The sequence below is a fragment of the Lycorma delicatula genome, chromosome 1, assembly GCF_047948215.1.
Source record: "Lycorma delicatula isolate Av1 chromosome 1, ASM4794821v1, whole genome shotgun sequence".
Lineage (NCBI taxonomy): Eukaryota > Metazoa > Arthropoda > Insecta > Hemiptera > Fulgoridae > Lycorma > Lycorma delicatula.
In genome coordinates, this window is record NC_134455.1 from 47,123,319 (window position 1) to 47,195,407 (window position 72,089).

The 72,089-nt window shown below is 31.1% G+C and overlaps 1 protein-coding gene across 1 annotated transcript; it reads right to left on the reverse strand.

Moving 5' to 3' along the window:
- Positions 1-8,448: 8,448 nt before the first annotated feature.
- On the reverse strand, positions 8,449-53,898 carry LOC142318094 (sodium-dependent noradrenaline transporter-like). The gene is made up of 13 exons (XM_075354623.1): positions 53,775-53,898; positions 53,554-53,685; positions 49,008-49,245; positions 46,566-46,699; positions 45,970-46,109; positions 44,351-44,454; positions 43,293-43,417; positions 36,440-36,552; positions 25,686-25,826; positions 15,765-15,864; positions 12,791-12,891; positions 11,659-11,826; positions 8,449-8,547 (listed from the first exon to the last, which is right to left on the reverse strand). Exons 1-13 carry the CDS (start codon positions 53,896-53,898, stop codon positions 8,449-8,451), a joined length of 1,719 nt encoding a protein of 572 aa, XP_075210738.1.
- Between the last annotated feature and the right edge of the window lie 18,191 nt (positions 53,899-72,089).

Sequence of the window (72,089 nt, forward strand, 5' to 3'; positions counted from 1 at the left end):
AATTATTAAAGAAAATAGAGAGTGAATTGGTTCTCCATTGGTTTCTTCACTGAAGTAAATAAAATGTAGCCATCATGGCAAGCCCACTGAAATGCAAGTTACGTGCAACCCAAAAAATGACACACTTTGTTTACTACAGAGACAGTGAACATTATCACATCACATTTTGTAAGAGAACTTTGTTATTATTCTCAGAGATAACAATGATTTTGGTGTCTCTTTCACTTCAAATTCTTTATATGCATCACAGTGGTAAGAAAGTCTCTGGCATATACACTGTAAGGCAACAAATTAATTATTTTCTGTCAATAAACACTGTCTTTACTGATTAGGAGTGACTATTTACATAATTGTCTATATGGACATTAAACAAACAGGTGATTTTATTAATTAGTATTTTTATGTGTAATGTAACAGTGAGTGTGTTTAAAAAAAATTACATCCATGATGTTAATATTTTTTCCATTATTAAAAAATTATATTTTTTTGATATGATATTTATAAATAAATATATATATATAATATCTGTAACACTAACATTTCTAATAAATCTGCTGTATATTATGTTATTATATCATTGAATTTAAAATCTGGGATTCAAAATCCCAAACATTAACAAAATAATCTTTAAGTAATTACAACTATATAGAAATAGATATAGTTTTTCGTATTATGTAGATACAAGTCAAAAATATCTACAAGTATTTTGCTTTTTTGGTATTACTTATAAAATTATCTGTGAACTTAAAATAATAATGCAGGAACACAAAGTAAAATAAAGGTTAAGGATTTTTATGAATTACATTAATGCAAATGTAAATGCAAATGAATTACATGCATAATGTAAATGTAATGCATAAAATGCAATAAATGTAATGCATTTAAATGCATTACATTTATTCGTAATTATACCTTTGTCAAATCGTGTATAATGGCGAGGGGGTGTATACAACGTACTGAAAAATAATGAAGTATTATTTTTATATATTATCATTAATATTATTTTATGTATTCTCAAGAATAACAAGTCCAATGTCAGGCTAACCAGGGAAAATGATCAATAAATGAAATAGTCCTCCATTATCACTGAACTAAATCTTACCCTGTTGCATGACAAAAGGGTAATGGATGAACCATTAATCATCATATTGTGGTGGAATAGAACTGCTAACTAGGATAAGTTTTTTTAATGACATTATGAGCTCAACTGCTATGGTCATTAACTCAAATGGAAATTTGTAACATATGAAAAATTCCATGCCTAACCGGAATTTGAACCCGGAATTTCTGAAGGAAAGGCTAAGATGCCATGAAGATCAGCAACTAGGATAACAAGGAATGACTTAATAAACAGCAAGTTAAATTGAATATGTGTTGAAAAACACAGATACAAATTGCTAACAGACCATGGTGATAGATAAGGAAGATGAAGAAGATTAATTCAGTTAGTTCATGCAGGAGAACCCTACACAGTGTGTGAATGAAAACACTTTAAGGATTATTCTAACTTAAACAAAAAAAAACATATCTTGAATATTATGATTGATGTATTAAATGATCAGACAAAATCCAACTGCAAAACACTTTTTTTTGGTAAATCCTAACTAATGTGTATTTCTACATCAAATAAATCATTATTAATAAATTCAGTTAGAAGGATAGGAAAAACAGTAGCACAAGTGTTACTGAGGAAGAATGTAAAAGTGAATTTATTTCAGTTTGTAATTAAAAATTAATGGGTTTACATTTTTTTAAATTATCAATTTTAATGAGCTAACTAAAGCAGTACAATACAATTTAAGTATCATATTCTTACTTCAATGGACATTTTTCTTTTATATCTAGGAATGCACTGTTAGAATGCAACTTCATCATCAGTTTTTCAACAATGAAAAAAAAATACTAAAATTTAAAAATTAAATGAGTTAATAAAATAAAATTAAAAAAGCAACTTTAAAAAGCTGTGTTAGTTAAGTGCAACCTATTTGAATAATTAGAATAAATAAATTAAAAATGAGAATGTTTTAATGCATAAATTGTTATCATTCAATGTGAAATTTAGCTTTAATACTTCATTGGTTTATAAATTTATCCTTTTTATATGATACTGAAAAACACAATTTGTGCCGATCTAGCAAAGTTAAAAATGTTTAATTTTTTTATTATTCTTTTGCTATTCTGATTATCACAAGAATCAAAATTATTTGTGCGGTGACTATTTTTATATTTTGCATAGTTTATTTTGTAACTTTATTATTTATTTCATTTATTAGTTTTTTTAATAAGATTTTAATATATCTTTTTATTCAGTTTGAATTAATTCTTGTATTTACTCTGGAAATTCATCCAAAAATATTGACTTTACATTCATGCATCTTTCTATAATAGCGTTCTTGCAATGTATGTTCGAAAAGATATGTTATAAATTTAAAAAAAGTAAAATTTATATAGTCGTACAATTATAATTCTTGTAAATCATGGAATTGATTACTAAGTTTTCTCCATTAATTTATTCATTTTTGTATTCCTCATAAGATTTGCAAAATGTAAACTAATTCTAGACTAAATTATAAAAATTTAATTCCATTTCAAAATCCCAAACATTAACAAAATAATCTTTAAGTAATTACAACTATATAGAAATAGATATAGTTTTTCGTTATTATGTAGATACAAGTAAAAAATCTCTACAAGTATTATGCTTTTTTGGTATTACTTATAAAATTATCTGTGAACTTAAAATAATAATGCAGGAACACAAAGTAAAATAAAGGTTAAGCATTTTTATGAAATTTTAAAATATTGGACCATAAAATAAGGATACAGATTTACAAGTATATACATTTTACAGCAGTGCCTTGGTACGAATTAATGTTTCAAATAAATTTCAAAATAAATCTGAAATTTGAGAATAATGATTTTGAAAAAGAGAAGATTAGAGAAGTTTTCTTGATTCTTACTTTTCATTTTGATTACTTCCAAGTTATTTTCAAAAATATTATGAAAACCAATACCAGCAAATATTACTGAAATATTTAATTGATTTTTCTACAATTATTCAAAATTATAGGTGTTAGGTACTTAGAAGTTTTAGAAATATCAATACGGATTTTATTGGCATGTGCAATCTCTGAAAAAATAATTGTTTCTTATTCTTAAAAAAGAACATTATCCATTCTAACAACCAGGCAACAGAACTTATTTTTACATAAGTCAGGAAAATATTTTGGTTCACAGGAAGGAACCTTATTAGGCTTGTGTTGCCATTTTTAATAAATTACTATCCCATTTATAAGATTTTTCGTCAAAGTATTAAATAGAATAAAAAAATTGCCTTTTCAGAAATAAAATCACTCTGCCAATGAATTTTTAAAATAATAATATTATTATATTTTTATAATAATATTATTATTAGAAAACAATCTGAATTTTCTGCATCTCCATTTAATGTACTCAAATAATCTTTTTTAATACCTTATTACTTGTTTTTTATTTTATTACCTAAGTATCTTCATATATTTATTTTATTCTTATTTACAAAGTGGATTACATTTTAAACTACTTACATGAACTTCAGCTACTGTATTTTTTATTTGATAACTAACTGTGAATTTCCTGATGCTTCTTTGGCCAGATATTGATGATCAGAATGGTTTCCCTTGATCCGTCAGGGTAGTGCTAGATTAGCTCCTTATTTTTATCTGTGAAGTAGCATACTATCCATCCAGATGAATATATATAACATATTATATATATATATATATATATACATATATATAACATGCTATTAATTTGTAGTTATAAATTTTAGCTTTTATTTTATATATATAAACTAAAATTTTATATAAAACTTTTCATTACATATCAGCCAGAATACAACATTTAATAACTAATCCTTATAGAATCAAGATAAGTCAAATATCCTTAATATTTTCATAATATTATATGAAGTGATAACAATTAAACAAGTGAAATGGGAAGTGTATTAAAAATTATTTTATAAAACATGTAAATGAATATTTTCTTCCATTAAATATTTATACAACAAAAATTCAAAATAGTTTACCCTAAATAACTGAGAGTACAAAAGAAATCATAAAACCCTCAAACAAATGATATTGTTTCATCAGTTATATTTTAATGAAATTGAAGTAATTTTTACCCTAAATAATTAAAAACACAAAAAATTTAATTGTTGTAAGATAGTGACTTTGAAAAACTTCTGTGATAATAATGTTGTCTGTAGCTTTTTGTAAATTGTGTAGATTCTGTAGCTTTTACTAAAGCTTTTTCATATATATTCACACACACAAACATATCTGCATGCCAGTGTGCTTTTAAGCTTAAATATCTAATATAATGTAATGCTTTTAAATCTTGTTTTTGTTTTATTAACTATACTGTGAAATTTCATAAAAATTCTCTCGTCTGGAGTCAATGTCTATACATGGAACAACTAGCATATATAGGAAATCTAAGATAAAAATATTAAATTTCAAACAGCCATTGGTAACTGTTGATAATTATTTATTAATGAAAATCATCAAATAATAATGTTTCTCCCACTAAAATCATTAAAACTGTGATGAAAGTGATGAATGTATTAATCATTGTTGAAGAAAGAACTATGACATAATCCAACCCCGAAGTACCTCAGCATGATGCTTGACAAAATCCTGGACCTACAAGCAACATATTATGAATACTGTTGTAAAACTGAGAACTCAATGTAACACAATTCATAAACTGGCAGGAAGTACCTGGTGAGTGGATGCAAGCATACCTCAAGCATCAGCATTAGTCTTGGCCTATTCTGTGGCTAAGTATTGCACAACTGTATGGTTTAACAGCTATCGTACTGGTAAGGTGGATATTGAATTAATAAAATTAAGAGAACCACTACTGGCTCTCCTCTGCCCCAATTAGATGGTTTCCAGAACTACCTAATATATCTTCACCACATCTCACGTGCCAGAATACCCTCATACTACTCTGGAAAAAATTACTAATGGAGCGACACCAATCAACAAGGCCATCAATGGATTAACTAATTAGCACTTGAAATCTCAAAAATCTGTATGGGAACTGTCCGTCCATAAGCTTATAGAACATCTTTTAGAGGAGCTAAACAACAATGGCAGTTCTTATGAGATGAAGACTACAGCTGAAAATGGATAGAGGTGGTTCATGCACAAGTGCTGGGCTTTAGTCTACCAAGTCAGTTGTGGTGCACACTTAATCGCATAAGAACTGGACATGGTAAATGTAATTACTTTTTGAACAAATAGATATATCACTTATGGCTGATTGTGAGTGTGGTAAGCCATTCCAAAATGTTGTAATTAAGTACTTTCCACAACAATTATACAAGGGATATCCAGAAGACATATGTCATGCTACCCCACCAGGAGTTGAATGGCTAAAAAACTGGAGCCAATCTGTATCTATACTGAAATTTGTAATTATAGCTATACAAATATTATATATACTCTGCTATTATATTTCTTTCAATATTTAGTTTTAATATTTTGGACACAGACATTTATAAATAAATAATAGTTGGGCTAATCCCTAAAGTTTACAAACAGTGGTATTTTTAGTAGGTGATTTTTTATGAAATCGGAGTAAACTATTGATGGATTATTTAGAAAATACATATCAGTGATCATTCTATGGAATATTTATCACAAATAATATTCCTGAAGGTTTTTAGATGACAATCCTGGTTGAATGGTAATTATTTGGAATATATAGTGGAAGTAAATAATTTTGTTATTTCTGTCTAACTGTTGAATCATTTAGCATTTAAGTGATATTCCTCTAAGTGGATTAATACATTAATTACGGGATAATACACTATATTTTAATTCATGGCTAAATTCTAGGCATTTCAGACAACTGGCAATAGTATTAATGAGAACCAAACAAACCATGATGGGATCATAACATACTTACTCTTAGAAGTCCTTAAAAATAAATATCTTTGTAAAATTGTTTTATGAAGTGAAGGTCAAGGATAAAACAATTTTTTTAATTTTTAAAAGATTCATCATTTATAAAAAAAAAGTGTGTACATTTTTATTATGATAAAATTTTATATTCAAAGATATTTTTAATTAAAAATAATTAAGGATTCACTCTTTTAACCTAATTACTCTCATGTATATTAAATATTTACTTACTGATGGATACTGAAATCAGAGCTTTTTCTATCTGATAACAAGAAAGAAATTAATTTTTTTTAAATCCTAAATTTTATCTAAAAAACTGAATCCAGTTCCAGTTGAGTTGAGTGAAAAAATAAAGATTATTTAAATGGCTGGAATAACCCAGATAATCAGATTTTTTTTATGTTTGTATGTTAGTACAATAATTGTAATGATTATAAGAAAACCTGATGCAAGGCAAAGTCAAAACTAGCATATGATTTTCAAGAATAACAAGTTCCATGCCAGGCTAACTGAGAAACATATACAATGAAGTGGTTTCCTATTGCCATCTTCACCAGAATGAATATATGAGCCACTGAAATATAGGTGATATTCAGCCTTACAAATGAGGTGAGACCTTCACTAAGTCCACTACAGAAGCAAGCCCTTACTCTAGATAAAGCAACTCTAAGTAATATCAGTTATACCTCAGATGCTTTAAAAGTATAATTATAAGAAAGTATTACAGATAGTATAAACCAATAAATTAATGGAGTCCTTTTTTAAGAATCAATACATTATAAACTATTTGTACTCAATAAGGGAAATTTACTTACTACATTTAGATGGTAATCCAATAAAATATTTTGAAAATGTAGTTAACAAATAACTATAGCTTTTATAAACTTTTTTTTTCAATTTACACATGCTTCTTTTACTCAATAATCAACCAGTAACTTTTAGCTGGTAGATACACCTTTTTCCTTTAAATATGTTTCTATCTTTAATAAATAAGTTATCAATGTGTAAAGATATTTGTTTTAAATTCTCAACGATCACAAATTTTTTTCCATCTTGACGGACATTGACAATCACTTTTAAATGAAGAAAGAGAATGTGTTTTTTTTTTCTAAATTTTTACGGCAGTTTTAAGTTATGTTTACTGACCTTTGTCCAGTTAATTTTTTGATGCTGACCTACTTACAATTATTGGAGCTAATTTTCAAATTTTTTTTTCATAGTATTTATAAATTCTTAAAAATTATAGAATGCACTATAATACATAAAAATAGAATACATTATAAACTTATCTTATATTTCCAACTATATACATGAAGAATACTTACATACTAATACCCATACAAAAATATGATTATTACATTATTAATATATACCTATACAAATATATTCATATAAAATTTCAAACATTTTACAAAATATTTTCAACACGAACTCTTGTGCAACTACACATAATATAATACACGTTTTATAACAAACATATTTCATAATTAAAGGTTTAACTTTGGATTTCAAACTTGAATTTCATTGCAAATATTTTATAAATAAACAATTTTTTATATTACAAAAATTTAATTGATATAAAAAAATATTAAGCTTAATGTATTATATACATTATATTGTATATATTATTAAGCTTAGTAAAAAATGTTTAATATTCAGCTTATTGTAATTTATTTTGAACATATTTAAATAGAAATTTGGTATATATAGCATGAAATATATGTTGAAATGTTTTATATGTATCCACACAATGGATAATTAGGATACTACATCAACTAGTGCATGTTTACAATATTTATATACATTTGTTTAACACTACAATACTAATACACTCTTAAATCTAAATAAAAAGAACCTTTATAGGTTATATGAAGATGTAGAGTTTAATGAAAAAATAAGTATTGCTATTTCCTTTATTTTTTATCACGGTGATTGCTAATGAGTCTTTTCTAAATCTAAAACACCGTATGTATATTGAGTAGATAGATTTTTACAATACATATAATCTACATTAAGCTTTTCACATCTAACCAAACTCAAATTAAGATAGTATTATTATATTATATGTCACTGTCAATATTTAACTATTATTTTTGATATGAATACATTTTATTATTTTTCTAAAAAATCAAGAGTTAAAGTTATAAACAAATATAAATGAAAATATGAAATATGTATATTCATTCATTTCACTTACTAAAAATATTCACCTGACATCAATTCAAATGTACTTCCTTTAACACACACACACACACACACACACACACAAAAGTATGTACCTTTATTATAGCAGTTACACTGAATGCTTGACAACGCAATTCTTACAGAATATACTATACTGATTAGTATAAATGAGATATTAAATCTGCATAAAATATTGGTGTTGAGAGATGCAGTTCTTTATGATTCTGCACTATACTGTGTTACTTCTTAAATGTTTGATTATTTAAGAATTTTCACTTCCCAACCTCTTAATCTTAATTATTTATTACTATCTTCAAACATATAACCAGTGTTTTGCTTTAAATCGACTAACATCTTTTGTTCTTGCAATTAATTCTCTTTCTTCCTCTGGTGAAATGTTATATGCTATTTTCTGTAAAAGTAAATTAAACATTACTAAACTATATTATATTCTAATACATCTTTAGTTTGGAGTATTTCAATAAATATCAGTTCTGGTTCTTAATTTAAATATTTTAAAGTTCAAATGATAAGAGATCTGTTACAACCAACAAATATTCTTGTTCTTTCCAGGAAGTCTAAAGTTGCATTCCAGCTTTAGAGTAAAGCTATATATATATATATAGCTTTACACCCCATATCATCCCATATAAAACACAACCCAACCTTATATTGGTAGGTATTGAAATAATAAAAAAGCATATGTAAATGTAATTTTTATTATTACCATCCATTACCTTACATTTAGAGTAAATGTTGGAAGTGGCCGCCGTCTTATTGAATACAAGCTTCAATTCTTTTTACAGCGTTTCTTGCAACTTTTTTCAAAGTTTGTGGCTGGATATTTAATACAGCTTGTTCAATATTGACTTTCAAGTGTTCGTGGTTTGTTGCTGTAGGCTTTTTCTTTGAGGTAACCCCATAGAAAAAAAATCCGCCGCAGTCAAATCTGGAGATCTTGGTGGCCACAAGCCTCGACACGATTACCAAAGAATTCCTCAACGAAATCAGAAGTTGAACTTGCGTAGTGCCATGTCGCACCGTCATGTTGTAGCCAGCAGTGTCTGTCTTCCTCTTCCAACAGTGCAATGAACTGAAATAAAATATCCTGATATCGTTCTGCATTAATGGTGTATTCGAAAAAAATAGGACCGATTATTTTCTTCCGCGATATCCCGCGATATTTGCGGGTGTAATTGTTTTTCGTGATAAACGTGGGGATTTTCAGCACTCCAAATTCTACTGTTTTGGGTGTTTACGTAGCCATCCAAATGAAACTGTGCTTCATCTGTGAAAAATAACGAATCCATAACATTAATTCCCTCACGCGGAAATCGACGGAACCGTTGACAATATTGTAGCCGTTTTTCTTTGTCGGGCTCAAGAAGTTGATGAACCGTTTGAATGCGATAAGGTCGTAATTGTAATTGTTTGGTCGCCCGATGAACAGTTGATTTAGACAAATTAATTTAAGCAGACAAACGTCTGATCGATTTATTTGGCGAGGCGAGTAATCGGTCTTTGATTTCAGTGACTGTATCTGTATTCAACACTGACGCAGATCTTTTGTGTTCCTTGTTATTAACAGAACCAGTCTCTCTAAATTTTGCAACTAACCTTAATAGTGATGTTTTGTAATACTGATGTTGTGATGTTAAACTGAGCTGGTTTATCTGGGTACTTATGGCGAAACAAATCTTGCACTGCAACCAATGATTTCGTACTGAAGTACGACGACTCAACAATGAAAACACGTTCATCTAGCGAAAACACCATCTTGTCTCTAGCAATACACTGAACGTATACACTGAATTGCATTGTTGTTACTATCGGTAGTGTTCTACTGCGTCGCCGCGATGTTCAGATGTTGGACGAGTCCATTTCAGTAACGAGTAGGAGAGTAAGCTTGACTTTGAAATTTCATGGATGAGTGATTGATGGGTTGCGTTTTATATGGGACACTCTGTATATATATGTAAAACATTTAATATATACCCGTATATTTAATGGATTTATACCGTGGATTTCAGTTTCCCTGGTGAAATAAGGCCATACTAAAATTTTTAACAAGTAAACTTGATAATTTCTTATGTTTATTGACATGAAAATCAATAAAACAGGTCCCAGAACTGTATCTTCCATAGTTTTCATGATATCTAGTGTAAAACAGAAAAATTTGGAGACAAAAACATGTATTTTTTTTAGGTTTGAAGTACAATAACTTTGTTAAATGACTAATAAATGTATTATCAAAACTTGTAGAAAATTTAGTTTTGAGAAAATTTATGTAAGTAATCAATTTTATGAAAAACAAAAAAAGTCATTTTTTATTATTAAAAACAAAAAAGAACAAAACTTAATAGAAAAATATTATGAATTTATACAAATTGAAAACATTTGTTTTTAGTAACAATTACTGAAGTAATAAACTACTAAAGTAAAAGTAGTAATAGCAACTACTAAGTTAATAAAAACTTTTACAATAAATTTCGAACTTTGAAAAATTATATTGGCAACACTAATTGTATGCTTGATAATTAATCTGAATTATCATAAAATTATTGTTACTTGTTAATGATAAATGTTAGGCAGTTTAGTTGTTTTTGTCATAATCTTGATTACAGTATTTAAAATTATTTTTGAGAATCAAGTTACTTAATAAATGAGCCTAATGTAGTAGTTTACTGCACACCAGACTAAGCAGTATGTCAAAAAACAATGTTGATTGTTTTTCATCTGCGAAGACAATTATATTTGTCTAATCTATCATAGAAAAATTGTTTGGATCATTATTACTCTTGATGTGTCTTGACATCAGTAAACTGATGAACAACTGAATGATTCATCCTCTCAAGATTTGTGTCTGTTTACATCAACTGCATACTCCCCTGGTATATAATGTAAACTTACAATAAAAACTGAGATATGTAATTTTGTTTGTTTCAAATTTAGCAATGATCTAATGCCATTTTTTGAATTTTAAAATTCTCTAAAAACTAGAATTTAACCAACAAAATAATTTATATACAATATAAACAATAGTTTATGAACTGAAAATTTATATTTATATGGAAATTATTAATGTACTAAATTACATTATAAAATTTCTTTACCATTTTCATACTCAGTAGTCTAGTAATATTTGACCCTTTTGGTTACCAGACCAAACTTAATTATCAGTTATGAGTATTATAAGTTTGTTCACTTTTAAAATTAAAATTAGAAATAAAACTTTATCCCCTGGCTTTGTCTTTTCTCCTAGTTAGCCTCTTTATTAAAAATATTTCTTTAGCAGCTTAATTATTAAATTCAATCAACAGTTGTAGTCATTCACATAAAATTTTTCAGATTTATTAAAATTTTGCATCAAAAAAGATTCATTTATTATAACTGCATAAGAGACTTTCAGTTAAATAGTTAATCTATCTGAAATCGTAATATTCATCTACATCAATAATTGCAACTCTTTTTGTAAAGCTGTTTTTTGTTCTTTTATAATGCAGTTATTATTCAAAATTCTTACCTCAGAAAATGATCCTGGAGTACTTAAAATCTGTTTAATTGCCACAGCTGGAATCATAAGGATTGATGACAGGGCTAAACCCCACCCCAGCCACTCTGCCCAACTGGGATATTCATAATCATTGTACTTTAATGGCTCATGATACAGAAGTCCAAACATTACCACACTCTGTTAAAAAAGTTTATAAGATTATTTTCAACATACTAATGTAATAGAAAGAATTATAAACAGGTTAAAAGTTAATAACTGCCATTGCTTGAATTGTGTGTTAGATGAAGTTCTAATAGTACAAGTAATAAACAGAGTGGATTCAAGTAAATAGCTGGGTTCAGATTAATTGAAAAATTGTTTTTCAGTGAAGAACTATAGAGTAATCCTTGTCTTGATATTATTTATCACTTGTAATTATTTAGAAATAATAATAAAGAAGGTGCCAAATTACATATAACAGTATCATATCACAGAATAACTCATTTAACTTTCATCCAAAGCGATATTATTTATAAAACAAAGGTAACAGACATTTATTTACTGGAAGGGATGAACGTATACATAAAAAAAAATGTGAATTTTTTTTGAGATTATAAAAGATAAAAAATTATAAATGGTTCAAAAATTTAAACCTTATTGACTTATAGTGAAAAATAATAGAGTAGAAAATAAATTATATTTATCAGATATTCAACAAAATGCAAAATTTATCAACATTCAATGTAAAATAAAATAAAATTTCATGTGCACTTATTAGCTTAATTATGCACAATGCTTAATGCATAATCACTTACTCTCATTATAAAGTCTGGTTATTGGTTCTGAAGAGCAAAATCCTGAGTTGGATATTTTAAATAACTTCAAAATAAGTAGTAGATATAAAAATGTGGATGTTAATCATGATCTTTAGAAATAAGTAATGATAATTTTAACTGCACAAGAACAATGATATTGAATTTTAAAGAATGTTTCAACCAAACTCAGAAATTAACTGACATTCTAATGATACATTTATAAAAATACAAGAGTAATTAGTTAAACAAAACTTTCAATTCATGCATGTTCAGTTTAAAAGCCAAAACACTAATATCAATTTTAAAAATAAAAAAGAATCTTTTTATGTAGGAATTATTGAACTTACAATTATAAATAAAGGACTAATAAATTTCCAACATATTCTCCAATAAGGTCCAGGTCGATGTCCAATCATAGCTTCAACATCATTTGAAAATCTTTCCAAACCTGTAAAATACAACATGATTATAATTGTGATTAATACACACACACATACACACATATATATATTTTACTGAAATTTTAAATTTTATTAATATAAACCAACTAGTACAGAATATTGAGATAAGAAATATCTTATCTTAATTTTATCATGAAAGTACTTTGCGGATTCTTCATCTTCAGTCATGATTGAATTATTTAATTAAACCGCATATTAGAAATTAAAAATGCTATAGTATAATTAAAATCTAAAGGCGGATCTTACCTAGAAGCTTCCTCTATTTGTCTCCTCTGTTCCACTCTTGTAACCCAGCATGCAGAATATGGTTGCCACAAAAATAAAATCTCCAAATGTTACAAACTTGTATTTATTATTGTTTATTCTACCATATTTATTTATTTTTGCTATTATTTATTTATTACATTTGTCATTTAATTAATAATTGTTTATTTCATCTGTTATTTATTTATTCTACTGTGTTTATTTGTGTTACTATATAAATTATTTTGAATGAAATCATTTTATGTTTTATGTTTATAAAATATAGTACGAATTAACATCTTAATTAAATTAATCTTATATTTATTACAGTACAACTTAATATCTCTGTAGCATTCACAATTTTTTTAATAATAAATTTAATAATGATTATAATTATATTACTTTTACTCACATTTCTTTAATACCTTATTTATTTATGCATTTTTTGTACAATTTAATATTTTTATTTTGTAGTTTTGTAGGCCTACAAAGCTCAAAAGAATATTAGTTATTGGTGCATATGTGCTATTAAGAAATAATTTTCTTAAATTACCATGCCACATCAATGAAAATCATAACATTATAGCCTATAATAAATAAACAATACTATTTATTTGATATACTTCTGTATTATGTCATTGTTACTGTTTATTTGTAGCAGAACCGTAGTTTAATATACTTGAAAAAAACATATAATTTCAATAAATAAATAGATTACTTCATATACATCTTGAACAAAGTTATAGACATAAGTAATTTTTTATTTGTATTAACAAATTACTAGAACATATTTCGTTACTATAATAACGTTGTCATAAGTAGATATGGTGAAAGTCACCACTGCAAATTAATCAATGTGACTTTTGGAATACACTACTTTGGCTGCTGGTGTGAGAAGTTGTTGAGTGATGTTAAGAGCAATGAGATGCCATAGCATAGTATGGACCTGATTTCAGATATTACATCACTAAAAAATAAACCATGCACATGATGTAATTTTGTTATATTACCCTAATATTATAATGAAAAAAGTATATTAATATATTATTTGAGTGGTACTATCTGCTGTAATTTTTATAAGACTATTTCTCTCAAACACTGTCTGAAAGTTTATCAAACTGAAATATTGTTTGTATTTATATATGTAACATTTTTCTAATATATTTAATTTTATGCCATCTTTATTAATTTCTATTATTTCCAAGTTAGTGTTAATATCAGTAATAGAATGTCTGTTTATTAGATGATATTGATATTAGACAAACCTAATTTATTATTTTTGTAATTTCTATAATATTCAAGGAATCTAGTTTTAAAAGACCTACTTGCTTTTTGTATATATAAATACCATCACAATCATTACATTTAATTTTACAATCCCTACACAAATTGTTTATTTTCTTATTATTTCTGTTTTTTTAACTATTTTATTATGGGGTTATTAGGTTTGTATGTTGGTATAAATATTTTTTTATTGTAAAAAAAAATGTATACCAAAAAATGTATATATACATATATATAAGAAAAAGAATTTAAAAAAAATGTAATTTAAGTTTTATTGAGCAACATAGACTTTGGAACACTAAAAAATACGAACTTATAACACTGACCAAACTTTATTCAAAATCTGTCAAATATACAGAAAAAAATTATAGTTGTTTGTGCCTTATGGTAGCTAATTTGTTAGGAAACCTAAAACTTCAAATATTTTGCACCGGACTTTGAAACATTCCATTTGTTATTACTTCAGAAGTTTTTTCAATGTTCTCCAAGAACATTGAAAAAATTCTAAATTATTTCAGAAATTCTAATTCAAACAAAAAAGATCAAATGAAAATACAGATAAAGGTTATGAAAAAATGTTAAATAGAATTATTAAAATACTTTGTAAGGATGTATTTATAATTTTTGTGAATTTTAAAAAGTATGCTTACATGAAATTAAAATACATTATTTTTTATTGAACACTTTCTAATGCTACCCTTTCAGTGCAAAAAATGAATTATTGTTTTCTGTATAAAGTTATTTATTGTTAAATCATACTTGTATGTTTAATTATGATATCATAATTTCAGCTTGCTTTGTTTTTACTCCCTTTTCGTTACTTCAACCATATTTCGAAATTAGTAAAAATTTTAAGAATTGTAAGTGCGATAATCAATGAAAAAATGTAAATCTGATTAGAAATTAAATAAAGGACATAATGTTCACCAACTAGTACCTTTCAACCACAGAGATTAATAAACAGAATTCTTTGTTCTTTTATTTATTTTGTGTGATGGTATTTAATTCGGGGTTTACATGTAAACTGATGCAAGTACATGGATAACGCTGTTAACTATATGAATTATTAATATAAATCAGGTTATGTTGTTTACAATATTACCTCCACTGTTTAACTCTGGGAGAGACTATTTTAAATAGAATATTTTTCATATTTTTATCATACTAACTGACCAAATACTAATGAAAGAATAAGTCAAGGAACATACTCATATGAATCTTATTTCAGTGTAAAAAAAAGAAATAGAAAAACGTCTCAAAAATACGATTATATGAAAAATTCTGTATTATATAATATTTCTTACTTTTTATATTTAAAAAAATATTTTCTTACCATAGAACCAAGAAACAGCGATGGCTTCAAAAAGTGCTGAACATAGTAACGAAATTCCCGCAGAATAGGTATCAAATAAATGAAACAAGTAGATACCACCCTTGAAAAATAAAACAAAAAACAAAATTACTTTGTTTAAAACTTATCAGTATATAATACCTGTATAAGTGACTATTTATTTATTATTGTTATGTTTTATTTATTTTTTTCTATCAAGTTCTTGTCCAAAAAGGTTGGCGGATGAATATTTAATATGATTTGGTGTGTTATACAAAAAGTTTAAAATTCAAACTATTTATGTCTGTTGACAACAGTTTGGTATGTTATCTATTTCTACCATATGGATAAAAATAGTTATAAATCTTAATTTTTCTTTCTATTTTTTGTCCAATTCGTGTAGGTATGAGAAAATGTTATAATAATATTCGTCTTAGCTTTAAAAATATACCACGAAATAAACATTAATAACTTTTCAATTATGCAATTTCATTATGTCTTTCTCCTAACAGTTCATCTTACTTTCGGTCTATCTCTGATGGAATTTTCTTCAAATTGCTTACAAGGTCTCGTTTGTCCTATTCTTTCAGACTTTTCTGTAATACCTCTTAAAATTCACCCATCTTTTCTTATCACAGCCTTAATCTAGCAACCTATATTTTAAATCAATTTTAACTTTTACTCATTAACACTATATTTTTATTACATCACTTTTTAATAATTTATCCTGTATACTTAATAGAAATTTAAAAATAATGTCTTCCTCCAGTATTGATATTTAACAATTTACTTTTACTTTTTACTTCAATAAAAACAGCTAGAATGGTTTTTGTACTATAATATGTAAATAATGTGTAAATTCTAATACAATGTAAGTTAATAATAATCAGTGCAAATGGGAAAGCTCTGACTAACTTACCTATTACAATCTTCCTATTAACTGGACTGCTAGAAAATTGAAATTTGACACAGTTATTTCAAGTGAATATGTAGAGAATGCAGGAGAAAATTATTTTAATAAGTCTTAAAGGGCTATGAAACTGGAATATCGGGAAACCTGAAACCAGGCAGGTATACATATACAAACCCACCGGATTGGTCTAGTGGTTAACGCGTCTTCCCTAATCAGCTGATTTGGAAGTCGATAGTTATAGCGTTCAAGTCCTAGTAAAGCCAGATATTTTTACATGGATTTGAATACTAGATCGTGGATACCGGTGTTCTTTGGTGGTTGGGTTTCAATTAACCACACATCTCAGGAATGGTCGAACTGAGAATGTACAAGACTACAACCTTCATTTACACTCATACATATATCATCCTCATTCATCCTCTGAAGAATTATCTAAAAACGGTAGTTACCGGAGGCTAAACAGGAAAAGAAACAAGGTATACATATACAAAACCCACCGGGTTGGTCTAGTGGTGAACGCGTCTTCGCAAATCAACTTATTTCGAAGTCGAAAGTTCCAACGTTCAAATCCTAGTAAAGGCAACTGCCTTTACTAGGATCCGTATAAAAATAACTACTTTTATACGGCTTTGAATACTAGATCGTGGATACCGGCGTTTTTTAGTGGTTGGGTTTCACAGTTAACCACACATCTCAGAAATGGTCGACCTGAAACTGTACGAGACTACACTTCATTTACACTCATACATATCATCCTCTGAAGTAATACCTAACTGTTATTCACGAAAGCTAAACAGGAAAACTATACATGTACAAGGCGCATCACGAAATTCTCCCGGGACTTTCATAACCTATTCTAGTCGTGAAAATAATGAGAAAAGTACATGTAAACATGTCTCCTAAAATGCTTGGTTTGCGAGTTACGGCTAGTGAAAGATGTTGCTCGGATTTCAGCTATCCCGGTGAAATGAGTTCTACTGACATTTTTATGACGTTAATTAAGGGGCAGAATTGGTGATTTCTTTTTGAGCTGAAAGATCTATCAAAATAGGTCTCAGAAACAAATTTGCAGTAGTTTTTGAGAAACCTGGGATGAAAACCAATAAATTGGGGTAAAAATCCTGTTGTTTATGTTTGACCGTACAATAATTTTATTAAATGGGTAATAAATAGATAACACTTTAAAAGAAAACTAGTAGAGAGTTTACTTCTGAATAAAATGGTAAAAGATAAGATAAATAAAAGAAAGAAACGTTAGAAAAATTAGAATTTTATTTAGAAACAGTACATTTATTAGAAAAATACTTATTTAATCTAAACAAAAACCAAATTCTTTTCTTGTGTTGTGAAAAATAAAAAAATAATTTACTGTTAAAAGCTGCTGTAAAAAATGTAAAAAAACTGGAAATTACGCAACAATTGTACAATAAATTAAAAAAAAATGACTTAGATAATCTTTTATCTAATGACTTATTAATAATCTTTTTTTAATGACAAGAAATACAACGATATATTTGAAAAATTATTATTTCAAAGTAGTCAACAATGTGTACAGCAACAGCTGATCAACAATGCGCAATACTGCATTAGCGTTTAAATCATTCTGTAAGGAATAATAAGTTTATCGGGTAGTGTAAACTGTGCTGTCATTAGCGAAGGTTTTCTGTAAATTTTACTTTAAACGTGATCGTTTTGCCACTGAAGTAATGCTGTACTTATTATAACAGAGAATAAGCTGATGTGGTATTCGTTTTGGGTGTGCGTAATGGTAATGCTACAGCTACCAGTAGAATACGAAATACTTTTCCCAATCGCAATATTCCAGATCCCAAAACAATTAGCGCGATTTTTCGTAATTTTCGAGAAACAGGTTCACTAACTAGTATTAGTACCAGTTACGAACGATCTGTCCAACACAACGCTGTGATTAACAACCAATTAATTATTGTTGCAGTTCAGCGTAGTGAGGTATAAGTACACGGACCCACCGGGTTGGTCTAGTAGTGTACTCGTCATCGCAAATCAGCTGATTTCGAAGTCAAGAGTTTCAAGGTTATCACCTTTATTACGGATTTGACCTTTATACGGATTTGAATACTAGATCGTGGTTGCCGGTGGTATTTGATGGTTGGGTTTCAATTAACCACACATATCAGGAATGGCCGTCCTGAGACTGTACAAACTACACTTCATTTACATTCATACACATCATCCTCATTCATCCTCTGAAGTAATGCCTTACGGTGATAATGGAGATTAAACAGAAAAAGAGAGGTATCAGTACACGACATTTTTCTAAGCGGATCGAAGTTTCGCATTCGGTGGTTTGGAGCACACTTAAACAAAACAAGATCTATCCTTATCATAAACAGACAGTCTAACGTCTACACTCAGGAGACGCTCTGCTTCGCTTGGAGCTCTGAAACTGATGAAATACAAATAGACTACTCTACAAGTATGTTTTGTTTACCGACGAGGCAAATTTCACTCGAGATGGCGTCAACAACTTACGCAATGAGCATACATGGACAGAATTAAATCCTCATTAACCGGTGGAAGGCAATTTTCAACACATATTTAACGTTAATGTATGGTGCGGTCTTCTTTACAATCAGCTGTTTGAATCATTCATGACTGCTATTCAGCTGTTTGTTCTTGGCAGCTTAAATGCTGAGGTCTACTTGCATTTTCTTCAAGAAGGGTTGGCGCAGTTGCTTGAAGATATTCCTCTAGCGCTGAAATGCAAAGTATACGTCCAGTACGATGGTGCGCCTCCCCACTTCTCTTTCCCGTTTCCACTCACTTAAATCATTTCCCCGAGGAACAGATCGGTCATGGAGGTCCACATTCCTACTCACCAAGGGTCAGATTGCTTGATCTAACACCTTAAGATTTTTGCGTCTGGGGATGGATGAAAAATATTGTATACAAAACAAATACATGTTCTCGTGAGGAATTAATTGTCCGTATTATGGATGCGGCTGAGCAACTTAAGAACAACCCTGAAGAACTAAAAAAGCAACAAAAGCAATACAGAAACGTGCCAAGAAATGTGTTGAAAATGGCGGGGTCATTTTTGAGCATTCATTATAAATTGATATGTATTTTGCTCTAGTCTGCTTCTAAATAAAATTCAAACGTCTCTAAATTTTCGTGGTTTTATTCAATTTCTCTTACAACATTTTGTTCAGAATTAAATCTCTACAAGTTTTGTTTAAAAATTGTATGTTTTATTACCCATTTAACAAGTTATTGTACATCAAACATAAAACCTAAGAAATTCTCAGCTCAAAAATCTAAGAAATCACTAATTCTGCCCTTTAATTAACGTCATAAAAATTTCAGTATGAACTCATTTCGCCGGAGTAGCTGGGTGGCCCAGGAGATGTAACTCAAATATTTTAAATGGTAACATCCTTTGTGCATTTTAAAAGTTCTCTTTAAGACAAGAAAAATAGTATAAATAAAAAGTTGGTTCGATATCTGTACCCAAAACGATGGTGAGGTATATTTGGATTTTGAAAATGTAAATTTAGTAAATTTATAATTTAGATTTAAATTATAATTTAATCTAATTTAAATGAAATTTATTAAAGTTAAATTTTAATAAATTAATTTTTTTTAATTTTTTAACGCAAAAAATTGTTTTTTCCAGTTTCATGAGTAAATAAATAAAAATATTGTCACCTAATTATGCTGATCAACCGATCAGTGATGGTCTCTTACCATTGTTGCAAAAACGAAACTTACTTCATTGTTGTGTAAAATTCCACTTTAGAATGTTTCATTATTTCACTGTTTCTTCTGAAAATTTATTGTGATTGGTTGGTTAAGTGATTTTGTCTACCTTTACCACATTCGTAAGCCACTTTTGTTATTTATATCTTTTTTAACTTTTTAGTGATTGTCTTATACTGAATTAGTTTTTTCTGGAGTATCTGCTAACATTGCTATCATGTTACGTAGTGAACAGGAGAGGGTCGCACTTTTAATGATGAGGGGCTTTGGTGATGAGTTAGGTTGTTTAATAAAGTTTGAGAAATGTTCAATGCAGCATTTAATAATTGTAACCCTATTTCAGAAGGTATAGTGTCAAAAACCATCAAACGATTTGAAGAACAGGAAGTATTAAAAACCACGGAGCCCTAAATCTGCAACAAATAATGACAAATCATTAGATATTTTGCAAATATTTATTGAGTATCCTCATTTATTGAGTAGAATACAGCAGCGCAAGAACAAAACATTAGCCAAACTTCAGTGAAAGTTCAAACATTAAAAAGTGAAATTTAAAATTTTTCAAAATTCGTCTGATACAAGAACTTAATGAAAATGACTACAATCAAAGACGTGAGTTGTGTGAAATTATGGTGAGCAATATTTGTGCAGATCCTAATTTGTTAAACAACATAGTTTTTAGTGATGAGGCCACATTTTTTTAAATGGCATTGTAAATTGCCATAATTGTCGGTACTGGACTGATATTAATCCACATTAGTACCGTGAGGCACATACGCACTATCCAAATGAAAGTAAAAAATGTAAGGACAGGTATTGTTGGTGACCCACCGGGTTGGTCTAGTGGTGAACGCGTCTTCCCAAATCAGCTGATTTGGGAGCCGAGAGTTCCAGCGTTCAAGTCCTAGTAAAGCCAGTTATTTTTACATGGTATTGAATGCTAGATCGTGGATACCGGTGTTCTTTGGTGATTGGGTTTCAATTAACCACACATCTCAGGTATGGTCGAACTGAGAATGTACAAGACTACACTTCATTTACACTCATACATATCATCCTCATTCATCATCTAAACGGTAGTTACCGGAGGCTAAACAGGAAAAAGAAAAGGTATTGTTGGTGGACGATTAATAGGCCCTATATTTATTGATGGAAATTTAAATTCAGTGAAATATAATGCTTTGCTTCTTGAATATATCATTCCAAACATTCAAAACATTGTTGGCCCCAACTTCCGGCACAGTTGGATCACGGATGATGGCGGTGAAATGGACGAATCACGCAGCATAATTTAGATATCTTTAATGTTCAGGAGAGTTGGCTACCTACACCGGCACGGTTGAAGGGCGGAGGACATTCCATGGTACCAACATCGATGATATCACGGGTAAGGATATCCCTAGTAGGATGCAGAACTGGTATGTAGTCGATGATTGCGTCAGCGATCATCGGCTAATAGTTTTTGATTTGGTAGGTGAACTGCGTGATGTCTACGGTGGATACGTTCCTGTTCAACAGGGGCGGATTGGCCCAAGTTTTCAAATCTTCTAGCGGCTAGGTTTCGAATCTTCGCTCGAAGCTTAGACGAGCTCCCATTAGAGGACCTGGTAGAGGTTTTTCTTCGGCGGTTGTAGAAGTCGCTGGTCATTCTATTCCCCGAGGTACAGGTCGAGAGAGACTGGCTGGCTGGTAGACTCGGGACTTGATTGCGATGAAGCGGACTGTGTGCCGGCTGAGGAGAGCCGCACAACGTGAGGATGATCCTGATCGTCGTGTAGCTCTGCTTGAGGACTATCGTCGGTAAAGGACAGAGTATTTTCATAAGGTTAGATCTTCTAAGCGTGATTCCTGGCGCTCTTTTGTTCAAGATCAGGAAAATAAGGACCAATGAGGGTCAACAGAGTTGTCTACAGAGTTCTTGGGCATAAGAAGAAAAAAGACGTTCTTCTGTCGGCTGTCTCGACACAGGACAGAGTTGTAATTGATAAAGATCGTGTTCTCAGTCTTCTGATGAACAATCTATTTCCTGATGATACCGAGGTTAGTGAAACTTCATATCATCGACGTGTCCGAAGGAGGTCACAGGTTTTCGCTATGAGATTCAGTTTTCTGAGATTGCTGAGGCGGAAGTTCGTCAAGTAATCTGTAATTTGGCTATGAATAAACCCATGTTGGAGCTCCTTCTTCGCACATTGCCAATGGTTCTTGGTTCCCTTGCTAGGATTTATGATAGAATGCTCCTTGCTGGATATTTCTCAGTCTGTTGGAAACGTGGTGAATTGAAATTTCTCTTCAAAGGTGGTGACAAGGACCCCACTGTAAGTTCTTACCAGCCTCTGACACTCTTGCCAGTCGTAGGTAAGGTCTTCGAGAAGGTAGGACCTCCGAATTAATGGTAGACTAACTTCTGATTGTTTATTAGTGGACGACCAATATGGTTTTCGCCCTGGCAAGGCCACAGAGGACGCTATTCTTAAAGTGACAGAAATAGCTTCAGTCAGTGAGTGCAAATATGAACTCGGCGTCTTTCCGGTCATATCCGGGGCCTTCAATAACTTGTGGTGGCCCTCTGCGTCGTTTCAATTGGAGAAGTGTGGTTGCACACAAAATGAAATATCTTGTCTTGAAATGAAATATCTTCAATTCAAGGACCACCTGCAGTTCGCCGCAAGAAAGGCAATTAATGCTTTCTTTCGTGTTTGTAGAGTCATCCATCCCGATTGAGGGCTGAATTTCCGTACCATGCCAATTCTTTGTGTCTGTGAGGCCATATTGTTGTACGCTGCGCCCGTCTGGACTCATCGCATACAATTTAAAAGTTATAGGGACATTTTATTACAAGCCCAGCGTCTTCTTTTGCTAGCTGTTATCGGGGGCTACAGAACTATCTTGCGAGAGGCAGTTTCTGTATTCGCCGAAAGAAAACCTATTGATATTTTAGCTACGGAACGTAGCAAGCGGTATGTTTCGAGGAAGGAAGGCATTCTTCTTCCAGGGCGTATGCGAGAGATTGAAAACCATGGTTTTGACTCTTGGCAAGTTAGGTGAAACGAATATTTTACCGGTTGGTATACGACTGCTATATTTCCAGAAGTTAGAGGTTTGCAAGCGACACGGTGGGTTTCTCCCAATAGGAATATAACATAATTTCTGTCGGAACATGGTGCCCTCAGGGATAGATTGGCTAGGTTCGGTTTGATTGTTTCGGGCCTATGACCGAATTGTAGGGTTGATGACACTGTTGACCATGTCCTGTATGTTTGTCCCTGGTACGAGGCTAAACTTACGGTATGAGGCAGAGTTGTTAGAGAATTTGAGAGAGTTAACTCCTTTCTGGATCTCAGGATCAATTGGAAGAATTGGAAGACCTGCAGTGAGTGGTCCATTGTGGCCGGTTTCCTCCGTTTCCTTGCACAGCGTATGTTTCGAGGACATGAGGGGATCTAAGTAGAGTAGTAGCCCGTGTGGCTAGGATAATGCTTGTACAGTTGATTGGCCGGAGGTAGGCGCATTGTCAGCGAGCCTTGGTTGGTCTAGTTGAGATGATAATTGCTAAAGTCAAGTAGCAGAGTTGCTGTCAGCGAGGGGGTGGCTGCACTGCCAAGAGTATGATAGTCCATGCAGCTGTGAGGTGTAGCACTGTCTTGCCGAGAGCGGTCTTTAAATGTGATAAAGTAAATGTCACGCAGGACTCTGTGATGGAGCCAAGTGCTAGATGGAGGTCTGTTCTCACAACTCCCTGGTGGAGCAGATCAGAGTCTGTAGTACTTGAAATAAATTATGAGGTTCAATTATGATCACTTGCAATCAACTAAGGGAACTAGGTTAAAATTACCGTTGTTGCAAACAACACATTTTGTAGTATGAATTAGTTGTTAATTAAACTCAAACAAAGTCTGAAGTATAAGACATTTACTGTCACTTATAGCCAGAAAGTGTCAACGAGGTGCAAGGTTCATGCTTCTGCGAACTTGGTTATCCAGTTTAGAGGGCAAGAATGTAGGACAGAAGAGAGAAGATGTCTGAAAGAAGCCTACAACAAAGGCAAAGGCTGAGTCAAAAAAAAAATTCACTGTTGTAAATGTCTACCGAGGAATTTGAGTTGGTTGGAATTCCAAATGAAGCCTAGCTGATGACTGTAAGAAGTAATCAGTCAGAGGATCAAAAAGATGACCTCTGTTAAATCCCATCCAGGCTTTGAACGAGGGGGAGTGTGGTGACCAGAATCATCACAGAGAGGGTGTCTTCCCCTACATGGGTTGGGATGGCCCCAATTTCCAAAACATTAGGTTTCAACAAGATGGTGCCCCACCTCATTTTGGTCTTCAGGTACATGAAATTTTAAATGCATTTTTCCTGGAAGAGGGACTAGCCGAAGGGGTCAAATAGAATTGCCAGTGAGATCACTTGACTTGTCAGCAGTGGATTACTTTCTATGGGGCTGCTTAAAAAGTGTGGTATATCATAATAATCTCAAAGACATCAATGATTTATAAAATAGTATTCAAGAATCAGCACAAAATATCTCTAGGAAATTATTGAATAAAGCAGTATCATCCTTTTATAACCAACTGGCACACTGTCAAACAATAGAAGGAAGACTTTTTGTATATTTATTAAAATGAAATGTAAGTAAATAAGTAGACATTAAGCCTATGAAATAATTATTTTTAAAAATATTTTATTCAGTAATATCCATTTAATAAAATTTGTATAAATTTATTTATTTGTGATAACAGTTCCTAAACTATCAATGTGATTTTTTCAAAATCCATATTTTATCTTGTCACCATTTTGGGTATAGACTTCATACCAAATTCTTATTTATACCAATTTTCATGTCGTAAAGAGACCTTTAAAATAATGTACAGTGCACCATTTATAATATTTGAGTTACAACCCCTGGGCCACCCCCCAAGAAGAGGTTGAAGTTTTACTTCTCATCAAAAGATAAAGTTGTTGACCGATACCTTATCTTGAAAGTTACAGTATTGTATCTGGAACAGTTTTAAATTTTTTGAGGGGTTTCCATACTTTTGTCTCGCATATATATATATAAAATATAAATAATGAAAATACAACTTATCAACTATATATATATATATGTGTGTGTGTGTGCAATGGTATATTATGATTCATTGCTGAAAGTAATTTTTGAAGAAATATTTCAACTGGTTTTCTAATACTTTGAAAACATAACAGTAAAAGATTAACTTCTGATTAAATATTTTATAAGTAAACATTAATTTAATGTTAGACCATTATATACTTACTGGAGTTACATTGACGATAGCCACTGAAAATGATGTTACTACTGCACAGAAAGTAAATATTTCTCTAGCATAACGTCGACCTTTAAAAAATGAATGAAATTCATCCATTAGTCCTGTAATAACACATTCCATACCACCCATCTGGAAAACAAAAAATAAATTCTAGTAATTATAAAATACAATTTTTTTGGTTGGGGGAGGGGTAAATGTATCACACATTTCTTTTCTGCTAAATGTACATCAATAAATTATTTTAGCAATAATTAAATACTTACAGTTTCAATTGAGGTTCCATTTCATAGAAAAACTCATCAAGTTTATTACACAATATTCATTTTGGTTCGATGTGGCTTCCACTTGTAATGTGACATACATCTTACCTGAAGTCGATTTCATTCCAGATTGTAGCCAGCAAATTGGGCATTACCTCTGCAGCTGCGACGTTAATTTGAAGTCTTAGCTCAACAAGATCAGCAGGCAAAGGTGCCTGCTTTTTTCTTCTCAAGAAAAAATCGACCAGAATCAAATCTGGGGAACAAGGTGGCCATGCAATTTGGACCTTCATGACCATTCCACCGACCAAGAAAACACACAGATCAAGAAAATCTGAGACTTCTAGGTGGTAGTGATTTGATGCCTCGTCTGTCAGCTTGATCTTATTGGGTCGGCGTTGGATCTCCATGTAAACTGAAGGAGCCAGGCCGAATGGGCAATAGTGGAGAGTTTTGTAGTGTACTTAGCGAAGGAAAGGATTGCTGAGGGGATCTAGAGCTCTGCTTGAAAAAAAATAGAACAAAAATTTCATTTTGCTCTATTTTTTTTTTATAAATTATGTTTTTGTTGGTCTTGTCCTTTGTTTTGTTTTGTTTCAGTGTCACTGTGTTGTTATTGTTCCGTGTAATATTTTTATGTTTCGTGCTGTGTTGAACTCACTTTTGCCTTCTGCGGGTAGGTAGTTCAATTCCTTTGTTTGTTAGGTATTTTCAGTCTTGCTCAAGACTCAGTGAGATGTGTTTTGCTTTGGGTTCATTAACTAGTAGTACACCAATGAGAATGTCACTTGTGGCATTCACATCGGTGGCATCCTGGTCGAGGTTTCGAAGATGACCTCTGGTAAAGCCCATTTGGGGTTGGAACAGAGGGGATGACAGAGGGTGTCGTCCCTGCTGTGGGATTCTGCTACAGGGTCAGGATCTTGCTGATAAATGAGGAATTAGAAAATTTTGAAACATTCAAGATAAGCAATACCATTTACGATTGCTTCCTGGAGGAAGAATGAGCTGCACAATCTCTGTTTGCTTACGCCACAAAAAACATTGATCTTGGGCTATGATGAATGTGTTGCAAAGTTTCTTAAGGGTTTTTGCTACCCCATATTTGGCAGTTATGGGTCTTCATCTTACCGCTGATATGAAACGTTAACTCAACACTAAAAATTACATTGCTCAAAAATGTATTGTTGTCTGCAATTTTATCCATCATTTCCCCATAAAATCGCACCTTTGTTTTCATCTGTAATGTGTTGAATTACACTTAGTTTGTATGGCTTTAAGTGCAATCACTTACGTAATACACACCACGTAGTTGTTTGTGGAATGCAAGTTTCACGTGATGCACATCAAGTTGATTCTTTAGACTAGTGCAAAGCTTTCGTTGAATTATTCCACAGCAGCTTCAGGGACATGTGGGTGTCCCGATGATTTTGTAGAACAATCTGTCTTAACAAAGGTTTGCTGCAAAGAGTACAAATTGTATATCTACTAGGAGGCTCCCTACCGCACTCTATAAAAATTACGTTGAACTGCAGTTGCTGACTGCAAATCATGAAACCAAAACATACAGCAAGCATGTTCTGCACTTGTAAATGTATCCATTTATAACAACACTGGTGGCTCAAGAGCAGTGTTATTAAGTATAATTTTCAATCTTTCTGGTTCTGCTCCTTTCAGCATCATAATTTTAATCTTCTCAATAGAGATTTTATTATTATAATCACCAGCCAACTTTGATAATTTAAAAATACTATACTGCAATTCATTTTCGCTGTCACTTAAGATGTACTTGTTGTCAGAAAATAATTAATGATTAATATAATAGTTGTCAACACAATGTTTACCAAGTGATACTTGTTGTTTCCATACAACAATCAAGTCTTCCAAATATAAATTAAATAAAGCCCATGATAGCAAACACCCTTGTCTTAAACCCAAATTAGTGTGTAAAACTTATTCCCATTAGCCAACCTTATGATAGTGCCATTTTATAAGCTTTTAATCACAGTAATCAAGTGCACTGGATATCCATAACTTTACAAAATTATAATAAAAAATTATAATTTTCTATCAACCTTATCAAATACTTTTTGCAAATCTACAAAGCCCAGATGAATTTCTCATAAAAATTCTCTTTTTTTCTCTATAGTTTTTTGCATTACTAAAACACTGTCCACATATGATCTGCATCTGCAAAATCCACTTTGTTCCTCAGATAATTTTGACTCCAATATTCATTAATCTACATGTAGTTCTTATTGAGTACATTTTGTAACCAACATTAAGCAAAGAAATTCCTTGATAATTTCAAAATTCATTCCTATTGGCTTTTTTAAATATGAGTTGCAGTAAATCTAACCACCACTCCTGTAGGATTGTACTTCGCATTCAATGAATTTAGGACATGCAACAACCAATGTTTAATTTGCCTTAGTTGAACAACTCTCCATTGATCTTGTCTGAACTACTAGCATTCCTATTCTCAGTAATATTAATAGTGAGTGTAATGTGCTCCGTTAACATAAAATTTGTAATGTTTCTATTTGGTTTATCTTTACGAGAAATCTAACTTCTGGGAACAGAACATAGAATTACTGTAGTTCTAATCATTTTATTAATTTTTTTTTTTTTGGGGGGAGGAAGCATTATTGCTTCCTTGTATGGTAAAGTATGTAAAAATTACACTAAAATTTTAGTGCCAAACTGTGGCGTTGTTTTTTTATTTGAGTTTAGTGAAGATTGATATTTCATAGCTACAAAGATGAGCAATTTTGATTAAAATTAAAATTGGAAGTTTTTTAAAAATTTTACTTGTGCCCAAAGAAACCTAATATCTATTGTACTTCTTTTTATGGTTTTTTATCATTGCCACTAACAATAGTTGGTTTGTAAATGGTGAAAGTATTAAATTTTATTGTATACATTGTTTTTCATGGTCAGTAATGAAATATCAAATAAAAGCTGAAGAAAACTACTAAATTTTGAAGATAAATGTCATATAATGCTTTCAGTTGCTTTTGTGACTATCATTAGGGGTAATTTGTTTTCATCACTCTGATGTTAACTAATGTCCAGTCTCTATAGTACAATTTTGGTCAGAATCTCCCAAAAATTGTTTAATATTGATAGTAAATTTTTTGATATTATATTAATACAATTTTTTTATGTTTTTTTTTTGTGGAGCATTTTTTCAAAATGGTTACTTTTCAGGGCTAATGCTGTAATAAAAATGTTATTAAAATTTTTCAACAACCGCTTTTTAACCCACTCTTATTCTTATAAAAAATTACATAACTTACTAATTTTGTAATATTGTTTCATCATTAACAATTATAAAAAAACTATAACATTTTTTTTCTAAAATGCTAGAAATTATTGTCAACTAAAGATTCATTTACAGTGTATTAAATGATAACATTGGTTACTTTTGAAGAAAAAGAATTACTAAGTTATGAATATCATTTTTTATTATTCGTAAATCAAATTATTTTTTTTTTTTGAAGTTCAATGAAATAAAATTGTAAATATAAAAGTCAGTGAATCATCATATACTTAGTCTAGCAATTAAAATTATTTAAACTAGAGTATAAAATAATTATGTTGCATTAATAAATACATTTAAGAAAAGAATTCTATAAAAATGGAATCATTACAATTTTCAATTAGCGATTCTGCTACACAGCCAGTTTTGGGTTCTAATAGTTGGTACCTGAACTAGATGGAAAAGAAACTATCTATATTTGTGTATATATTAACTGAGGTTTACAGAGCACATTTAAAAAAAATGTTATCCAAAATTGAGCCAAGTAATCTTAATGACTAAAGTAAACAATGTTTATGGTAATGTATTTTAAATTGTAATTAAGGAAGTGTAAGGGAACTAGAGAGATAAAAACAGGGCTTCATGGTTTAGACAAGATTAAGTTTTTTGCTTGTCTCTAGTGATATAATGCATTTGGAAGAAGAATTAAAATGTTGAAATTAAAAAGAAAAACAACATCCATTGAGTTAATCTGGAAGTAAAGGAAGGTCTAAACCTTTGTAACATTATTCAGTTTTCTTCGCCTTCTGAACTAGAACAAAGTTTTATTTTAATAACTTTTCCTCTGTCACATTATTTATGAAAATATTTCACTTGAATATTATTTAAAGCACTATTGTACAAAATACACTAAATAAACTATTTTACAAAAACAACAAAAAAACCTTTTGCGTGTAACATTTTTTCTTACTTTTCTTTATGAACTTAGATTTATCTATTTAATTAATTTTTGAAAATATTTATGAAAAATTAAAAACAAACCACTTTTTTAAACCTCTAGGAATCATGCAAACCTTTTTTATTTTTATTTAGATAAGATGCTATTTTTATTTAGATAAGGTGTTTTTGGATCAGAAAAACACAGAAAGCCTACTACATCTTGACAAAGAGTGTATACAAAAAAAAATGAGGCTGTAAGATTAGGCATTACATCTCAGTAATCCTGTGTGGTGCAGAATGCTTAAACTACATCAGACAGAAGTAGGCAAAATAGTAATTAGTGAGAGAAGGATACTAAGAAAGAGACTTGGACATAGGAAAAGGGTGAGGGTTAGAAAATGTGGAAGAACAGTGAACTTTATCTCAAAACAGACCAAGACTTACAGAAGCCATAAAAAAACAAAAATTAGGCCTTTATAGACAATTGAAAAGAATGAGCCTTAACATAATAACTAAGAGGATTTTTGAAAATGTAATGTAGATAAATTTAAGATCAAATGATTCAAACAAATAAAAGATCTCAGAACTGCAGGTGTAAAACATGTCATAGAGAATAAAAAAATATTCAGAAAGAAGGTACAAAGACTATGAAATGATCCAGAAAGGAAACAGTGATTAAAAAATTGCCAGAAGAGGAGGAAAAACAACTCTGATTGAAAATGAAGGAGAAATGGAAAAATAAGAGACTGACCAGAAGTTAACTATTAAAGATAGTCCTAGAGCAATCAAGGATAACTCCCCCCCAAAAAAAATCCTACCTGCTTGCAAAAATTCAGCCAGTTTGAAATTCTTGTGAGATTAAAACTTTTGAACTATTGTTCTGGTATAAATTTCTGGCTATAAATTTATATAAGTTCTGGCTATAAATTTATGCAACGAAGACCAAGAACGTCTCTTGGAACTGAGTTCAGATATAACATTAAAAAACAATGAAAATGTTACTTCCCTTTGCAACCACGTATTTGTGTGAAGCTGGATTCTCAGTTATGACACTTATTAAAACCAAAAAAAGATATTCAATAAATTCATCTCTTTGATTAGGTTTAAGTAATTTACAACCTGACACTGAAACAACTGTGGAAAATGAGTGAAAACAAATTTCTCAGTAACTTTCATGATTTGCAATTAGTTTGTAATATGATTTGTTTGTAGTTCATATTTTTAAATAAAACAACTAAATTTATTTTTTATTATTTATTTTCTGATTTTCATTTATATATTGTTTTAATGTTTATAAATAAATGTATTAATTAATATTATGTATATATAAATTTAATTACTAATAAAATAAAAATATGATTATAAGTATTTATTTTTTGCTCATGAAAAAATCTAAGCTGGGGTTTTGCTGGTCCCTTTATATTTTTCTATAATTTTACTGGACTGCCATAAAAAAAAAGATTGAGAAACATGACCTAAAGGAATTCAAGTACTTGATGTCCTTGTTTTTCTAAAATTTCATCAAAGTCATACTGTCTTCTTGAGATTTTATGTAACTTAATTAATTTATATAAAGTGGTTTTTAGCATTGATGAAGTATAAAGAACATGGTTAATTTCCAGTCAGTCAGTCGTATCACTTATCTTAAAGTTATAATTTGAAGCCTTATCAACTAGTGAGTTGTGATAAATGGGGCTTTATATTAATATTAATATTAATATTTTTTTAAAATTAAAATTGATGAAGATTAAAATGATATGTAAAATTCTGTAACATGTACAGCTTTATTTTTTACAGGGGTGGGAGTTTGACTAAAAACAGAAGACAACATATTTTTTCAGTTTAATGTATACTGAATTAAAAACATATTTATATCTAAAAAATGTTAAATTTAATTAAAGACGTTTTATAAAGGATCATATGTAATAAAAAAATATGAAATGTTATGTAAAGACACCATACAGTGATAAAATATTTCATTTTTTCTCTTGTGTTCAGTAAAATCTCTTTTTAAAGCCAACAGTAAACCCATCATCTTTTTAAACCCATCATAGATGGGTTCCAGCAACCCCAGCACTCCTTGTATCGTGTTTCCATTGTCCTGATATCCTGGTATAATCTCTCTCCTTGTTCATCAATTACTGCACTACATTTTCCAGAAAAAATTCAAATTAGAGACCAAAAATCATTTTTAAGATCATGGGACATCCTAGTAATTCATAGGCTTTTAAAAGTCATCTACAAGAGTTCTATAGTTTTAACCTTTCTTATTACCCAGAAATCTCTTCATGAAAGTTAAATTCCATGCTGTCAATTCTTTTCCATATAACGTTTCTTTAAAAACGGGTCACTTAAAAGTTTTCTTATTTCAGATCCAATAAAGATGCCTTCTTTTAGTTTTGCATGGGAAAACAGTTGAAGTACTGAATCCATCCTCTTTGTCCATAATTTTAACAGAGTTTTTCATAGTCCAAGCTTAATAAAGAGAGGCAGGAGAATCACCTTTTTTGGATCAATGAGGAGAGCATACTTTATACTTGAAATACCTGGTTCAAAAGAAGTTCTACGAGGCCAATCTTTCTTAATGAAATATTGTTGTGTTCCTGACTGTTCTTCAGGCATAAAAAACAACAATACTTTTTAAAACCTCCTTAAAGCCCTTGAAATATACCTTTCACTTTTAAATCTCTACAGATGTCCCACTGATTCTGTTCATATTTAACTTCATTTAGTATGGTAATCAAGTTATCATGGTATTCTTTCATTGTCATTGAATGAGCTAAAGGAATGGGATGGTTGTTCATTTGTATTATGAAAAAAGCCTGTTTTTAGGCTATATTTAGAGGAATCTATGGAAATACATCACTCAGAATGTATATGTTCCATATTAAGTTCATTCATTAAATCATCAGTATCATATCAGGTGCATAAAGTTCTGTTCATTTTAAAAAAAAAACTTGAAAAAGTTATATTCCATTTTCAGTAAAGCGAAACACTTGTGGTTTTATCTAACAGGTTCCACTGATGAAGTCTTCAATCAAAGAAGTTAAGTTCAGCTTTTGGTTTTGAAAAACCCAGATCATGTACCAAATCATTTAATTCATTTTGAGTTTATAACTCAAAATGGGACAGTGAGCCTGTCCCAACAGTGACAGGCTCACTGTCACTGTTGGTTAGTAAAAATATACAGTCACTACTAGTGGTCTCAGGAAGTTGTGAATCAGATCCTGATGAAGAATAAGAATCATTGGGAAATGTAACGTTGTCTAAGTTTAAAGGCGTAACTGGCATCATTAATTCCTGGCTATGAGAAATAGGCCTTAGTGCTGAATGCAAGTTGGTACTCAGTTTTGTGCTATTTCTTTTTTGAATAACTGTCTGTTTTAGAAATGCGGAAGTAGCAATCATTTAGTTAGTCAGAAGGTTCTTTCAGTACTATAGGAATGACAAACAGCATAGAATTTTTCTTCCCACGCATCCACTGCACTAGATTTATGTAACAACTTGCACTGCAAACATGAGGAGCTCAACATTTTTTTTGATCTCCAATTTGGCACTTAAATTATAAAAAGAAAGCTCTTTTGGCTTTTGACCTGAGATATCGATCTAGTCTGTGGCTTTAAGGTAATTCTTCCTCATATATAACAAGTCTTATCCGCTGAAATTCTGCAACATTGACATCTAGAACTTACCATTTTATACAAAATATAACAAAATCACTAAAAGACACTTAACTGTACACAAAACAGAATCAAACCAACTTTAAAGAAACATAACAGAGTTTATAAAGCTCTTACAATGTAGAGGAAAATCCAGGTGTAAACATGTCCAGGTAATTTAAAACAGATTACCAGGTACTTGGAAATGGGATGTGATAGGACATATTTGTGAAGAGATATTCTAATAACTAGTAAAGTGAAACACAAAGAGAACATTTTCAGTAATGACAAAAATCATGTCAACCAGTGTTATTAAACTATCAATTTTATTTAGTGCTGCTTTAAGTCCTTCACCACCATCATTCAAACATAGCTTTGTCATCAAATGTGATCTTAAAATATATGATTCATCCAAAAATACAATTAGAGCACTAATATTTCTGTATAACAATCATCTTTAAATGCTCAATTTTCTTCTACTGAACATTTCTCAATTAAAGTTTCCTGTTATTTTTATTTTTAAGCCATTTGAAATCTTTATATTTCAGAGTAAAAAATAAAGTAGTTTCATTTCCTTTAAAGTCATTAATAATCTGATATTCTTGACAAAACGTTTTTGAAGGTAAGTAATTCCTTTTTCTTTGGGTGAAATTTTTTAACTGTTTTTTTTTTGTAACGTTTTTGTCACAACCGTTAAATCCACTGAGAGGTTTTGAATGTTGTTTATATTTCCTTGGTAAACATGACTGCAATGTTGATAAAGGAAACTCTTTTCTTTCTTTTGGAAGTTTTTAAACATGTGAATTGATATCCCACAAGTAGCAGCAATAGGTGAATAAGACAGCAGATCTTACTTCACATTTTTGGAAATGTAATATGTAGTATGCTTGTGGTCTGTTAATTTTTCCTATCTTGAGAGCTTCTTTCTTCAAGAAATAAAAACCTTATTAATAATCTCAACAGCTTGACTATGAAGTTCTTAATTCTTAATTATGGATTTAAATTCTGCAAAAAAAAGCCAAAAATAAAACTTTTGCTAATAATAGTAAAACACAAAACAAGAAAGGCATTATTGTTCTTTGTTTCAAGGTGTAAGCAAAAAAAAAAAAAAACATCATCAAAAACTATGAAATGTAACAAGCAGTATGTAAATATTTATTATGTGACTACGCATCACATACTGAATACCATTACAGGATATGTTAAGAATGAATTTAAATTCATTTATTCACATTAATTTGTAAAAGAGCTGTGTTTTTAATTTTTCATTTTGTTGTTTAGAATGATTTGGGATGTATTTTCATAATATTTTAGCTTACTAAAAGTAGGAAAAATTTTATCAGTAATAATAAAACATGAAATTATGTTGAAGGAAATAATCTAAGTGAACTTTTTTCTAATCCTAGTCATAGAACTATCTTTTCTCATATTCTTAAATTGTGTGGATGTGTGTATGATTGTGTGCTTACCTTCTCATAAACGTGCGCAATCTCCTTTAAAAAATTGCCATGAATTCTTATAATGTAAGAGGGATTCCCCAAAAATGAAATGTTTTCTGTGGAACATTCCAACAGCAAGTTTTTGGGCTGTTCTTTTTTACTGAAGCAAGCATAACAGAAATTGCTTATTTTATATGCTGATCTTTCTTCATATTTGATATGAGGATCTTTCCTCAACCACAAGTGGTCAGAGAATATTATTTAACAAGATGGTGCGCCCTCTTATGGACATAATTCTCTAAAGTATGTTTTCCCAAACCACTGGATTGGTTAACATTGATCTGATGAAGAAAATATTTATGAAGGCCTCTAAGGTCATCCAATCTGATCCAACATGACTTTATCCTTAGGGGTTTTTTGTAAAGGATCTTGTGTATGTGCCTCTCCTACCTACTGATTTATCAGATTTGAACACAGAAATGAAGCAGCTGTCGCTTTGATTTCTCCAGACATGATGGTTAAAATATGAGACAAACTCTCCTATCGATTGAATGTGTCATGTGATGAAAGGTTCTCACATGAACACTTGCAGGGAAAAAATGAAAATTACTTTTTTCATTTTAAATTACATTTTTTACACACCATGTATAAATCATCTCTGCAGAGTACTGTTGACATCATGTCTCTGTGCTGTTACTTTATAACATAGTATACATAAATAAATAAATTAAGTAAATTGTTTCACAATCATGAACAAAATTGTGATTTTTTTAATGTTTTACTAGAAGGTACAAGTACAATACACAACCAATAAAAGAGCTAAACAACTTCTTGTACTAGATGGCTATTACAATGATTATGACTTTCTTTTTACTGTTTAGCCTCTGGAACCACTTCAGAGGATGAATGAGGATGATATGTATGAATGTAAATGAAGTGCAGTCATGTACAGTCTCAGGTCGACCAGTCCTGAGATGTGTGGTTAATTGAACCCAACCACCAATGAACACCAGTATCCATGAACTAGTGTTCAAATCTATATAATAGTAACTACTGCCTTTACTAGGATTTGAATCTTAGAACTCTAGACTTCAAAATCAGCTGATTTACAATGATGAGTTCATCACTAGATCAACCAGGTGGGTAACATTTATGACTATTATAACAATAATAATGTACTTACAGCACTATCTAGACCAAGTGTGATTAACATAAAGAAGAAAAGAATGGCCCAAATATTGGAGCCTGGTAAAGTTGCTACTGCCTCTGGATAGACTTGAAAAACTAAACCTGGTCCTAAAAAAAAATTGAAATATACCATAAGTTTTATGAAATATTTTGAACATTATATTCTTAGTTATTTATTTAAAACAAAGATTTTACTCTCGTTAAATCTTGCTATTAATATTAATTGATCATTCAGAATTAATTTTGTAATTTTTAACAGAAAATTAAACTTCAGCTGAGATTTCTAATGGGAAATATTGATTTTTAGTATCAGTTGGACCAGTAAGATCATTAGATTAATTAAATTTACTTTAATAATATGTCATTAAATTAAATTTTAATAAAAATAATTTTAGTATGAATAGTGATGTAGGGTCAATGAAGAAAAAGTCATGTTTTCATAAATTTACTTGCCCGACCACAAAGTAAACAAATGTATAAACATAGAATTCTGTACTTTTATTGGACTCTCAGTAAGTAAATGTTAATTATATTCATTGTTATAAGTCTTTATTTTCACCAACTCCTTTTTAAATCAAACAACACAATTACCATTTGACTCAATATATCAATAAAAAACAAATTTTTCTTTTCAACAAAGATCAATCAATTAGAGATATGGAGAGAAATCTCACTTAACTAATTAAACATATCTTAAATAATACTGACGCAACAACTCAAGAGGAGATCAGACTGAACATTTAGTTCAAGTGGTTTTTTTTTTTTAATTTTTAAAGAAAAGCACTTCTTATTCAGTAATTTTCTACAACCATCTAGGTAAAAATGCTCTGATTTCCGAGCAATTATCAGTGGTTGTTTGCTGGTTGGAGTTGATCTTGGAGTTTCCTCTTACTTTGGGCACTGGCTTGACCTAGCTAATAGATCATGTTGAAGATACTTGAACCTCTAGAACTAATGTTTTCTTAGTGTAATCTGAAAGGGCTGTCTTTGGAATAATCCAGGGACTGTTTTCTGTCTGATATTTGGTCAATGAGCCTAATGGATGAAGTCTTTATTAGATAAAGCCTATGCCTATTAGGCTCCTAGAATGAAAAAACCTTACCTAAAATACAAATACAAAAATAGGCTACTATTGATACTTGCCACCTGTAAAAGCAGAATTCCTTGTTACCTGCATGTTGCTAGATATTTAATTATTATGAATCACTGTAATCACTGTAATCACTGTCTTAACTGTAACTGAAGGAAATGTGTATCTATTTGTAGAAGAAGACAAACTTTTGCAGAGAATTCAGCTTCATCAGAAATTGAAATTATATATATGTATACACATTAGACTAAAAACATATAATATTTATATTGGTGATTGAGTGGTAAACATATTTTTCTACATTTTAATTTTTCAAAATAAATGTTAAATTTCATATATGGAAAACCTGGTCTCCCATTGGGCACTCCCTGGTTGGTGGGTAATGGAATGGTCAGCAGGTATATTGGGTACCAAAAATAAAATATTTGGGCATACCCAAACCTAAAGAATCCACGTTGCAGTTTTCAAATTTAACTAGTCAAAGACTAGGGAAGAAAAGCCTTATAAATAAAATTACCTGATCTTCTATGTTGGGGGTTATATAATGGGTCAAAATCTCACACAGGTCAAATAGCTATAAAATATCCAAATCACTTGCAAGTAAAAGTTAAAAGTAAAATACTTTTACTTTAGAAGGAAGAGAAATTTAAAAATAACATATCAGAACCAATGATGAAACAAAAGTGGATTATGGATGGTTTAAAAACAATAAATTGGAATATACAGGGAGTCATAATAAAGAAACTGAATTAACTAGAATATTTAAAAGGAGGAGAATAAATGTTTCTGTTATAAAGGAGACAAAAAACAATTAGAGGGCTCAAAGTTTGTAGATGATTGTACTGTGGAGTTTTGCTATAAAATGGGAACATGAAATAAGCGATTATAAGTACGTAAATGAATGAATATTAGCCATGCAATTTATATATGAATATTATCACGTAATGATAATTGAAGTTTATGCCCTGGAAAAGGGAAATAAGTAAAAAACTCTAGAATTGTACTGTTATCGATAGATATTTATAATAAAAATTATGATGTGATGGTAATTGGGGATCTTAATGCAAGAGTGGGAAAAGAACTAATTCCTGACATTTTGGATAATTTTGACATTGTGGGTCCCTACAAAAATTATTCCTGCAAGGATTATGACATTGTGATGGAACAAATATATATCAAAGAAATAGTGTTGTAGTCAACTGGTGAAGATGTCTGTTAAAAATAAATGTAGGAAAAGGAAAGGACTGCAGATTGGAAATGAGGAATATAAGCAACAACTACTATGAGAATGAAAAATACTGAAAATATATTTCAGGAAGTTAGATTTTCAACAAAGAAAAATTAATAAAGTTAAAAATAGTGTGAGTACATGAAAAATCATGGCAATCATTTATTGCATCAATTGAGCAGAATGTTCATAGAAGGCAGTTTTTAACCTATAAGCTGATGAGTCTTATAAAAACTTTAAGGATAAAGACTACAGATGCAGATAAATAAATAAAACTTTACAAAGATCTTTTGTGTGATGGAGGTGTGGTATATATTATTTAGTTAGATTTATTGGAGGCTTTAAAATAAGCTAGAAGTAGAAAGGCATCAGAGCTATGTGGTATTATTACTTTTCAAATATTTGAAATATATGCAACATTATTTGTGCAAAAGTTTCAAATATGGAAGAATTCTACCGCATCTGCGTTTATTACACCTTTTTAATAAGTATTAGAAGAAATATAGAATTGCCACAGAATTGTTACAATCCAAAAGTGACTTCTCTTCATAAAAAAGGTATTCAAATGAAAGTACATACTGACAAGTATGGGGAATTATTTTATTGGATATCTGTACAAATTTTTACTAGAATTGACAACGTGAAAATAGTCAGTGAAGTTTTATTAATGGTAGAGCAGCTGGGTTTTTGAAAAGGAGAATTGTGTTCAATGCAACTTTTACTCTAAAGCAAATGATCTCTTAAATATGAGAATATAACTTTGAAACATATCTAGCTTTTGGTTCAGTCTCGTGGAAGGTTCATGATTGTAGATGTCAGAGACATGAAAAAAGCTGATAACACAGTTGTAGGATTTTCCCAACATGTGGCTTTTATCTAATCCAAAGCTTACACACACATACACACGCAAAACTTAATTTAAAATATTTATCAGTTTATTTAAATACAATATGTTTTTCTTATTTATATTTAAATCAATGATTCTAACTAAAGTGTGAGCACATACCATATTTCATTCACACAGGTGTGACAATACTAGCGACCTCTTTAAATACTTTTTTGCACTTTAGATGTTATTCATTTATTTAATTCTACTGCTCACCTGTGACAAAACAACATAGCAGCTGTATGTCAGTGCTGCACTAGTGCTTCATCTGGTGAGACGGGGTACAATTGACACAGTGTGCTCACTTACCCACTATTTTATTTAAAGCATCTTTGGAGGGGGTCTGATTTTGCAAAAACGTTTTTACATATATTATTATTTTTTAATTGTTACCAAATGTATCTAAGAAAAATACAAACTTAATTAGGTGAAATTTCGAGATACTGAGAGTAACCTTGCTCTACTGGGTTCCTTAGGTGTCAAAATGTGAAAATCCGGTGAAAACCACATATGCCCAAACTGGACTGATGACAATACTTTCCCTTCTAAAGCTATAGTGCTAGTTAGAAAAGTAAAAAACATATTGCCAAGTCTGTATGATGGGAAGAATTATTTTAAAGTATATGATTATTGCCAGAGTCAATCCAAATAAACAAAGGAATTCATCAAGGGTATTGTTTATCCCTTATATTATACAATATATATGTGGATGACTTGATTTGAATATGAAATTTTTCAATTGACTCGGGTACATGGCTCTCTAAAGGTCATCACAAATACCAAACATAATCTCATCCAAGCCATCATAAACATATTTCCACATTACCTTGCTTGGATAAACTCATAACAATAGCATCATGTGGTTACAAGAAAAGTTGTTAAAGAATGCTAGTATTCAATGCTAGAAGGAAAATGACACCATGACTTTGCAACATTTAGCTATAATTTGTATATAAATCTATATGTATACAAATCTGTAAAAATATAAAGTGAAAACCCTCACTCATTCACTCATCATTAATTGTCCTACTTCTTAGATACGCTGGAATCTTTTCATAGTTATTCCAGTGAAGTTTTTAGGAAAAGGAAGCAAAAATTATAATATTTATAAACAAGTCTGAAGAAGTTAAATGAAGATGGATTGAAAATGATGATAAGAAGGAAGAGCTAAAAACTAGAAAATTAATAGTTATGTACCTCTTTTTTTTTTCTTTTTTTTCCTGTTTAGCCTCCGGTAACTACCGTTTAGATAATACTTCAGAGGATGAATGAGGATGATATGTATGAGTGTGAATGAAGTGTAGTCTTGTACATTCTCAGTTCGACCATACCTGAGATGTGTGGTTAATTGAAACCCAACCACCAAAGAACACTGGTATCCACAATCTAGTATTCAAGTCCGTGTAAAAATAGCTGGCTTTACTAGGACTTGAACGCTGGAACTCTCGACTTGCAAATCAGCTGATTTGGGAAGACGTGTTCACCACTAGACCAACCCGGTGGGTTAGTTATGTACCTCTGAGGCAGCGTTTCTCAACCTGGGGTTAAGAAATGCTGCATATCACTGCGATCCCCACCGGGATCGCAGTGATATGAAAGGGGTTCACAAAATTAGCCTACAACTTTATACGTAAACAATAATGAAATCATTTTATGATGAAAAAAAATCATTTATTATATTCATTTTACTTACAATTTTAAGTACATATGTAAAGAAAATAAATTATGAGATAGTTGCATTTGTTTTTGATTTAAAAGTGTCTTCATATGTGGATTTATGTTAGAAACACACAAATGCAAATTGTTTTCAAGTAATAAAAGATGATTTCTATATTTAGTTTTTAGAACAACCATAACCTAAAAACCCTTTTCACAGAGGTAAGACGTGGTGAACAGGATTAGTATTTTCAATGTTTCTGTGACTAAATTTCCATATCCACTTCGACGAGCAAGCCAAACCATACCTAAAGCCTCAGAGATGAATTTTAATTCTAATGTTTTATCAATAGACATTTCGATGAGTTGGTCATAATTCTCAACTGGTAACTTGCAGCTTCAATAACATTTTCACTTAACAGATTCAGTACTCATCTCTTTGAGAAATCATGTTTATCTTTTGGATTATACTCCACCAACTGAATTGTTTTTATGTTCAAACATGATCCTCTCACAGTGAATATTATGCAAGCAGATCAAATTATAAGGAGCATGTATACATCAAGTTGGAACTTGTAAGTTGCTCATGTTTGTACACTTCATACATGCATGGGACAGGTCATCTGCTGATCACTTAATTGTCCCCAAAGCAGTAATAGAGAATTCTTTTATTATTGGCCAATGTCTTGTTGCTACCTTTTACAATTTGGAGAAGGGATATGAAGTGGTATGGCAAAGAGGTATATTCCTTGAAGGAGTGGGGTGTAGACACAGTTTGGGGACTAACTTCCTTGATAATCAAAATCTCTGTCCAAGTAAAATTAGCAGTTTCTAAACCATTTACGTTAGAAAACAGTATGTGTTATGTTACTTGTTCTAGCAACAGAAACCGTAGTGAAATTGTGTTAAATGATAATTTTGCAGTGTATCTATCATTATCCTTCTATGCATCTTCTTTGCTGAAAATTTGCTTTAAATTCAGTAACGTTGTTGCTGTATAAGGTTGGATGAAAAATACTAGCAATAAATTAACATTTATAAAAACATGTGTATTCTTTTTTCATTAACAAAAAATGATAACTAAATTATTATTAAATTAGTATGACATTTTTGTACATCATGCAATATCACATGAAAGTTTTGAGTGTTTGTTTTGATGTATGTACAATGTGGAGTAAATATTTAAGTGAACTCAGAAATCATTGTTGGGAAATTATATACTATTTGAAATAGTTAATGTGGTGCATACTAGAGATGTATACCTAAATTCTACAGAGCCTAAATTAAATTTCTATTACAGTTTAGTACTTGTCTGTAGATTACTAAAACAGTTTAAAGAACTTAAGGATATTCCAAATTTCCTTATAAACAATATTCCTTGTGTTAAACATTAAAAGTAATTATCAACTGTAATCATTGTTAAACATTGTAGAAACACAAAGGATTCCAAAATATTTTGATTTCTTTAAAGAAGCAATATTTTTTATAATATATTGTACTCCTTTGTAAATTATTAAGAATTAAATTAAAATTTTGTATTAAAAAAGGAAATACTTAATATGCTACACTTGAATGAGCAAGACAGGCAGGCAACTTCTATTAGAAGGTAATTGGCTTGGAAAATAAACCAGATTAAGAACTATATTATAATACATGTTTTCAGAAAAAACTGCTATGAAAAAACTTGCTATGAATTTCATACTTAAATGTGTGTTGAATTTAATATTTAATGAGGGTGCATACTTTCAGAAACAATCTGCTACTTAAACTTAAATAAACCTAGTTAAATAAACTTACTATTTCTTTTCTTAAGCTTTCTACTATAACAATATTTTTTTTCTATCAGGGTAGAAAAACTCTACCACGGTATTCTTTCTTCCTAGTGTATTTCTAGTGTCAAGTAATCAGTTAAATCAAAGATAAAAATTATTCAAAAGCTTGCATTTTAGTTTTTGTTTTAAGTATCACACAGAATGTAATATACTTACCTTCAGATGCTACAGAACTGATTGGAATTCCTTGTTTATGAGACATGTATCCAAGATAAGTAAAAATAACAAATCCAGAAAAGAAACTTGTGAAACAATTTACAGCTGTTGTAATAATACAGTCCCTGTTAAGAATAGAAATACAATAACTTTATTGTCAGCTTTAATGATTCTTTTTGTTGTTGTTGTTGTTTTTTTTTTGTTTTTTTAAAAATTTAATTCAGTTCTAAAACAATCAAAAGATAATTAAATTTTTCCCTTTCTTTTACCTAGCAAGTAGTTACCATGTTTAAATTCTAATATTTTTCAGAATCTCTGTTGAAAAATAACTGGTATTTTAAGAGTTTTATTAAAAACTGTCAAAATAAGTAAAAGAATTCTTTAACAATATTATTCATAATTATTATCATTTTTTATTCTTATGCAAAATGAGGATTTTTCATGTATAAAAAATATGGAAAATAACAGTATAAAATAGTTATATTTGTCATGTTAGCTATATCTACAATAACTTTCTTTAATGATCAATTTCCATAATTATTATTTAAAAATCATATATTGCTCTACAGAAAAACTACATAACAATGTTGATGTACAAAAAAATTCATCATATTTCATCTATTATTGTCTGCACTTAGAATCTTAAGTTCTTTATAGTATGATAACTCCTAAATTGAGTTTAATTACTGTATAATTTCATATTACAAATTGTAAATATTTTTTTGACAAAAGAATTTAAAGATAATTTCATCAATCACAGTTGAAAGTTAAAATTACACTGATTTCTTTTTAAGAACAACCAAAATAAGTAAGAGTTCTTTGGACGTTTTTTCTGCTGGTAATTTCTTTTTATATGTTACTAGATAAGTATAGTGATGAGGAAAGCAACTGAAATGCAAGTGAAAAATTTCCTTATAAATAAAAACTACTGTTAAGTTTTATAGAAATTCAGAGGAATTAAATTCTATCACCATATTTTAAGGAATACCATGCTTGTATGTCCATTATTTTAAAGTAATTTTGCATGTGCTTTAAGGAATATGAAACATAATAGTTACCTGTAACAATTGTTATGAAAATTATTGTAACTAGCATAAGATAAATGAACACCAAATCCAGCTCCTACAGAATAGAATATCTGAACTGCAGCATCTAACCAAACCTGGAATATAAGAAAAAGTAACAAAAAAATAAATAAATGAACATTTTTTTTTAATGGATTAATTATAATGCAGAAATAGTCAAACCAACTGGAGATGATTTAGTCAGTCACATCTATTTAATGCCATTGGTAGTTCGAACAGTTGTACACAAAGAGTTACTTATTTTTCTTTGAAAAATTAATAGGTATTTATGAATTTTAATTCATAAGAATATTTATGTAGAGAGTAGAACAGAACTTTTCCACTTGCCCACTAGCAAGTGGACATTTGCTAGTTATCCATATTTGAAAGATTTGCATTTTCTTCAGTTGAGAAAACATGGGTTGGAATATGCCGTGGTAATAGTATTTTACTTATTGAGCTGTAAAGAAGAAAGACTATTAAAACCAAAATAATCAATGCCTCCACTGTTTTACAGTATTATTACTAAATTACTTTACAGCTCCATTTCCTCTGATTTGTTTTATAAACCACTTTCTTTTCTATTTTGCATTATTTGTTTGTTATATGTGTTTATTTAGCTAGGATCTATTGTATTACTAGTAGTAGAACTATTTTTATAATTTTTAAAGGGTTTTAATTTACATACACACACTTCATTCAATAAATATTGTGTAAAAATAAATTCCTGAAAACTAAATCCTTTTAAATTTAAATTCCTAAACTACAAAGGGCAAATTTAAACAAAATTAATTAATTATTTTTTATTAAGTTTATTTATTTTTTGGATATAGTAATAATCATATTACTTGTACATGAAATTATTTCTTTCCCAGGTAAAATTATGATAAAAAATTAATTTGCTTTATATCCAGGAGCTTCATGTTACGTTTGTTGTATAAATGAATGAAGTAATAGTATAGTCAGCTGATGATCATTCACTTTAAGTTCCTTCTTTAAATTATGTTTGTAACTCAAACTATACAAAAAAAGAAAAAATTATTTTGCAATAGTACTAAGAGAATGAGAAAATGGATAACTGAAGAATTATTTAATAGTGCTGAAGTATTTTCTAAGTTTTTTTAGTAACTTTAATTGAACTTAAGGTTCTTTATACAGTTGGACTGGATTAAAGAGTATTATAAAAATTGAGAGGTTAAAATAGCTAGAAGCATAATATTTTCTCAAAAATAAAATTACGTTTAGAATTTTCCCTGAATGATTCATTGGGATATAGTGTAAAACAATATCATGATCCTAAAGACTGTAAAAATATTCATTTTTTTCTGTGATCTCAAATTTTAAGATGAATTTTGAATAACAAATTTTCTACTCAATTGTTTATGGTTTTTCTGTTTCCTGTTGTTTAATATATTTAATAATTAATTATTACAATTTAAAATCAGTCTAAATTAGACAAAATTTTTTTTTTCTTTTTAATCTCTTTTATATTTTCAAAGTCAGATTTATTATTATTTATTATAAATATTTATAATATAATATATTTTATAATAAATATTTTTATAGTTATTTTAATATGAGAAATGTTTTAAATAAAGTAAAAATTATTTTACCTGTGTTTCCTTTAGCTTAGAAAGCTCAGGCTTTAGATAATACTGTATTCCAGAGAGAGCACCAGGTAACATTAGTCCTCTAACTAATAATATGGCCAAAACAACATACGGCATAGTTGCTGTTCCCCAGACCACCTTTCCTGTAAAAAATGTTGTTTTGAAACATATTAGATGCTTTTAAAATTTTTAGATCAGTGAATTTAACATTCATGCTTCAAATTACCACAAATAAGATACTCTTAATTTCCTGATTTTAGACTGGAGTTTAGTTAAACAATAATTGTATAGACTATATTACCTCAATTTTAAAATAAATTAATCTGGCCAATGAGACTCATAAGCAACAATACTCATCTTAAGTTCTTGGTCAGAAATGATTTCATAGATGGCCAATTCTTCCCCCTAAAGAAGTATGCAATAAACACATTGGCTAATAAAATACTAATACAATTACTAACTAATGATTGGTCTACTAGCCAAATAAATTTTCTTGTTAACAATTAATATTCATCCATTATATACTGACTAATAATCATAAGTCAGCTAAATCATGGCTGGAGAAGATTTACTGGCTATAAAAGTAACAAAATTCTTACCTGATGATTTGACACCTTTGAATAGTGACAGGTAAAGCATACAATATACAGTGAAGACACATAACACTAATTGCCATTTTGGATAACCCATATCATGTAGTCCATCACTAAATTGCATTTCTAAAACACCACGGCTAGAAAAAAATTATAAAAGTATTGTTAGAAATAATACCAATACAGTAAAAAGTAATTATCTTTTTATTTCACTAACTCTTATTCATAATACTTAATGTTGAAAGTAATCTTTATACAATATTTGAAATAAAGAGTTTACAGTCAATTTTCTAAATGTAAATGCTTAATTTACATGCATATGTATATATTTTTTGTTTTTAAATATTATCAACACTCTTCCTAATCTGCTACATTTTTCAAATTCTTTGAATGGAAATTTGAACTATGGAAAACATGGTAGAAGTTATGAAAACATATAAAGAAAGTGATTTTAATAAGTTGCCCAGAAGTGAAAAACTATCAATATGGAAGGAGTACCTCTATATAAAGAAAGAATAAAAGGGTTGACAAGCTGTTTATCTATATTAATGTGATTCTAAACATATAAGCTACCTTAATTAGAGGCAGTATCTGTGTGGCTTCCTCTTCTCTCTCCTTAACATATTCTTTATTCCTTCTTCCTTGGATGAGTGCCATAGGAATTGAGTCAACTGCCTCTCTAGTTACACCAGTACCATGAGCTCAGTATGGTAACAAAGCTCTGTACCTGTGTTATAGCAGAAGAATCCAAGAGCTTTGCTCCTATTTGGGAGAGGAGCTGCATAAAAAGACAATGTAATGGCTGAAGTGCCTATTAGGTAATAGGCTTTGTCCTATCCCTAAACCCCATAAAAGATAACCTAAAATAACCTAATAGTAATGAGATTTGCAACAACTACCAAAATGGCCATACTTTTAAAACCGTATTTGCATTTAAAAATTTTATGATGAAATATTCGGTAACTCGAAAAAAATAGGTGTCCTTCATTAATTTATAATTTCTTTACCTGGACTATCTTGGTACTAGTTATTTTGTTTTACATTGTAAGTTTTTAGGTTCTTCCTATAATATTTTTACCATTATTTGAGGTTTATAATGGTCAGAAAAAGAGTAAGAGTAACTTTTCCTGAATTTTTTTAATCTTCATCAAAATTATGTTACATACTAATTAACTTTATCTGAATATTCAATGTAAAGTGTCTTTAATTTGCAAACTTTATCTCAATACTTTCAGTATATTTCTAAACTAGTGCAAAGTAGAAAAAATAGTATTTTATTTGCATATAAATAAGAGAAATTCAACCTTACCAACAATTCATCCACATTCTCTTCTCTAGCACTTTTGGTAATTTGACCATCCTCAGGAAACATTATTGTTCAATTTGAGATCATTAAAATTAAATTATGTAGAATGTAAATTTATAAAATGTTAAAATCACAACAACTGGTTGTCATAGTATAAAGTTAGTCATGTCTGTTATATAAGAAGATTGCAGTTGTTATGAATATTAGTGGTTGGAGGGAGACAGTTTAGGTATCATTATTAATTATTTGTCTGAATAAAATGTCACCCTTAAATCTGGTCTGTTCATTGATTAATTTATTGTTATAATAATATATATTGGATTTAGTATCCTCCAAAAATTCAATATGTACTATTATAACAATAATTAATCAATGAACAGATCAGGTTCGAGGACGATATTTTATTCAAACAAATAATTATTAATTACAAAGATACCTAAACTTCAGTCAAATGACCGAAAGTGCTAGAAAAGAGAATACGGATGAATTGTTGGTAAGGTTGAATTTCATTTATTTATATATAAGTAAAATACATTTTTTCTACTTTGCACTATAATTTAGAAATATACTGAAAGTCTTGAGATAAAGTTTGCGAATTAAAGGCACTTTACATTAAATATCCAAATAAAGTTAATTAGTATGTAACGTAATTTTGATTAACTTAATTTAAAATAGTATTGATTGACTTAACTTAAAATAGTATATTATTTGGTAAATGAAAATATATATATATATATATTGTCGCCAAATCGCTTCGACGGCACATAATTCATAACCTTGTGATGGCACTAAAAAGGGCCGTTTTTAGCGTCAGCTCTGAGAAGAGCTGTTTGGTCCGGAAGCTGATCTCCGGAGAAGTGGTGGTGTGGTCATCTGCACAGCAGTAGTGATGCTGTATCAACGCGTCCGTATACTATGCGCCAGTTCGCATCTGAGTTGCTATACTGTTCGGCCGCCGATATTAAATTAGGTATATATGTTGTAACAATATATGTATATATATATATATATATATATATATATATATACTAATGCAATAAACAGTGCAATTACATGCCAACACAAAACAAATGTAAAAAGATATATTCTACAAAATCAATAATGCAAATTTTCATGAAATAAAATTTTTAATATTGACCGACCTAAAGTATTCAGATGCAGGAGAATTCTGACGTACTGTTTCATTGCTAAATGTATTATTATTTAATGTTTTATTGAAATTAGAATCTATACATTCTAAGGAATTCCACGTGTTATTACAGTTGAGCCATGGTAGATCAGATGCAGTGCTTGCAACGAGAAAATATAAAGCCCATCCAATAATAACATTGTAATAGAAAGACACGTAAAATGCAACTAAAACAGCACAGAATCCAACTCCTAATAAACAAACAAAATAATTTAATTACAAATTAAAACTTTTAGCATAAATATTTTTTAAATATATATTAATTATTTTATGCATGAAAAATGTTTTTTGCCACCCTTTCTATTCAGAAATGGAATTTCAACATCATGAGACTTAAAAATCTCACCTAACATTTATTCTCCTACCAACTGTGAAGTAATTCATATTTTGCAAAGTAATAATGTTTAAAGTTGATGGTATAAATTTAGAGATTGAATACATAAAGAGATTACTCAGTTATGAATGATGAACTTCCAAAAACTGAAAAAAATTGTGCCAGGTATTTTTCATCTTTACAGGAAATCCTTTCTGTGTAGAATAGTTCTAAATTTTCTAAACAGCAAACTATGTATAAAGTTCTAAAACTTTCAGAATAGCTACCTCAAAGGGGTGAAGAATGACTTATAACAGTGGTTCTCAAACGTGGCTGCATGTACCATGAAAGGTGTGCAGAACTTCTCAAGGTGATACACAGACAAAAGAACTATTAAAATACAAAAGAATTTAAAAAAAAATTGTATTATAATTAATACAGAATTATTAATACAATAAATATTTATTATTATTAATACACTGGGTATAGATTGTTATTATAATACTATTTCATTTAATAAAACTGAAGTGCTAGTGTTGACACATGTATCTTGAAAGGGACTTCTTTCTTATATACATACTCATTTACATACTTCGTTTGAATTAATTTGTTTTAGTTTAGTTAGTATAAAATATAAATTATTATGGATAAGTGGCTTAATAAAGCAAAGACAGGAAAAACATCATAAGTTAAAAACCTTGTACCATTGTGCTCTATTTCAGAATCAGAATTTGGGTCAAGATCTTTTTCCTCCTAAAACATGAAAAGTTGTAAGAAAATGTGATCCTGAGTACATTAATAGTCATGACTTCAATGTGTAATCTGCTTTGAAATTCTTTCAAGCCAAAGCATGAAACCCTCATTATTGAAACAGCACCATGAAAACACCAACGTAAGAAAACAAACCTATGGATTATTTTGTTCGAAAATAGTCAGAAATAAAATGCACAAAGAAAATTATGTCACCTTTAACTGACAGTGCTCAAAAAGCAGATGAGGCATCTTTCTTATTGAGTTTAAGAATAGTAAAGTGTGGAAAAGCTAATACAATTGATGAAGAGTTCTTGTTAACTGTTGCGGAAAATATGGTGACTTGTATGTTGGGAGAATCATCAGCTAAACAGCTAGAAATAATACTACTGTCAAATGATACAGTGACAGCACAATTGAAAGCATGTGTCATTAAACATTAAAAAGAACTTAATTGCTCAAATAAAAAATTGTGATATTTTTTCACCATAAAACTTGATGAGATGTAAGAAACTATGTTTACCTCATGATTTATACACAGTATATATTTCAAAGTACAATTAAAGAGGATTATTTATTTTATGATTGGGATCAACATGAACTAGCACTGATGAAATATTCATAAAGCTGCATGACATCTTTGCAGAAAATGGACTGGACTGGAAGTAGTGTGTTGGCTTGTTCTGATGGTGATCCAGGTATGAGAGGAAAATATGAAGATATATTGCCACTAAAGTAAAATCAGTTAGAAGAATTATATTCTCACTCACTGCAACATCTACAAAGAAGCTTTAGCAGTAAAACAGAACAATTTAGACAGGTTCTCCATGAGTCCATCAAGGTTTTTGGTTTTATTAAATTTGGCTATATAAACTCTCATTTATTTTAAAACTGTGTTCTGAAATGGGCAGTGACCATGAAAATGACTTTCTAAAGGAAAAATGCTAAGCAGGTTATTTGAGCTACATTTGAAAATGTAGGTGTTCATAATGGGTGCTGATTTTGAACTGCATGATCAGTTGACTGACCAGCTGTGGATTACAACAGTAGCCTACTCAACAGATATTTTCAATCAACTCAATGACTTAAATCTTAAATCTAAGTTTGTAAGCTGAAAAAACAAATTGATTTTTAGTAAGACAAAAATGACAGTAATAAAAAGATTTTTCAAAAAATGTCAAATGATGAATAATGGTGTTTCAAATGAAACCTGCAACTTTTCCAAAATTAGAAAATTTTGTGACAGTAAACAAAATTGAAATGGAAGATAATTTCATCATTAATATAAAATACCATTTCCTAATGCTCATTAAAACTTATGAAGAGTATTTTAAAGAAGACTATTCTGAATTTCTATGGATATGAAACATTTCATACTGGTTGTCATTTCTAGAACTCGTAACTAAAAACACAACAGAATATTTGATAAAACTATCTTGCGATGGAAGTTGAAAATATTATAATTTACTAAACTGGGGTTTTGTGAATTTTGACTAAAGGTTAAAATGAATATCCATTGTTGTCCAAAAGTCAATTTTATTCTTAATTCCATTTTCTACTACATTTCTTTGTGAAACTGGATTTTTGGTATGTTGACAATAAAAAATAAATTTTGTGATAAACTGAATCTTGAACCAAATTTGCCCTTAAAATTAAGTTCAACTGAACCAGATATCTTTTCACTTATTTTAAGCATGCAGCACCAGTATTCCCACTGAATTTTTACTCCTCAAGAATATTGTAATCAGTAACATACAGTCATCAAAAGAGGTTGCAGCAATTTAAAAAAATATCTCAGAAACTACTAGAGATAATCAAATGAATATTTTTTTAGAATGCACCAACTCAAAAAATTTTTTTACATCCTTAAACCAACAGATCATCCTAAATGTGTCAAATTTGCAAGTAAAATGCTTACAACATTGACAATGATGAAACATTTTTAAAACGTATTATGTTTACAGATGAAGCGACTTTTCATGTTGTGGTTGTGTCAATAGATATAATTGTAGTATATGGTGATATCAGCAACCCAATGAAATTATTGAATATATCAGAGATTCCCCAAATATAGACATGTGGTGCGGTTTTATATCCAGTTTTGTGATTGAGCCATTCTTTTTTTCATGAGCTTACATGAATCACAGTGAATGTTTATTTAACCCACCGGGTTGGTCTAGTGGTTAACGCGTCTTCCCAAATCAGCTGATTTGGAAGTCGAGAGTTACAGCGTTCAAGTCCTAGTAAAGCCAGATATTTTTACATGGATTTGAATACTAGATCGTAGATACCGGTGTTCTTTGGTGGTTGGGTTTCAATTAACCACACATCTCAGGTACGGTCGAACTGAGAATGTACAAGACTACACTTCATTTACACTCATACATATCATCCTCATTCATCCTCTGAAGAATTATCTAAACGGTAGTTACCGGAGGCTAAACAGGAAAAAGAAAGAAAAGAAAAAGTGAATGTTTATCTAGATATCCTACAATTGTATTTTTTCCTGCAAGTTGACCAAATTGAACATGAAAGTAACATTGCTGTAATATTTCAACAACATGGTGCTCCCACACTTTAGCCTAGGCGTTCAACGTGCTCTGAATTACCTATTTGTTGGATTGGTAGGGCCAGTCCTGTGCTTTGGCCTCCTAGAAGATCAAATTTGACACCCTAGACTTTTTTCTATGGGAATACATTAAAGACCTTGTCTACAGTGAAGAAATCACAGATGTACAACATTTAAGACAACAGATCACCACTGCTATTGCTAAAGTTACATCTGCAATGATTTAGTGGACCTGAGTAGAAATCTTTTATTGGCTGGATGTTTCCAGAGCGATCAGTGAAGCTCATATTGAAACATTATAAGGTATGTAAGAAAACTTTTAAGTAGGTGAATTTTAAAAAAAAAATACTCGTTTGATTATCTCTTGCAGTTTCTAAGATACAATTTTTTTGTAGTTTCTGAGATTCGATAATCCTGTACGTAAATGTATGTTCTAATATTTCTTTTTAAAGTAAGTAAATGTTTTTGTAAAAAAATGATTCAAAAATGTATAATTAATATAATTTTAATACATATTTTTTTAAAAAATAAATAGATTCTTTCAAAAAATATTATAATTTTTTATTGGTTTATCATACTGAAATATAACTGTCACTATCCTAATGATATTACTTATTTAATAGTTCAGTGGAATGCTGGTGATTTGTAAATTCATACTGATGTTATGTAAAAAAATTTTGAAAACGTGGACTTACAGAATTTCGACAATCAGGTAGGGGTTGACAGTATAGAAAATGGAAGAATGTATCAAATTTTTAAGGAGATGAATGGTCAAAGAGTTATAATTAAAAACAAATTCTATATCCCACAAAAAGTATTATATAAAATAAATTTATTAAACAGTATAATAATTAGCAAATATCATACCTTTAAACAAAGGACATATCCTCCATACACTTATAGGACCTTGCCTATTATATTGTCCAAGTATTAGTTCCATATAAAATAATGGTACAGCACCAAAAACTAACATTAGTAGGTATGGAACTAAAAAAGCCCCTGTGGAACAAATAATTAAATAATTAATCATAAAAGAATATATTAATATTAAATATGTTACTAATTAGAAAATTAATTTAAATAAGTACCTCCACCATTTCTGTAGCAAAGATAAGGAAACCTCCAGACATTAGCAAGATCTACAGCAAATCCAATAATTGAGAGAAGAAAGTCAGCATTAGATGTCCAAGTTTCCCTTCCGTCAGGATTCATACCACCACAAACTACTGCCTCATAGCTTCCTCCTGTGCCATCTTGAACTAACCGAATCTCTACATCTCCTGAAATAGTATATTGTAAAAATAACATTTAAATTAATATTATTAATGTGTATTTATATATTTACATCTTTATTTATAAAACAGTGCTTTAAAATTACTTCAAAATGAGTTCTTACAACAGTAATGTTTTAGATTATAGCAAATATTGCTCTCTTTATAAAGAACAACCATATAATCAGGGAGAGCTACATATACTTAAGCTGGCCACTGTTTTTGAAATGGAAATCGACTCAGTGATAAGTTTGTTTTCTCTGTACATATAAAATTAGACTGCCGTAATCGTAGAGATATATATGGTATGCATATAATATATATATAATTAATTAATTAATATCATCAGTCATTAAACAGTCAAGAATAATAAATAATTATCAGGAATGTTTCACAAATGATGCACAATATGGCAATATCACTGAGCTGATGATGTAATACCAACAAAAAGGGACATCAGTTGCAGCTGAAGACTTGAGGAATTACCTACTTGCAGTCATTACTTCCTTATTGTAAGCCATTTTAAACTGTTAAGTATTAGAAATAGCACCTGCAGATGTCTTGGCAGTATTGGAATAATTGAAAATCCAAGTCCTTAGTAATTTTTAGAAAGCAAATTCATTAACAATATGTTTTAATATATATATATCTACAAAATAGATTATATATATAATATTCTTTATATATAATAGTCGCCGAATGGCTTCGAAGGTACGTAATTCATAACCTTGGAGTGGCCCTGAAAAGGGCCGTTTTTTGCGTTAGCTCTGAGAAGAGCTGTTGGGTCCGGAAGATGAACTCAGGCGAAGTCGGGGAGTTGTGGCTCGTCCATTGAAGTCCGACAGGGATTTCCCTCAGCGGCAGTTGGGTCCCCACTACAGCGTGACAGTGGTGACCCCCAGAGCCCCGCAGTGTCGGGTCGGCGTCGGTCGTCCTTCCTCGGCGCGGCCGAAGCGGTTCTCCCCGAGCGTTCCCACGCTGGGCCGGCTCCTGCTGCTGAGCCCGGCGAGCTGGAGCTGGAGTAGGAAGGTAGCGTCCGCGTCCAGCGGTTTCCTCGGCGGGCCGGTCAGGCCTGCTGCTCCGGCGGGAATGTTGGCATCCGCCGGGAGGTCCCACGTTGAGCCGGCCAGGGGACTTCTTCTTCTTCCAACTTCTTCTTCAGGTGGTGGTCGACATTGAATTGCGTTCACTCTCGTGGTGAACGCTCTTTTATTGGTGCCTAAGAGTGGTGGGGCTGCAGTGCCGCTATGGTAGGAAAACATCTGCGCGGTGGAAGTAACGCGTCCGTATACTGTGTGCCCAGCTCACATTATTGCTACCGACATTAAAACGCATATATGTGGTAACATATATATATATATATATATATATATATATATACAGTGTTGCTAACTTTAGGTTTTTAATAAAGTTAAAGAATTGATACAGTATTCTTGCAATCCTGTTTTTGTTCAGGTTTAAAACTATTTTGTAAGTATTTAATTATTGTACTAAACTAAATATTGTAGTATTTGTTTATTAGTATCTTATTTAAACAGATGGATGGAAAAATTTCCAGAGTAAGTCATTTCATTTACTTTTTGTTCTGTTTCTTCTGCAGTAAAATATGATTTTTTAAAAGATTTATTTGATTTTTATTGGACTTATTTACTTCCACATTTTTGTAATTAAATTTTCTACTGGTTTTGTTACTAAATCTAACGCATTTAATAGTCATTTAACAAAGTTATTGAATTGCAAACCTAAAAAACCGGTTTACATACGACAAATATTTTAGTTTTACTTTGGATATCATGAAAACTACTGAAGATAGTCCTGGAATTTATTTTATCAAATTTTTCAAGCCAAAAACCATAGGAAACTATTATTTTTCCCCTCAATTAACGTTCTAAAAGATTCAGTACGACTTCATTTCACTGGAGGAACTGAATTCCGGACGAAATTTTTTGTTAGCTCGCTAACGAAGCGTTTCCAGAACTATGTTTGTGTGAACCTTTTCATTATTTTGATGGACTACACCTGTGAAGAATGTCTCTTTCTTCGTGAGACACTCTGTATAAAACGGGTGGTTTTTTTTAGAGTGATAGAACCTTTGATAGAGGTAGCTGTCATTTGTTTTGTTTTGTCATTTCAGATCAGTGAGAATTGGAAAATGATCATGGAAAAGCTGACGCCGCAACAAAGTTTAAAAATTGTGGAAATATATTTTCAAAATCAACGTCTGTTTGCCAAACGTATAGAGAACTTCGTAATTTTCATGGTGCACATAATCGTCCATCAGAGCAAATGATTCGTTGAACTATTGATAAATTTCGAAAAACATTTACTCTATTCAATGAAAAACCAACAAGACAAAGATCTGTACTTACAGACGAAAATATCGGTGCTGTCAGTGATAGTGTTGAAGAAGATCCGAAGGTGTTGGGTATAGGGTCGAAGTGTTGTAGCGTTGGGTATGTCGCGTCATTCGCTTCATTGCATCTTACACCGTGATTTCAAATTTCACTTGTACAAAATTTCACTCGCACAAAACCAGCAGCTATCAGAAAGGGATTTTGTGCAACGCAAAAAAATTGTGTTATAATGAACACCAATCTTACAGAAGATGCAAACGCCCTACTAATGATGAATGGCGAAGCCCATTTCCATCTGGATGGTTATGTTAATGTACAGAACTGTCGGTACTGGGCGTCGGAGAACCCAAGTGAACTACACCAAAAACCTCTTCACAGCTGAAAGTAACAGTGCAGTGCGGTTTCTCCAAGATAGGGATTGTTGGTCCTTACTTTTTTGAAGAGGGGGAAACCGCAGTTACAGTGACATCAGTGCGCTAAATCGACATCTTAAACAACTTCCTGCGTCCAGAACTGGAAAGGCATCGGGTGAACACATGAGAAATGTGGTTCCAATAGGATGGTGTCACAGCTCACATGGCGAGAACATCGATTGAATTGGTCGACAAATGTTTCCTGGACGTGTCATTTCACGATTCGATGTTTCTTGGTCTCCACGTTCTCCCGATCTATCGAATTGTGACTTCTGTTTGTGGGGCTACCTAAAATCAAGAATGTGGGTGAATAAACCATACACAATCGGAAATATGAAATTTCCATTCCTCAAGATATTGAAATTGTGTCGAATGAAATGTTGGAGAAAGCCGTGCAGAATTTTGAGGAGAGGCTTCGAATTTGTGTCCGACAAGAAGGACGTCTTATTAACATTTTTTCCGAACCTTATTAAAGTATGTTAATTTCAGGAACGTAATAAAAATATTATTGTTTAATGTAAAACGTTTTTTTCTATAATTAAAACAACCGAAGTTATTCTGTATAGAAAAACATGCGTTTCCTCTGCTCCACCGTTTTTATATATATAAAAAGAGTGTATCATGAAGTTCTCCCGGGAACCTTTCATAACCTATTCTACTCGTGAAAATAATGGAAAAAGTTTATATAAATAAATGTCCTAAAATGCTTCGTTTGCGAGTTACGGCTAGTGTAAAATTTCGCTCAGATTTCAGCTATTTGGATGAAATGAGATCGTACTTAAATTTTTATGACAAATTAAGGAGCAGAATTAGTGATTTCTTATTGTTTTTGATCTGAACAATTGCATAACATAGGTTCCAGAATATCTGCAGTACTATTTGAAAAATATGGGGTGAAAACCAATAGATTGAGTTAAAAACGTTGTGTTTTATGTTTGACGTAGAATAACTTTGTTAAATATATAATAAACACATAAAACTTTTAAACAAAATTAATAAAGAATTTAATTCTGAACAAAATAATCTAAGACAAGTTGAATATAACAAAGAAGAGTTAGAAAAATTCGAATTTTATTTAGAAAGAGTACATTATTACATTTGTCATATAAGTGTTTAATTAATGTAAACAAAAACCAAATTCTTTTTAGGTGACGTGAAAAACGTCTAAAAAACATTTACTGTTAAAAATTGCTGTTAATAAATTTCAAAAAACCTGGAAATTACACAATTGTAAAATAAAAATAAATTGAAGACAGACACGCAGAAAAATTATTAAGGACAGAAATACTATATATAGATTATTTGAAAAATTATTTCAAAGTTTGCAATAAAATAACAACAGCTGATCAACAATGCGCAATACTGTATTAGTGTTTAAATCATTTTGTAAGGTACATTAAATATATCGGGTACTGCGCTGCCGTTTTCTGTGAATTTTAATTTGAACTTGATAGGTTTGCCATTGAAGTAATGCCGTACTTATTTACAACAAAGGAACACGCTGAAATTTTATTCCTTTTGGGTATGTTTAATAGTAATACTACAGCTGCTGTAATAAAATATGAAATACGTTTTCCGAATCGCAAGATTCCAGATCCCAAAACAACTAGCCCGACTTTTCGCAATCATCGGGAAACAGGATCACTACCCAGTATTCGTACCAGCTACGAATGATCTATCCAACATGACGCTGTTATTGGTGAAATTATTGTCGATGCGGTTAAGCATAGTAGTCCAGGTATCAGTACACGACGTATTTTTAAACGGATAGGAGTTTCAATTCGATAGTTCCTTAAACAAAACAAGTTTGATCATTCTTACCATAAACAGTCAGTTCAACATCTACCTACACCCAGGAAACTTTGCTTGGAGTTCTGCAACTGGGGGAATAAAAATCGACAATTTTACAAGTACGTTTTGTTTACCAACTAGGCATATTTCACTCAAGCTGGAATCAACAAATATTTCTGCTTCTGGGGATGGATAAGAAATATTGTATACGAAATATAATTCTTGGGTAAAAAAAACAATTTTTTTCAATTTAAGAAATTGTAGAAATTAGTATTTTTATTTGGAGAAATAAAACTTTCAAAAACTAATGCATTTAATGCACAGCATCCTAATCATACAGTTTCCAAAACGCAGTCATAAATTTAACAGATAAATTTCAATGCACTGCTAAAGTTTTAGATGATAAAAATCCTGGCTGACCCAGTACAGATGAAATTATCGAAGAAGGAATATTAGCAGAAATTTCTGTTAATAATCAACAATGAAGAAGTGTGATTATACAAAATAATAATTTATCTGGGTGGTCCATGCAAAAGTTATTAAAAAAAACATAAATATCACCCAGTTAGTAAAAGAACTTACCGAAGATGATTTTGGTAGGAGGGTTGAATTCAGTGAAATTTTGACAAAGAAATTAGCAGTAAGAACTATTTCTTGCTTCAACATATTGTTCGGTGATGAAGCCTCATTTACTTCATACGGGTTGTTAACAGACATTACAGTAGGTACTGATCCCAAGAAAACCCTCACTGGTATCGTGAAAGTCATACCCGGCATCCAGAGCAGTTAAATGTACGGGCTGGATAATAGATGAAACATATCGTGGATCATTTGACATTAATAGAACTTAAATGGTGATATGTACTATGCTTTCCTGAACAAGCAGATAATTCCAGCTTTCAAAAATTTGATTGAGATAGTTCGTAGACCAAATGGTCAACCTTTATTCACGACAACCTTTATGATGTGTTTTTCCAGTTGGTGGTGCTCCTCCACACTACTCTTGCAACTTAAGAAATACATTGAACTTAAGAAATACATTCAAATTATTGGATAGGTTAATGTAATAGTACTGATTGGCCAGCCCCTAGTATTGAATGACCTGAATCCACTTGATTTCTTCTTGCAGGGACAATTAAATTCAACCGTTTATAGCTCACAGCAAACTTCTCTGGAAGAATTAAGGGAACGTACTGAGATAAAATGTAGGAAGACTTCACCAGAATCTTTTCACAATGTGAGAGAAGCTTTCAAGAAGCGTCTGTATTACTGCATGGAGGAACAGGAAGGGCAGTATTCGAACATTTAATATGAGGTAAGAAGTAATAATATTTTTTAACTGAAATAATTTTATTAGGCAATATTTTTAATTCATGAGATTGCAGGATATTTTTTAAATAAAAAATAGTATCAATTACACATGTAAAAGAAATTAAATTCCAAACTCTTACTTAAATTAAATAATATTCTTTAAGATTAAGTCTAATTAAAAGAAGTATTTGAAAAAGTTTAATAATTAATTATTTAAATTTTTAATTAACATAACAACATTTGTGATTGCCATTTTGGTGTAATTAGTTAGAATTTAATTCTTTTGATACCACACCTTAAGGTCGAGTACTCTAAATTGGGGGGTTACTGAGTTAGCCTCTCTTTTTTGGAGAAAATTTCTAAATAGAGAATCGGGGTACCTCAAGTAACAAAAAGTTAAATGGGAGCTTACAACCATAGTTCTAGCTATTTGAAACAAACACATTGTTGGCCTCCATATTGTATTGGGTCATCAGAATTTACTTTTAATTGTATAATTTTTCTTGCTTAGCATTTCTTCCGCGACCATCCCATTCGGTCGCCCTAAAGCATAAGACCGAATGTTTGTCCCACAAACGGCAACAGAACCTCGAACTGTTTAGCGACTAGTATCTTAAAATAGCTCCTAAAGCTTATCTAACAGTGTGAACGGACTAAGCGCACCACCGGCTTACGTGTCCCAACCGCTCACTTGTCATATATTTGCTAAAATGGGTATGCGCACCCCGTCAACTACTAAAAATATATATGACATCAATAATAAAATTTATTTCGTCTAAAAAGCAATCCGCTGCCACGCCTAGATCGCTGAATGCCAGAAAGTACCTGTCCACCATTTTATAGTGTCTGGAGCCATAACAATTGCCTGGTGATCATCCATACTCAGGGTTAGCTTCCCACGGCAATGTGGTAAGAGTCTTTCCCTTAAGAAAACTACGGGTGCCGGTTGAACGAAGCAACCGCATCAAGGAACTCCCTCACGTCCGACAATGCGGCTCTCGCCACATTGATTCCCCGCTTGTGAGTGGCCAATTTTTTCCTTGACCTCTAACTTCCAGAGTGGCCCCGAACTCTCTTCCCCCCCCCCCCCCAAGAGCAGAGCAGTCAAACATTAGGTGTTAATTTGACTGGACCTCCCCGCAGACGCACAGCTCATCAGATACCAGGCGGAACCGAAACAGATATTGATTCAAGTTAACGTGGTTGGTGAGCACCTGAGCACCCGTTGCCCTTAAAAACGAGCTCGAGGCAAACCATCCCCCCAGATCCTATATAAAATTGTACAAAGATCTTCCCTTTGTACAATTTGTCGAGGTGTTCCATTCCAGCAGCCATGCTTCCATCGCGAGGCTCTGCAGCCTCTCCCGCAGTCGGGAGATGGGCACCTGAACGAAATTTAGATATGGTGCAATGTGATCACCGTTCCGCTTCCGTACTGATCCGGCTCGAAACCGCATCCCAATTACCTCGGCTTCCCAGCCTCTTCGCAATCTCCACATGTCTGCCCGAATTTTTACCACTAAATCGATTGAGAGAGCCTTTCCCAATACGGTGGTAGCCTCGTAGGAGGTTATCCTAAAAACACCACTCCATACAATTAAGGGTCTGCGCTGGGCACTCCTTAAATTTTAAAGAAGTGCTCTCTTCATATCCAACCTATGCGCCCAAACGGGCGCCGCGTAAGAGGTCATGCTTTCGAAGACACCTCGGTACATGTACATTTGATAGCCTGACAACCCATAGTCTTTCTGAGCAATCCTCCTAAGATTGTGCATCACTGAGACGGCGTCCGCCGCTACTTGCCTGATGTTGTTGCTTAACAGCAACTTTTCATCAAACAAAGCACCTAGGTACTTATGAACTCTAACTCGGCTGATTACACAGCCTTTAAATTTAATATGAGGGTTACGAACGATAATCTGTCTGCACCCTTGAGAAGCATAAACTTCGTCTTGGGTACAGAAATATTTAAATTTTGTATGTCCATCCAGCCCTCTGCGGTTGACAAGGCCGCCTGCGCTCGGTCTTCTAGCTGTGGTCGAGAATTTCCATGAACTAAAAGGAGACAGTCATTCGGCGAAATTCTGGGCCGTGACCCATTCTGGAAATTTCAATCCCAGAAATCCGTCGAATACCAGGTTCCACACAGGGAACCGAGAACGGAACCCTGCGGACTTCCCTTAGTAACGGATTTTTCCACAACTAGGTGCGCATCTTTAAACAGAGCCGTACTATTAGACAAATGGTCACGTACTATGACCTGCAGGTCTACGGGAACTTTTAAAATGATATATCAAATGACCTCTTGCTGCCCAAAAATAAAAAAATAATGAAATAATACGTTCATTGAAGTAGGCCCTCGGTACAAGGAAGAATGCCGGATCTAGTTTTTCAATCACAAAAACGTTAGAGGGGGAGTGTAAGTTACTTTTTAGCTGCCTGTTATAGATATATATATATACAATTATCAATTTTTTTCTTGATATTCTGATGCATGTCAAATAAAGACTCACATATCTAAATGCTACTACTTGTTGCAAACCTGGTTTCCCAACATTAGTTTAGAGCAAACCTAACACTATATCTAGCTAGGATTTGATATGATATAGATTAGCACAAAAAGAAAAAAAATGACAATCATAGTAGAGAGTGATTACAAATGAAATATACACTTCTGATAGCTTATTACTGATTTATTTTTTAAGAGTTGAGATGAATACTTACGTGATTATATTGAAGAATCTTTAAGTTTTTATTTATAAATTTTCAGTGTTTTCACCGTTTGTAACACGACTGATATCAACACGGTAGTCGAATTCGTCCCAAATACGTGCATGCATATGCTGGTCAACAGTAACAGCAGCGTTTGTGATTCGTTATTTTAAGTCATCGATATCAACAGGAAGAGCGGCACAGAAACTTTTACATAACCCTATAAAATGTAGGTAGCAAGGCGTTAAGTCTGGATTACGTGGTGGCCAAAGCTTAAAAACCATGTTTTCCTCACTTGCACGGCCAAGGCCATTCCATCGTCTGCGAAGGCGTTCATCCAGATAATTTTGTGCCTGTAAGTGCCAGTGAGACGGAACTCCATCTTGTACAAAAATGAAGTTGTCACTATCTTCCTGGTGTTGAGACACTAGCCATTCACTTAACATGTCCAGATAAATTACTCCGGTTATTGTCACTTCATGGAGAAAAAAAACGGAATTACTCCCGTATACCCTTTCACGAGATACAACGCAAAACAATTTCATTTTAGGGGAATCGTGTATGAACTTTCTCTTGGGTTTTCTGTACACCACATTCTTAGAGGTCTACTAACTTTTATGTCTACTAACTTTTCCACTAATAGGAAACATATATTCATCACCGAAAATTAGGCGATGAAAAAAGCCAACGTCATTTTCAACACAATCCTGTAACTTCACACAAAACTTTTTACGTAAGACTATATCGTCAACATTTGAGGAGCTTTTTTTCAGAAGTGAAGTGAACTTATCCACTAAACATGATTTTTCAGGAGATGCAAAAAACGTGTACCTCAGAGCTGTGTGGTTATTTTTAATTTATATTAATCTTAAGGTATAAGTTTTTGGCAACTATCTCAGACCCTGATTTCATTTTAAAAAATATTATTTAGTTTCAAAGTTTTTGATAAAGAACATATGCAGTTGTTAATTTTTGAAAAACTCCAGTACAAAGTTTAAATTGCGGTGTAAAGTTTAAATTTTAAACTTTGTGCTAACTATAATTTATAAGGCGTCATTTTCAAAAGTTTCTGGAGAATTTTTCATACAGCTGGTTGAGGAATTTGCAATTCTAAACTTGCTGATCTAGTTGATTTGTCTGGGCTATGTTGATACACAACACGAACACGATCAATTTGTTCTTCTGAAACAGGAGGCCTTTCTGCACCTTTCGTGTTACATAGACATCCTGTGCTTTGAAACTGTTTATTCCAGTCATAGATTGATTTTCTTGTTGGTTGTGATTTTCCACATTTTGTTCTGAAATGTCATTGCATGACAGTAACAGAGTTTTTTTTAGCTAATTTAAGCACACGAAAAGCTAGCTTTCTCTACTGCAGTAGCGGCCATCTAGCCAGACTGGTAACATGACACATCGATCAGTGACATTAACAGAAGAGCAGACATACCAACATTTGCTTTTATACAGATTTGAATATTAGATCATAGATACAGGTGATCATTGGTGGTTGGGTTTCAATTAACCACACATCTCAGGAACAGACGGCCTGAGACTGTACAAAACTACACTTCATTCATCCTCTGAAACAATACCTTATGGTGGCTCCAGAGGCTAAACAGAAAAAAATAGAGATATATCAACCATAAACTTTAAAAACTTCTGAGAAAAACCATATCATTTATTGTATTCACATACACCAGTTTAATTTTTTATACGGTGTCGAAAATTTATATTTCATTTTTAATCACTGCATTTGTGACTATATGCAGGGATCTATGTAATAAAGTGAATAAAGATACTTTAATTACAACTCAAGAATTTAATTCATAAGTGAATATTTTCTATGTTAGCAGAACAGATATGTTTATTACTGTGCACATCTATTTAAAGATACACTGGACATATTATACTCATACTTGAACACATTGTTTCCAACGTATACATTTATTCAAATGAAAATAAAATTATGCTCCTCTGTGCTTTGAAGTTATATAAAAAATGATATGAAGACTGGAGAAACAAAAAAGATAAAAATTCAATGTAGATCAAGCTAAATTATATTAACTATTAGGAATTATTTATTATTGAGTAAATTAATTAACAGTGAAATGATATTTATTAGAAATTTTATTTGAAAATTGTTCTTATCAGAAAGAATTTTGGAACCACAAATAAAGCTAAATGAAAGCAAATAGAAAGTTTTAAAAGTAGTAGTTTTGAAAAGAATGTATAATGCATAAGTAGATTAAATTAGTAATCTACTTATTACTAATAAGTAGATTACTTATTAAGTAATCTACTTATTAGTAGATTGCTAATCTACTAATGTGAGGGAAAATATAGAATAAATAGTTATAAAAATTAAAAGATGTTTTGGATCACTAAAGAGCTTTATGATTCACACATAATTTTTGTTTAAAAAAAATTTATAGTGCATTATCTTTTTGTGGAGAAAAAATAAGTTATAGGAAAAGTAGGGAAGGTTGAAACAGATATGAATGAAACAGAACTGGTATAGAGAGATGAACTGAAGGAAGTGACAAAGGATGGTAGACGAAAATAGTTGTGGGCACCAGTTAATCAAACAACTGAAATCAAAAGGAGAATGTATATACATATCCAAACTGTGTGTTTGTGTGTATGTATATATATATATATATACATACATTGTATATATATAGTAACTTACATTCACTTCAGGCAAGTTTAAAACAAAATAGTACAGGGAATATTGTCTCAAAAGCAGCCTGTACCTTCACTTACACTACTAAAGTTACTAAATTTTACAATCTTTGGAATCCATTATTGTAGGTTTTGCCTTAGTTTGTGGAAATCAATCTCTCCATTTTAGTAGTAATAATATAATACTAATTCTAGTAGTATTAATAGTTCTCATAATATTGAGTTAATTTTTGCATTATCTACTTTCAGTCCTTCCTTGTTCAGTTTTTTATTATGCTAAAAATATTATGTACGAGGGACAATCAGAAAGTAATTTAAGCCCCTTCTATGAAACAAACACATATTTATAAGACAATTTTTCTTTTTTACTGAACAAAAAGCTACATATTTTTATTTATTTTTTAACATAATCACCAAGTTTTTCTAAACACTTTTCATACCTTGTGACAAGGTTTTCAATTCCACTCTAATAAAAATTTTGTTCAATTTCCTTCAACCATTTAAGGACCGCTTCCTTCAGTTCATCATCATTAGCGAAACACTCCCCTCTCAGGTCTCGCTTGAGAGAACCAAACAGGTTGTAGTTGCAGGGTGCTAGTTCAGGGCTGTAAGGTGGATTAGACCACACATCCCGCTTGAATTTTTGCAGTAACTTCTTTGTCACATGAGCTGACTGAGGAGTAGCATTGTTGTGAAGAAAAACCACCAAATGGCTCATCTTACAGATCTTTGATCTTTAATGGCTTAATGCAATTTTTTTAAAGTTTCACAGTAAGATTCGGCATTGATTGTTGTTCCTCAGGTTGTAAATTCATTGTAAATAACTCCCTCAGAATCGAAAAAGAATGTCAGTATAACATTTTGAACATGTGTGGATGTTATAACATTTTTTGGCAGCGGCAAATTTTTGTGTCTCCATTCATGTGATACTCGTTTAGTCTCAGGAGTGTAATGAAGCATCCAGCTCTCATCTCCTGTGATGATTTGTTTCAAAAACTGTGGGCCAGTACTGGAATAACATTAAAGAAAAGAAAGAGCAGATTCAAAACGTTGATGTTTGTGATTGTTGGTCAACAGATGTGGCACCCATCATGCACACTTCTTACGGTAACCAAACTGATAATGAATAATCTCAAACACACTACCATAACTTATGTTAAGTTCACTTGCCATCTCTCTAATTTTAATGCATCGGTTACACAAGATCATTTCATTCCGCGCTCCGCTTACCCCGTCGTGTTTGCAGTTGAAGAATGCCCAGCACGCAGTTTGTCACTCACGATTGTTCTTCCGTTTCTAAACATTTGGCACCATTTTGTGATCATGGGGTGTGACATTGGATTCTCTCCATATATCTCAACAATATGGTGATGAACTTCGGAACAATTTTAATTTTTTTTCCCACAAAAATCGGACTACTGAACGCACTTCTATGCTGGACAAAACCTGTAGAAGACATGTCATATTGACAACGACACTCCACACATACCAAATGTCGTACAGAATTGCTGTTGGGGAAGCGTGAATGAAACAACAAAACCACTGCTGCCATCACAAGACATTAGGATATCTCTTTCAGTTCAAGATCATGGCAAGAGTATAACTTATTTTTTGATCCACCAGTCGTATATGTTGCTAAAGATTATGATAAATAGGTTACTTCTTTAAGTCAAGTCGTACTATTTTTTTTGAATAGAAAAAAAATTGAATCTATGTGTAATATTTTACAAAAGTTGAATGTAAACTAAATCTGGCTTTTATTTTGGTAATTTTCCTTGCATGTGCACACACAAAATACTTCTTTTAATACAGTTTTTTAATACTTCTTAATGTAGAAATGAATACTTCTTATTTATAGTTGATTGAATAATAATGTACAAACAACTATATGCAAAGTTGAAAAGAGGTGATTTAAGTACATATTGCTTGTAGTCTGTAAAATTTACTAATTAATTATATCTGATTTATTAATTTATGATGATGCTAGCTTTTAAAGTTTGAATTTTGTGTAATGTAATTAATATAGTACATACTAAACATTAATTAGTAACTGAGACTGAAGTAACGTATTGTGTGTACATAATTCTTCTGTGTTACACACCATGCATACATAGAGCTTTTTGTTCTAGAATACCGAGAAACGTTTTTAAGAAAAAAATCTGTTGAAATCTACTACAAAGTGAAAGGTAGCTGATAATATTCTTCTTGTAAAATCAATTTATTTTCCTAATTTATACTAATAAATATACATGCATACACATGTAAATATAGATGTATATGACCCTCATGCGCGTCTGATTCATGCCTCATGTGTGTGTGTGTGTGTGTGTGTACAGAGTGTCCCACGAGGAAACCGACATACTTCACAGGTGTATTCCTCTCATAAAATTAATGAAAAAAGTTCACATAAACATAAGTCTGAAATGCTTCATTAACGAGTTATGGTTAGCCAAAAAGTTTGCTTGGAATTCAGCTCCACCGGAGAAATGAGGTCGTAGCGAATTTTTTTAGAACGTTAATTGAGAAGCAGAATTAATGGTTTACTATGGTTTTTGACTTAAAGATTTGAATAAAGTACAAGGAAATATTTTAATTGCAAAAAATTTCGGTTTCCAGATTTCAACAGAAATATCCATTTTGACTAGTTTCAAAATCAAACAAATTTGGATTTTGGACTTTTTCTTAAATGAATTAATAAGCCCTAATTGAGAGATTTTGAACGATATATCATAAGTGGCACTTATTTTCATTGGTTACAGAGTTATAGCCGAATAAGATTTTAATTAATGAAGAATTTGAATCTTACAAGGGGAAGGCACATCGATTCGAATCCGACTTCATTTCCTTTTTTTTACATTTTTTTTTTTTTTAATTTTAATATATTGATTTATTAACAATTATTAACCTCTGATTGTAAAAAAAATTACAATAAATAATAATTTAATAATTAAAAAAAACTATATTAAAATGAATCAGAAGTTATTAGTGAAATAAAATTTTATGTTCTTCTCATTTTATAAAAATGTGTATATGTAATTTAATAGGCGTACAAGCAAGTCATGTGGTGTCTACATCAGATTTTTTTAAATTTAATTTTCATACCTTACAGATACTGTTTAATATGATCTTGTAGTTTATGCAAAATCTATTGCAATGTATAACATCAAAGGAAGCTTTTCTAACAGCATCACAGTCGTTCTTAAGATCTTCAAATGCGTTTAAAATTTCGCCTCAATAATTCTTCTTTGGAATTAATTTTTTGTGCATAAACTACTTCCTTTATATGACCCCAAAGTTAATAGTCCAAGGGACTTAAATCGGAGGACCTAGGAGACCAATTAATTGACCCACCTCGACTAATCCATCTACCCGGAAAAAGTAATGTCTTGTGAAGAATGAAGTGATGCATCTCTGTTGGAATAACGTTTGCTGCCTTTTTTCAGTAAGTACATCCTCTAAGCAGAACCGGCACTTAATTTTGTAACAAATTTTATACAAAATACCAGAAAGGCGATTTTGAAAAATAAATAGTCCAATTAACTGATCCTCAGTTATATATACTATACCATACATTTATCAAAAATCGGGTTTGAAAGTTTGACTCTTAATTGCATTCGGAATTTTCAGTTGATCACCTGTGACTATTCTTCAACTTTTGTATTCCGTTTCTTGTAAAAATAGATTCACTGATGAATAAATGTAGTGAGCAATATTTCGATTTTCTTGTACCCATCGACAAAAAACAAAATTAAATAAAATAATTTTTTATTGTATAAGTCATTTTTTTTATTTTTTGTTCTGTTTCTTCTTCAATAAATTTTATTTTTTAAAACTTTTTTTTATTTTTATTGTACTTATTTACATCACTAATTTAGAAATAAATTCTTTACAACTATTTTTTATAAATCTTGAGCATTTATTAATTATTTAACAAAGTTATTGTTACAAACCTAAAAAAAAAAACAGTTTTCAGACAATAGATTTTCAGTTTTACTTCGGATATCATTAAAACAACTAGAGATACAGTTCTGAAACCTACTTTATTCAATTTTTCAGATCAAAAACCATAGAAAACCATTAAATTTGCTCTTCAATTAAGGGGGGGAGGTGAGCTGAATCCCGGGTGAAATCTTTCGCTAGCCGTAACTCGCTAATGGAGCGTTTCCAGACCTATGTTTACGTAAACCTTTTTCATTATTTTGATGAGAGGAATACAACTGTGAAGTATGTCGTTTCGTGTGTGTGTGTGTGTGTGTGTGTATATATATATATATATATATATATATATATATATATTGTCACGTGTTCGCGGTTCGATCAGGATATTGAGGGATTGACAATTGAAACAGTTTATATAACTAAAATTTGTTAGTATAGGAACATAAATAAAATAAGAAAAATCAATAGTAACAATAATAAACAAATAATAACAACAGTAATCTCAACCACACAATAATAATAATAATAATAATAAACAGTGATTACGTAAAAAACAGAATTTAAAGTTATTGTCAGAATTTATTTAAGGTAGTAAAATTCTGAAAACCAGAATTCAGTCACATTGATATAAGACATTAGCATGACCGCTAATCTTAACACTTTTAACAACTAGTCTTGTATTCAAAACAATGGTATAATAGATAAGACAAGCATAAAGATTTTCACTGCAAATACCTTTGCTGTTCACAAATAAAACTACCCTAACAATTTGGGAATGAAATTTAGTACATTATCTCTTTAATCTATAGACTAACAGTAACTCATCGAACCATTTCTTGTTTTCATTAACTGGAATTACTTATTACTTTACCTTAATCTCGTCGAACATGTATATACTAGAAATTCGCTCCTTCGCTAACTTCCTCGCACTATACTCACGCTTCTAACTCGCATAATAGCTCCTCGCTTAAAACTCTCTTGCAGAACTCAATCGTAGCAGTTTCTCGCAGACTGATCGTCAACTGGTCTCCGGAGTATTTATACTTCTATTCTCTTTACCTGCAGGACCGGACCCCAGTTGAGCGTGAGATCGATCGACCGAGCACTTTCAGATTCGCATGCATTCCTAACCTGGGTCCGGTAACTCTTCTGACGGAAAAACATCTATCTGTTTAGGTGTGATAGTGGGCAGTATTACAAAGAACGATTGTTAAACGGACCTGTTAGCTTTACTAAATGGGTTCCTTTTAGTCCCTTTCTGGATTCCTCACATTATTATATTTTCTACTACTTTCTTCTTAACTGGCAGAAATCCGTTACTCAAATCCGTTATAACGGTCTTGTTACAATATATATATATATGCGCGTGTGTGTGTATGAGAGAGAGAGAGAGAGAGAGAGAGAGAGAGAGAGAGAGAGAGAGAGAGAGAGAGAGAGTGTGTGTGTGTGTATGGATGTATGTGTATATACTCATACTCAACATATACTAGGATCATTTTTTTAAATAAGAATAGTTTGTAAATATATTTTACAATATATTGTTGAATATATCAGCAATACATGATTCCTCTCTGAAGTACAACCTGGTCTGAAACAGTTACGTAGGTCTTAACTGTCTGTGATGGTGTCAGTTACTTTCATGTTCTTGAAAGTATCAGATGTTATTTTTCGATAGCATTTTATTAATCATGATGATCACCATTCCTGCCGATTGAGAGGTGTGAATGGTGATTTGGTTTTTGAATACAAGAAACAATTTCCCAGCGTAAAATTCATTAAAAATTAGTTAAAGTATGTGGAGAAGGTAGGATGAACGACAAAGGTATGGAAATAATATCTGTTATTAAACCAAACTAGTAAAAGTTTGAATTATGAAGCAAGGTCTGGACTACCATCTGTCATCACTGACATATTTATTGGTGTAAAAAGGCGTTTTTTTGTTGATTATCTAACTTAAGGAGAATCCATTGAAGTAAACGGATAATGCGAAACCTTTATACGTTTATGATCGCTGTATAGAATCGTCAGCATGGCCTGATCACTAAGGAACGCATGTTTGTTTATAATAATGTCCTATCTCACTTTGCTTTTGTAAAAGTTCTGATGTTTGTGTATATATATATATATATATATATATATATATAGAGAGAGAGAGAGAGAGAGAGAGAGTGTGTTTATAAAAACCTTTTGAAAAATTCAGGGATGATCCCCCACATCAAAATAAACAAAAAATCTTCATATCAACATATGTCCGGAAACGATTGGTTTACCGGCTTTCTGCCGTTTTGTATTTTTAACATAAACATTTATTTTTCAGGTATTATAATCATATCAAGCTGAAATGTCGTATGCTGCTAGACTACTTATAGGTTTACTCATACTTGTAACGTTCATTAACTGGAATTACTTGTGACTTCACCTTAATCTCGTCGAACTTGTATGTACTATAAATTAGCTCCTTCACTGACTTCCTCGCAGAATACTCTTGCTTCAAACTCGCACAATAGCTCCTCGCTTAAAACTCTGTCGCACAACTTTATCGTAGCACTCTCTCGCAGACTGACCGTCAACTGGTCTTCTACGGATTATTTATACGTCTATCCTCTTTACCTGCAGGACCGATGAGATCAAACCTAAAAAACTTGATAAATTAGGATGACCAGGTTCAATTGTATACCCGAATTCGAGGAGAATGTGTTAGATGAAACATTTAACCATCCCGAAAAAAGTACTAGAAAGTTGGCCTTGGAGTTCAACGTTAGTAATCCAACAGGTTGGAAGGTTCTGCATGAGCAGTAACTCTATGCCTATCACTTTCGGCGAGTACAAACTATTTTACCTCAAGATTATACTCACCATGTTCGACTATGCCAATGGCTTATCCAAAAATGTATTAATCCGAATTTTTTGAATGATATTTTCTTTACCGA

Excerpts from the sequence above, each read along its gene's own strand:
- LOC142318094 (XM_075354623.1), bottom strand. The coding sequence starts at position 53,898 with ATGAATCCTGACGGAAGGGAAACTTGGACATCTAATGCTGACTTTCTT. Across the intron at positions 36,553-43,292 it reads CAGTTCTGTAGCATCTGAAG|GACCAGGTTTAGTTTTTCAA; the intron begins GTAAGTATATTA and ends ATTTTTTTTTAG. Across the intron at positions 15,865-25,685 it reads CTATCGTCAATGTAACTCCA|GGTGGTATCTACTTGTTTCA; the intron begins GTAAGTATATAA and ends TTATTTTTCAAG.